Raw genomic sequence first — 68,737 nt, forward strand, 5'->3', positions numbered from 1 at the left:
TTGAAAATTAAACGGTTAGCTTACCTGCTGTACTTGGGCTTAAAATACATATTCAGGCAAACCACAGAATAGTTGAAATACATATGTTTATGGTTTTAACTGCCAAAGAGTTGGTAATTTTAGTGAGCTATTCTTGTGATGCACACACCTCTTAGTTAGGAAGATCACTCTTCTTCTTCCTGGTCTAGCATTACTGCTTTCTGGGCCAGCTCTTTTGCTTCCTAGGCCAATCATACTTGCGGGACAGAGATGCTATGCTTGCAACTAAAGCAGCTAAATCCTCCAAATTGCCAAACAGGAGGAGGTGACTGGAATAATGCTTGCATGTAATATGTTTTTTTTTCTTCAACAAAAATTGATTTTTGCTGCAGTGGTTGCCCCATTTTGCATTGCATTATCCTTTCTTCTGACGCATAGCACAGAAAGCGTAGGCAAGGTGTTCAGCAATTAATAGGAAGACCTTGATGACAAGGAGCTCCCTGTGCAGACATTCCTAGAAATAAAAACTACATCACACAGGTGAATTCTGAATATGACACATTCAAATAATAGTTGTCATTGGAAACAAACCCTCTGATAACTATGGGGTTTCTTGTTCCTGCTGTGTGCTGCAGAAGAGAATAGTACTTGTTTCTAAAAATGGCTACACATCCATGAGAGTTTCCTTAGATCTCATCTGTTGAGTTGGAACATTTTACCAATAGCTTAGGTAGGCCTTCCAACTACAAAAGAATTCAGAGACTGTCCATTCTGAAAGGCTCTCGCACTACATAGTTAGTGGTCAGTTTTGCTTATTTAACACAATAAATCTAAGGCAATCGCTGGTGTATAACCAGCATAATATGTATGTATATTTTCTTTTAAAGGGAAACTATAGTATACAGGGGGCACATATGAGTTATTGCATTGTTTACCTTTTTAAAGCCTAACTGATCGTTTCACATGGAAGAAAACATTTTATGTGAAACAAATGTCTGATCTGCCCCTGCGTTGTCACAACTAAAATGCTGAAATACGCTGGGGAGCTGTATGCTTGGTAGTTGTGAGAACGCAGGGGGGCACGTCTGTAATCTTCACCTTTAGTAAACATGGCCACTGTCTGAAGACCGGGAAGAAAAGTGAAGTAAGGTATGCAAAGAATACAAAGCCTGCAATTCTCTAAGTATGTGCAGGGCCGGCCTTAGGGGTGTGCGAGCCGTGCGGCCGCACAGGGCGATGATTGTAGATTGTCCTTACTAAACATTTATAAAGGTGTGTTTGTTGTTATTTTAAAGATAAGGGTAAAGGTTCACTTTACTGCTTTTCTATATTTTTGTTGTTGAATTGTAGATTTGGCTACTCAGTGACTTGTAGATGTAACTCTTAACTCCCTGCTTAACCGCTATTGAGATATAAGCCACATAGAGTGCTTTACTTTAAGCGTGTTGGCGCACACCTTTACTTGCATATTGAGAGCAATAAAGCGAAGCAATTGTCTGGTGCTGCAAAGCAGAAATCTTAAGAAAATCCTCACTGCACACCTAACTGATGTACCCATCTTACTGGGTGCTGTAGTAATGTGCAGATGGTGCTGTAATTAATCCAGGCCAGCACACCTGTAAGTCTTCATCCAGAAAAACGCCATTGATGTTCATTCAGCATGTAAGAAAGCAACTTTTCAGATTCTTGCAGGTTCCCTTCTTCTGGCAAAAGTGCTGCAAAGCAGGGCACAGAATCTTTGTCTGTAACAAGAAATCAAGGCTGCCTCCTTCTTTCCATGTAGACTTGTATTTCTAAACTAAACAAAAACAGGTTTTGGGTAGACGTATACAATCTGTTTAGTAGTATCAAGTCTCGTTTAGATGGGTGGCTGTCTGTGAATAAATATTTGCACTGGATCACTTTTTACAGGAAAGTAGAGGAGCGGCTGCCTGATGCTCAATAGGTGATACTGCCACCTCCTGAATGAGGCTGTGATTTTGTTTTTTAAATATATAAAGGGGGATATTTCCTTGAACTACTGTGCTGCAAGCAGTTGCGGTCCAGTCCCCTTCACCTCCATGGTCGCGTTTTGGCAGACATCACCACAGCCATTGCAATGTATAGAGCACTGCCTAGCTACATTAGTAACATTGCAGCCGGTGGCTGAGGAATGGTGAAACTGCTTTACTAACTCTCAGCCGCCGGCCTAAATGAGGCCCAACTGTGTTGGTTTCGTAGATCTCCCATGGCTTACAGCAAAAGATCTCACTGTCCTTTCATTTCTCGAAAAGATGGTGTTTTTTTCCCTTTTCTACTTATGAACAAGTTAATTTATAGAATATTGGAGAGAGATAAGGGAAGTAATATATAGTAATGAAGAATCAATCCAGTGGCATTTGAGCTTGTCACTATTAAGTTGTTAAAAAAAAAAAAAAAGCACAGCACATTATAGGTGTTTTAGCTTGCAGGCAGCTCAACCAATGTTCAGGATGCTTATGTGGCCATAGAAACTTTTTTGATTGATTATATTTAAATGTGTCCTATTTTGATACAGTTGAGTTGTTTTCTAATCACACGCCATATGGCGTAGTGGAAATTCCCTAAAATGCTGGAGGAAATGTTGTGAATGCTTTTAAATTATTGAAATCCTGCTTGTTTTAGACTCTCTTGTTGAACACCAGATTTTCACATACAGGACATACTGGTGTGCAGAATAAGGAGCAGAACAAAATGGTATTATTCTTTTCACAGAATATTTTTAGATGTGTGAAGTTGATATTGCTTTCTCAATTGTCAGACGCATAGTAGTAGAATGGGTGTCAGTGAAGTATACTTGTAAGGTGTGAACAGCATCTAGAGGCTGAGCTGCGGGATATTCTAGTTACATAGTCAGGTTGAAAAGAGACACGTATCCATAGAGTTCCACCTATAGAGATTAAGAAAAAAAACTTAAAACGGAACGCTATGCCCACAGTTAGCCACAGTTAATCCTGAGGAAATGTGATGAGATTTACTATTGCCTCTGTTTTACCTGTTTGTACCCATTTTGCTTCAAAGTGGTCTTTATTCCTCACTTTGGCAGCTGCGCCCTGCGCTGCAGTTTCCATGGACTTAATATAAAGTCCATTGAGGTTGGAACTGATGTCTCTGACTTAATGGAAGACTGAAGATAGAACAATACACTGTGGCTGAAGATGAGTGGGGGACCAGCACTTTGCAGCCAAGCACTGAATAAGCATGGGTTGTGGCTAAGAGCTAAGCATAATTAGCATCTGAATGTACACAGGCATACATACTGTATAGGATTTGGCACATTCCTGGCATGAATAGGATATAAATATGTGCATAGCAATGCATAAGGTTTACAGTGTGGACTGCAACATGTAACACTGAGGCTGCAACCCCTGGTCATTAGCATTGTTCCCTCATTCCAGTGCAGTTCTTTAACCGGAGCTGTTCCATATGTGTGCAGTGCTATAGTTTTACATGCTTACTTGTTGGCATCCTAATAGCAATGCCTTAAAAAGTATAGTGGACACAAGCTGGCATTCTTAAAGAAGTATTGAGAGAGTAAAATGTACTGTTCCCAATGCTTAGTGCGTGACACTGCAGCTGTCACATGCTGGTTCTATACATCTAGAGCTCACAGTCTTCTCCCTGCAGAGAGTTGTGACTGCTAGTCCACACACAGGGATTCCCTCTCTGTTCCTCCAGCGCTTATACAGGGGCAGAAGGGGAGGGGTGGGAACAGCTGGCTCTGACTCTAGAGAGGCAGAGCCAGCTGTCAATCAGGCAGTGGGGTGGATCCTGACAATGTTGCCGGCATCCTTCTTGGCTGCAGCACGGCTCTGTGCTGTCGGAAAATAGAGGGCAGTAGCCCGCTAGATGCTGACTTTGGGTCACAGGAGTACATTAGCAAATGTACTACTTTGACCCAAAAGAGGACTAAAGCCAAAAAAAGGTTTGCCTATAGTTCTCTTAAGTAGTTTAAACATATATGTACTTATATGTACAAAAAAATACCCTTGCAGTGGGTCCTCCTCACCTTACAAGGGTCAGATGCTCAATAAGTCTAAGGGTAGAGGAATAAGGTATAGTATATGTCTTATTCCTCACTTCGGCAGACTTTTAGCTCTCGCCTCTTCTCTGACATTCTGGGTTATGGGTGAGCCCTTACTGTCTTCATGGACAATTCAGGACCATTGGTCCTGCATTGAATGTGATGACATCAGAGTGTGATCATGGCTTGGAGTGCCTTAGAGCAGAGGCTTTAGGGGACCAGTCCCACATCATGGAGGAAGTCTGCTGGAATGAGTAATAAGAGAAGTATTACAGCTCATTCCTCTATCCCCTAGACTTAACAAGCATTTAACCCTTGCAGTGTAGGGGAGCCCCCACTGTAAGGATATTTTATTTTCTGGTGCCATGAGTGGGGCTTTAAGGTTCTCATCACATTGGTATGAACTGACAATGTATATAAAGATTTCCATCTGTCTATATATACTTTCCATAAATGGAAATACAAGTCCTCCATTCTAACAGTATCCAGATCGTAAGTCTGGCTCTACAGCTGGAAGTGGTTACTGTGAGTTTTGTTGCTATCGTTACCATACAGAATCCTATTTAAGGATGTGCACTGGGTCTTATGGTCAGGTTTGGACTTGTGTGGTGATTCTTGAGATTGTTGTGGCTATGTCAGGAATACCTAGATAAAGTACAGTATGTTTTTACCTTTTTAACCCTTCAGGGTATTGCAGAGTGGTATGGAGATAAGACGACATGGTGCTTTTGCTGCACTGAAATCCCAAGCATTATTAGCACTGCCCAGTTTACCTCTGCAAACTACTCTACTCCTGTTACTAGGGTGACACCTCTGCTCCTCCATAAGGTACAGATAGTAAGCATTGTCACCCAAGGATAGGAAATGTGTTGGTGAGATCACCAGTTGAAAATAAAGGACAAAATCCCCAAATCCAGAAACTAATGCAGCCACTTCAACAACTAAGGACTGGTAATTTGCAATAATAATATATTTGACAATTTCCTTCTTGGGTTTTGATATACTTTTCTGTGTTTTTGTTCATTAAGCAACATTTTGTTCAGCGATTCTGGAAGGATGTGAACACTCCAGTAGTTATGATATAGGGGTCTGCTTGGGGCATTAAAGAGGTTACCTACCTAAATAATTTTCCTTCTTTTACCTTTTCAGGGAGGATGGCGGTATTTATGGTCGCAGCAATTAGTATTTCCCCCACATTTGCAGCAGCAGTTCATCCTTATCTTGTGTTTGTTTAATTCTGGTTAATTTAATGCCGCATTTTTCCAACTACGCCTACCCACTCTTGCTCTTTCTTAGCTATCCTTGCTTATTGTCTCCATCAGTCATCACATCCAGTCACCTCCCCAATGACAATCACTTCACTCGTCACTTCTGTTCTTGTTAACTTTTACTCCTATCTATCTACACATAGTCATTTTCCCATAGTCAGCCCCTTCACTCACTACCGCTTTCCCCATTGATACTACCCGCCTGTCATTTCATATTCCCAGCCTCTCACATGTTACTACTATCCTGGCTTTTCTCGGTCTATCAATGTACTCAATCAGCTCTGACTTCTTCTGGTCATTCCAAACTGTCCATCACTCCCTGATCCCAGCCCCTTCGCTGCCCGACATAATCTCACTTATCTACTACATTTATGGAGATCCGCACATTGTCACCTCCTCGCTGTCACCCCTTTCACTCAGCACCACCTCCATGTCAATCAATCTAATTGGTCCCCTCCTTAATCCTGCCCCTCCACTCTGTATGCTTATCATTTTAAAGAAGAACTCTGAGCAGATTTAAACCTAAACCTTGCAGTGTGGTAACTCCCAAACTGCAAGAGTTGAGTGTTAGTTTTGGTCTAGGGTATAAAACAAAGATATACTCACCTGAACCTTGGTCCTGCCTGGCTGCTAGACCCGGTCTCTCGCCGCTCCGGCGGTCTAAGAACCTGTGAGTCATCACGCCTAGTAATAATATATTGAACACGAGGAAGCCGAAGGACATTCCACCACCAGAGCGGACTGGTCTAGCAGCCCAGAGGGTCCGAGGTGTTGGCGCGTACATCATTATTTTACACCCTAGACCAAAACAAGCACTTAATCCTTGAAGTGCGGTGGTAGCCCCACTGCAAGGCTTAATTTTTATTCTGCCCAGAGTTCTTCTTTAAACCCAGCTTTGGGTCTTATTTGGGTGAGCACACTTTTGTAACCAACTGAACAGACCTGTATCTGGTTCTTTATCATCACAAACCATCCTTTTAGCATTGGTTTACTTTTTTAACACATTTCTGCAATGCAAATGCTCTGTCCAAACAATAAATATAATTTCTTTCACTTTGATGCACACTTTTTTTCTTTTTACCTTCCACCTCACATTGATTCTATGTGAATATGAAGAGTGTGTTTCCTTAACTACGTGTACGGTTTCTTCCTTATACCGGAACCCTATTTACTGTTCGCATCTATAGGAAAGTACAGAGCAAATATTTTACTACTATTTATAGCAATGCTAGAAGTTCTACATGATATGCAATTATGATCATTTCCTATTCCAACCATCTAGCTATGTATTATAATTTGGTGCATCCAGTCACGCTTTTTATTCTGTTAACTTGTCATATTATCTAATTACATTAATAATCATTTAATTTTGACTTGCAATATTTTTATGGTATGTTGCGCTAAGATTTTTATTTATCTATACATTTTTATGAATCATCCGATTACCGTATTTGCCGGCGTATAAGACGACCCCCTACTTTTTGTGTTAAAATATAGGTTTTGGGCTATACTCGTCGTATAAGACGAGTATAGCCCAAAATAATGTTTAAATGCACCCACTAACATCCATGGCGGTATTCCCGAGTGTGGCTCGGGGTTAATTTTCAGTACCATAAGCGGTAACCCCGAGCCACACTCGGGATTACAGTCTCTTACCTTGTCCACAATCCCCGCTATGTCCTCCGTCTTCCGCTGAGTCAATCACATCAGACTTTGCATTTAATGAATACAGGCTTTGTATTCATTAAAACAAAGCCTGCCGTGATTGGCTCAGTGCGGTATACTGTATGTAGCCGAAGCTACATACAGTATACCGTATCCATCGTTATGTACCCAGCGTATAAGACGACCCCCGATTTTCGGGGGATGTTTTAAGGTCTCAAAACCTGTCTTATACGCGGGCAATTATGGTACATTAGTAATCCTATAGTTCTCAACTATGTTTGTTTTTATATTATGAGTTACACTATTAATTTATACATTTTTATTTTAGCTTTAGTTTTTTATTACTGCCTGGTATTTTAATATTATTCCTGATCTCATATTTTACCACTCTGTGAATATCATGTCTGTTATCTACTATATATATACCCAGATTATTATTTTTTTATATGACCTACAATTTGTAATCGCACATTATGCAATGTGCCCCCTTTAATAGATCTTGATCATATGTTATTTTGGGGTTTCCTTTTTTTTTTTTTTCTTCTCAGTCCTGATGAAGGGGGAATATTGAGCCCCTCTAATCGTTCTTGTGACTTCCTGTCATGTGCAATAGAGTTCTTTTTTTTTTTTTTTTTCTCCCTGCACTTTATACATTGGCACTCTCATCCTTGTTACATTCTTTAGACTATTCTGGGCACCCCCAAGTATTTCCTCTCTGACAGAGAACCACCTCCTAAAATTTGAATCCAAAATGTCAGCCCTCCTCTTTAGGATTCAGAGCTCCACTAACCTGTCTTTTAATGAACGTTACCTGGCTCAGAGAACTACTGCTGTGCTGGGTAAGATAGGCTTGCAATTCTGTAAATTAAATGAAAAGGTCTTCTGTTCTGAAATTGATTAGAGATCTCATTATCTGTGACTGGCCGAACCATGATGATGTGCATGACATGGAAAACTCCTTTCCTACTTGCATTGCAGCCATCCTTATTTTAGATGTGTGTTTTTTTTTTTTTTTACATGAAGAGTGGTTTTCGAAAATACAGCAGTCAGCAGAGCACTGACAAGTCTTGTATGAAACAGATCTGTCATTGAGAACCTTAGTATCGCGTGCTTGCTTTTTATTTTTGGCAGTCATTACTATCATGACCTGCTTTTTCTGTGTCGTATAGCCCTTCATTCTCTCTATGTGCCAAACAACACATTATTTTATTTAACCTCTGTCACAACGCTCAATTGTGTGTGACACTAGTCTTCCAGCCTGCTGTGTAAACATGCCATTCTCTGGTGGTAGCTCAGCACTGACACACTCGTATTGGATAGAAATGCTCTGAATTTACAGTGCAACACACCTGCTGCCTATTAAGCCTGTTTTTACCCTTAGGGAATAAGTGCTTACTCACATATATTTTTTTTTTTTTAACTCCTAGAGACGACATTAGATCAATTACAAGCCATGCCCTGGCTTAGATTTTTAGGTTAACGGAACCTTCAGGGTCTTCGTATCCTCCAGGAGGCTGGTGTCTGCTCCCTTTCTGTACAAGGGGCATAGGAGCTGACTGCAGAGCCATGTTGCCGCAGAGTGTGATAATCATTACAGTGTACTGCTTCAGCTCACCCTTCTTCCTACGCATTGTTTGACTCTAGATGTGATGTGATAGAGAGGGGAAAGCAGACTTGTCTCTTCCTGTAACATATCAGATGACTGATTGCTGCTTATGGCTAAAAGAGTTCTGAACAAATAAGCTATGTCATTTAAGCTCATCTCTGTATCCATGTCCAGCTCTAACCTCACACAGCTGAAATATTGAGGTTTCCTGAGTAAACAAGTAATTACTAATTGGGTGAACATGCTGAGGTTACAATGCTGCAGCAATGTATCATGGTTACTTCTACTGCTTGTTAATATCCATAGCCAGTGATTTGGAGGAACAGTTTTTATAACCATAAAGCAATTTAAGAAAATCCTCAAACCACCAACCTTTGAGAAACACTAGTATAGCTAATTTAAAAGGATGTTCTTGATCCTTTAGGTATCAGACTAGACCTGTCATAGGCTAAACATGGAGACAGCCACTGCTCTTCTTGTGAAAATGCTGGTTGTTTGGCTTTTATACTCTACTAGTTTTAATGCTTTGGTCCGCTTTCCTAGAGCAAGTTAAAGGAGCACAAAGTTGGAAAAAATCCAGTAGTCCTTATTTGCATACTTTTATTCCTGAGTCACTGACTTAAAGGAGAACTATAAGGTGAGTGCTTTTCACTCACCTCATAGTTCTAGCCGACCTGTGACAATGAGACTGTCACAGGCCGGCTCAGTAGATCGGGAAGTGAGCGTACACATACCGGCGTTCGCTCACTTCCCGATCCTGTCACGGCTCTCTGCCGTGACAGGGGAGGGACTGGATTCCCCCCTCCCCGCGCTGATCCTCCAGCGCTGACTGGCGAAACGGACGGGGGAGGGGGGCGGGTACAGCTGACTCTGCTTCTAGATAGGCAGAGCCAGCTGTCACTCACGCAGCTGGGCGGATCCAGACATTGTCGGAATCCGCTTCAGCTGCGGCTCGCGGTATACTGAGCTTAGGGTGACGGGAGGACCCTAGTTTCCCGTTTACCCTAAGGAGAACTATGGGGAAAAGCCCTAACCCCATAGTTCTCCTTTTAAAGTATTTAAAGCTAGTGAATAATTTTGTTGTATACAGCATAGCACTATCTCTGATGACATTGGCTATAAGGTATCTAATGTGTCCTTGCTGTTGAGGTAGAACTTGTTTATCTCTCTGCTTATTTGTGATTGCTATTAAAGCACTTTCTGTTTCCTCCTGAAATCCATTGATTATTTTTGCTGTCAAGACACAAGGACAAAATTGTTTAGGGCTTTAAAACTGAGCATTTCAATCTCTATTAAACTGTGCGCATTAAAAATGAACCACACGTTAAATACATTCAGAATACAGCTAATCAATATTTTGCTATGGGCAGTGTTTGGATCCAGCTGACTGAGAAAGGGCTTTCCCCTCCTAATGTATGATTTTTAATGAAAATTCTATTTATTGTCTAGTATGGGATCTCTGGGACATTAACTCTTCCACTCAGCCGTGCAAAGATGTATGGGAAGACAGATGAGAAGGGCCTCTGTCGTGTATGATAAATGGAAGGGAATTGACAAATTGTGTGTTGGTAAATATAATTTGTGCCTTGATGAAATCTCTGTTCTTTGGAAGAAGGCTTAAATTTGTTTTAAGCAGTATTTGGTAAATCTTCAGTATGTTAAAGAGGGAAGGACAGAAGACAACAACTTACTTGAGACTTTTTTTTTTTTTTTAGGCCGGGTTCACACATCAGCGGCACCGTTTTTGCACCTTTGTATGTTCGTGAGCAGCATGCAGTATTGTGCACATTTCGATGTGGTTTTTGTTGCGCGCGTACATAAAGACGCACGTTTTGACTGGCAGCTTATGAAACATTGCGGGCAATGGAAGAACGCGTGTTTGAACACGCAAAACTGCTTACAAAAATGTGCAACATGCTTCTGCAGTGCATTTTTGGGCATTTCCATTGGAGTCTATGCGGCAAAAACGAGCTTTTGACTGCCCAAAGAAGCTCATGTTCCCTTTCAGACATTTGGTGTTTTCCTGCTGGCGTTTTTCTGCTCAGGTGTGAACCAGGGCCATTGAAAATCATGGGATTTCTTGTGTTGGGCATTTAAAAGCGCTTTTCCAACTGCTCAAAAACTCCTAGGTCTGAACCAGGCCTTAGGGGTTTTTCTTACTTTTCAAAGATATGCAATTCCATGGTCCTGTTCCTTTTTAAGTTGCAACATCACATCTGCAAGTGAAAAGCAAAAAAAAACCATTTTGATCATTACCTTATGCGGCAAGAATGTGAAAGATTGCTTCATTTCACAGAGGAAAAGTTTAAAGGAGAGCTATGAGGTGAGTGATTTTCACTCATTCTCATAGTTCGAGCCGATGTGTGACAATAAACCTGTCACACGTCGGCTCAATAGATCGGGAAGTGAGCGAACGCATACAGTCACTTGCTCACTTCTCGATCATGTCCCTGCAGAGAGCCGTGACTGTCACTCACGGCCCCCTGCAGGGATTTCCCTCCCCGCTCCGATCCTCCAGCGCTGGCGTGAGGAGCGGCCGGGGGAGGGGGGCGGGTACAGCTGGCTCTGCCTCTAGATAGGCAGAGCCAGCTGTCCCCGCCCCCCTCCCCCGGCCGCTCCTCACGCCAGCGCTGGAGGATCGGAGCGGGGAGGGAAATCCCTGCAGGGGGCCGTGAGTGACAGTCACGGCTCTCTGCAGGGACATGATCGAGAAGTGAGCAAGTGACTGTATGCGTTCGCTCACTTCCCGATCTATTGAGAACTGTGGGGAAAACACTGACCCCATAGTTCTCCTTTAATGCATCTTGACACAGATCAGCCCCCACGACAGCGTCTAACCTTGTAACAAGCTACAAAATTACTTATTGCAATGTGATTTATTGTTGGAGAGGATAATAAGGAAATGCTTCCTCCTACCTGCAGCAGACTGATTACTTTCACTCGGCATAGGCAAAGCCACTTGACTGGAACTCAAGTAAAGCCTTATAATAATAACACACTTGAGTGGTATTGCTGCCATTAAAAGAACTATGGCACAACCTTCCTTTTTTTTGCCATAATTCTCTTTAGGGTCACAGGAGGACATTTACTAATGTCCTCCTGTGACCCAAAACTCAGCATATAGCGTGCTATTGCCTCATAAATGCTGACAGAGCAGAGCTGCGTAGCAGCTGGGACGGATTCCGACAATATTGTCGGGATTCACCCCGCTGCCTGATTGACAACTGCCTCTGCCTGCCCCCTCCCCATCTATCCTTCCAGTCAGCGTTGAAGTAATGAGCAGGGGGGAATCCTTAGGGGGAGAAGATCGGGAACTGAGTGATCGGTGGTACTCAGTTTCCGATCAATAGAGCCGACGTGTGAAAGCTTCAGCATTGCATGTCAGTTCTAATTGTGGGGATGAGTGTATTTCACTCTATCCATAATTCTCCTTTAAGGCAGACCATTCGTTATGAGTGGGCTGTTAATGCACCACAATGGATCAAACAATTACACGTATTTTTTTTTGCATTGCAGCCTGCTACAACGGATGTGCATAGTGGTGCACTGCCAATTCTTGTACAGTTCTTTTTTTTTTTGGGGTGCCATGCACAATGAATTGCAGTGTAAAATGCCGCACATAGAACAGGTGCTTTGCCAAAACGTGTGCTTTTCTACAATCCGCAAGTTTAAATGGGCCATTAATGTTATTTGCAGGCCCACACTAGTGCCTATTTTATTTCAATTGGAGCACAATTCACAAAGTGAAAAAGGCAGCTGCATAGGTTGAATAGTGGGATCGTATTCTCTTTTAAACTGGAGGTATATAGTGTTTAATGTGTACATTTTTTGTATTCTGTTTAGAGCTAAAAAATAAATTGTTTAGTTAAACTCTAAAATATTGTGTGTATAATATATATGTAGTGTACTATGTATGTATATTACTATTTTGCAACCAGCAGGTAGCAAGCATGATTCTGGTACTTTAGGGTTTCAGATAACTGGTTTGCTACTGTGCATTGAATCGCCTAAATTTCAATACAGCACAAATAACTCCGTCCTGTTCACTGGTGTTCTGTAGGTGAAAGCATATCTAAAGCAGCAACTTTTTTTTCTTTTCTTCTTGTATGTATGCAAAAGGGTTAGTACCAATGTGTTAGTTTTATTTCTGTGTCTCTCTCCATTTGGCATATTCACTCACTATGTTTGTCCTGTTGACCACAATTATTGTGCCTGAAAGTAAGGGGAGAATCTTAAATCTTGAATTGTCACCAGAACATGGAATGGTGGTAATCTTGTTTGACTACTAAGAGGACTTTTCACTCACTTTGTAGAGATTTAATCTCGCTTACTGTTGTGTCTTCAGGATATGAAGTGCAGAGAAATCTCCCTCTCTGGGTCACAGATGGGAAAAAAAATCCAAAATGAAAAATAGTTTTGTATATATTTTTAAGTCATATTTGCAGCAGAGGAAGCTTTATTTTTCTCGCGATAAAGTGATATTAAATTTTTTTAAGTTAATTCAAAAGCTGATTAAATCGCTTAGGATGGATACTGCTCTTTTTGATGTTTAAAAATTCTAGCCTCCTACAGAATCAGCTGGTCCCCTAGTACTGGCCCTTATATCCTGGTCTAGGGTGGCTCCTTTTCCTTGCAGGATCCTTAGTTGTGCTAGTAAGCCATGTGTGTCTTCACAAGCACATAGACAAAGCAAAACAAGACACTCTGCTGCTTTTTGTTCCCTGCTCATTCCTCAAGCTAGTAGATGGACAATTGCTGGAGATTGCACTGTCCCTTGAGAGAGTTAAAGGAGGACTATGGGGTCAGTGCTTTTCCCCATAGTTCTCCTAAGGGTCATGGGAGGACATAAACTAGCGTCCTCCCGTGACCCAAAGCTCAGTATAGCTCGCGATATACTGAGACAGCCGCAGCCCGGGTGGACCTTTACATTACTGTCGAGATCCACCCAGCTGCGTGATTGACAGCGGGCTCTGCCTATCTAGAGGCAGAGCCAGCTGTGCCCACCTCCTCCCCATCCGTTCCGCCAGTCAGGGCTGGAGGATTGCAGGGGGGGGGGAAATCCCTGCAGGGAGTTGTGAGTGACAGTCACGGCTCTCTGCATGGACATGATCGAGAAGTGAGCGAGCGAAGGTATGTGTTCGCTCACTTCCCGATCTATTGAGCCGACGTGTGACAGTTTAATTGTCACACGTTGGCTGAAACTATGAGGTTGAGTGTAAATCACTCACCTCATAATTCTCCTTTTTAAAGTAGCTGTTTGGAAACATGATGACCAAGGTCTTGGGTGGACATGTAAAGAACTTCTGTGTTGGGTATTTGTTTGATCTGGATTCATTATTGAAAAAAGTTTAAGAGTTTAATACTACTTTAAAGGACAGTCCGTGATATTTCAGTTTTTGGCAGAACCTGGAGAGTAAAATAATCTAAAAGTTTCTTATATCGCTCAAGGATTCTGTTGATAAAATCTCTGCATTTGAGTTTCTGTTTCTGCATACCTGCTGGATGTTATTTAAGCAGTCAAGTTTTACCTGTGTTTATAATGACCACAGTACATCCTAGCCGGCTTCAAACATAGCGATACCAAAAGGTTGACTCTTAACTAGTCAAATATTCTTATTATGCTTAACCTGTTTTGAACACACCTGGAGTTCAGTTTTAACAACTGGCCTAATGCTTGACTCCAGGGAAAGACTATTTCCCTACCTATGGCCCAACCTTTTTTGGCCATAGGGTCAGCGAGCTATTGCCAAGTATGTGCTGACAGCGCAGAGCCAAGCTGTGGCCAGAAAAGATTGCGACAATTTTGTTGGGATCCACCCCACCACCTGATTGACAGCTATGCTCGCCCCTCCCTTGTCCTTTCCTCCAGTCAGCGGTGGAGGAATGAGGAGGGGCGGAGGGAATCCCTGTAGGGAGTAGTGACAGAGGGCTAGTTTCCACCAGCCCGCTCGTCTACTGCAATGTCCAATGCCCGGAACGCAAGGGATCACATAGTCTCCTTGCATTCTGGGGCTAGAGGGGGCGTGGTAGTGCCATTCAAGTCAATGGCACTGCAGATACTCCCCCCGCCCCCACAGTACGTTTGGCCGCACATGAACGAGTGGTAATAAAATACCCTGCGTTCCAGTGCCGTACGGTCGCAAAAAGTAGTGCATGCAAGATTTGTTCACGACTCGCCGCAGGGACAAGATCATGAACTGAGTCATCAGTGGTATATGATCGCTCAGTTCTAAAACTATAGAGCTGATGCGTGACCGCTTCAGTGTCACACGTCGGCTCGAATTATGGGGATGAGTGTATTTCACTCTCCCCATAATTCTCCTTTTAAGCCTGACAATTAGTAAGGCACATAGGAGGGTTTTTATTCTATCTTGGAGTTGGGCTTTAATGTTTTATAGGAAGTGCATCCATTTTTTCTTATAGCAGTAACCATTTTTCTGTGTACCCAATTATTTCTACACATTTCTAATATGAAAAAATATAATTCAGTAGGTTTCCTTCCTTTTCCTGTGTACAGAAAGTCACATTATTTTGGAATAAAGGATTCCTGTATATACACGAACTGGCTAAAAGAGCCGCATCAACAAACTGCCAGGATGCAATTACGTTAATGAAAAACAAAAATTTAAATTTTGATTTTTAATATTAAGTGTTCGTAATCAGACTAGGAAAACAAGCCCTGGTAATTTAAACATTATCTATTACAGCAGTCAGGAATGAGAAGAGTGTACAAATAACCTACACTAATTAGAAGAGTAGAATAGCAAAGACCTTTTTGAGCTGTTTAATAAAACTCAAACCAATGGTTGTCTATTGACCATTTTATCTGAAACTTTATTGATTAACCTTTTTACATTTAAAACTGAATTGTTTAAACCCATTGGCTTTAATGCAAAGTAGTGGGGGGGACATAAATCCAGGTATATAGGGAGTTGCTGCAGAGTTACGTAAACTCACCTTCTGAAAATGCTAGTTGCTTGCCATGGCATTACTATTACTTTAGATGTCAGCCTAAACCGGAAACAAATGTATAGATAAAAGCTTCTGACATTTCTGACCTGCATATTTGTTACAGATCAGTCAGACAGCCATTGTTTTAAGTTGATTCCTGCAATGGCAAATCCTGTATTTCTTTCACGACAGTCTTCTTTTAAGAGTTAAATATCAGGCAAACCAATAAATTACAAACATATATATGGAAGTTTTCCAAACTGATCGATTTGCATTTATACCCCTGAGATTTATACAGCTTTGCCAGACTGCGCAGACAGATTGGTGACCAGACATTTCTCTGCTGCAGTGAAGCAATGCAGCTGGGTCAACTTCCCACCCTCAGCCTGTGATTGGACAGTACAAGCAGCTGCAGATATTCACACCCGTTAATTTTTTGGCGCCCTTCCATTAGCATCCATTGAAAAACGGATCAGAAGGAAATTGGAAGGTACAATTGCAAGTCAAGGACCCTCTGTTGCCTTGAGGTTTCCTTTTGGATTTTGGTGTGAATGCCCCCGAAGACATGATTTCTTTGTTAGGGAGTCCATGTTTTGCTTCTTTAAATGTTGAAATGGTTCTAAAAAGACAGATGTTATGGCATTAAGCACAACATAGGAAACCATTGCAAATTAGCAGAATTTTCTAATAAAGTAATCTTTAAGGGCCAGTTCACACCACAAACTCCACGTTCCAGTGCGTTCGGCCACTGGAACGCATGCCGGCCGGCTCCCTGCAGAAGGGGGCATGGTGGTGCATTGAAGTCAATGGCACCGCAGCCAAGCTCCACGCTTGTGCTATCGCCCGCATCCGGAACGCAGGCATATTAGTGTCTGTGTTCCGGTCCAGTGCGTTCGGCAAAAATAGTGCTTGCAGTATTTAGGTGCAGGTGCGGGCGATAGCACAAGCGTGGAGCGTGGCTGCAGTGCCTTTGACTTCAATGCACCGCCCCCCCCCCTTCCTGCCCCTGAATGCAGGGAGCCGGCCGGCATGCGTTCCAGTGCGTCCCAGCAGCCAAACGCACTGGAACGCAGAGTTTGTGTAGTGAACCGGCCCCAAGAGCATAGGAGACAGTTATATATAAAATGGTTGTCCTTGTCATTCTAGTTCAGTTATTTGCACCTGATTGCAGGGAAACTATTAAACTTGCTTTTGATACATTTGTATCAAATATCAAATATGAAATGTTGCAGTCAGCTTTTCACACTTGCAAGCATTAGGAAGCTACAACATTATAACAAAATGACTGTAACATCCTTGAAAAATGACCTTTTACTAGATAAATGTCGGATTTGTGGTGCACTTTCCTTGGTTAACCCTCCCCAAACACTACTTTTGATTTGACTAGCTGCATCACCAGTTTAAAGCCTGAACTCCAGGCACAAAAACGTTGTTCAAATATATTTTTTAATAGCCAAAAATTATATAAATCCACTTTTGCATGCACCAAATGCCTTTGCAAACCCAGATACAACCTTGCAAATATAGCAACAACATCATCATTGTGCTGCACATAGACTGTTAAAGGAGAACTATGAGGTGAGTGATTTTCACACAACCACATAGTTCGAGCCGACGTGTGACCATGAAACTGTCACACGTCGGCTCAATAGATCGGGAAGTGAGTGAACACATATCGTCGCTCACTTCTCGATCATCTCCCTGCAGAGAGCTGTGACTGTCGACTCCCTGCAGGGATACCCCCGTCCAATCCTCCAGCACTGTCTGGCGGAACGGGAGGGGGCGGGTACAGCTGGCTCTGCCTCTAGATAGCCAAAGCCAGCGGTCACGCAGCTGGGTGGATCTCGACGGTAATGTCGGGATCCATCCTGGCTGCGGCGGTCTCAGTATACCACGAGCTGTAGCTCTCGATATACTAAGCTTTGGGTTCACAGGAGGACACTAGTTTGTCCTCCCATGACCCTTAGGAGAACTATGGGGAAAAACACTTACCCCATAGTACTCCTTTTTAATAGAGCAGATCTGTGGGGCGGGCCCAGCAGGGCATCGCATGTATTGTGGTGATACTGCATGAGACAAAATGCTACATCGGTTTTCTGGTTCGACCCTGTGTGTTGGCAGCCCATTCTGAATTGAATAGGCTGCCTTAATGCAACCTACATTGATGCATGATATAACGTTGATCCAACGTACAGGAACGGAGGATCCAGCCTAAGATAATTACCCCTTCACACATTTTGCTTGTGTGTGCTACAATGGTTTTAGTCAAGTTTGTTGCAGATTTTTATGTTTCCTTTTCTTTTCCATTTTATAATATACAAACTTCTTTCCCATGGGCTGAAACATTGTGTGACTGGGGGAGAAATGAGAAGCATTGCAGGAAGGATGTGCTCATCAGTCCAGTAGTTCTGCATGTGACCATAGGACTGAATGTTCTGTGATCCTTTTAGTGCTCTCAGGCTGTTTGGTAGAATAATGCTGCACAATAATGAACTTGTGAATCATGCATCCCTTTACTGTGTCTGTTTTAATTGCATTCTGTAAATGAGGTGTTTGCATTGCTTGAGTTTACCTTAATCTCATTCCACTTTTAAGGCTTGCAGTGTAGAGTTTGGCAGTCAGTGTAAAGACACCCAGTTTTCTTTTTCCCTTACTCATGACTCCTCTGTCTGCTATAGGCATGGGGAAGATGTATCCAGGGGATTCTACTTAGAGTGTCCAGCTTCGTGCAAGCATTTCTTCTTTTAAAGCTGCCTGTTAGATGCCAGGAAATGTGACTTAAAAACGGTATATGATAAAATAATTGTTTGACAATTTTATTCCTGTCCCACTTGTGAGTCTATGGGTGGAATTTATGAAAACTGGAGTGACAGAATGTGGAGCAGTTGCCCAGGGTAACCAATCAGCTTCTCTCTTCAGTTTGTTCAGTCAAACTTTGAAAATGAAAGGTAGAAGCTGATTGGTTGGCTTGGGCTCCAGATTTTGTCTCCTCCCAGTTTTGACAAATTCTCCTCCAATGTATTTTTTTCTTGTGCGGCAGAGTTGCACTTAAGTAGCTTAGTGTAATGATTTATAATGCTGAGCAAGAAGTAACAATCATTGTGGGCCTATTCATACCTGTCCATTGCGGTGCATTGTGGTAATACATGTTGGCATGTTGCGTTGATCATTTTCAGTGGCACGCCAACACATTAAAGCAAAGCACATCCGACACTTGTGCATTGTAGCGCACGATAATGCACTACCTCACCTTGCGGTGCGCTAGGTCAGGAAAAAATGCCGCATGTCGGAATGAATAGGCTGCCTTAGCACAAAACAGGTTTAACATACCCAAAAGGACCAGACCAGCGTAAATGGGCCCTCAGAAATAAAATGTAATGTACCTGACTAAACTGAACAGTGGAATAGTAACAGCAGAATGCTACTACTAATGGCATCTTATTTTTGCACATTTAGTGCCAACTTGTCTGACAGTATGTTTGTTTCAAAAAATAAGGCTTTGTTTAAACTTGTGGCAAAGGAGAGGTAAAAAATGGGTATTTGTATGTCTTTTCCATCCCCACCTAAAACCTAACATGATTGACACTTAGGTATGTACCCGTCACACTTGCAGCAAATTTTATATAGTATGTAGCTGTATGGGACAGTGATATTATACAGTAGCCAATAGGACCGCTCTGCAAACATGTGCTAACAGTTTGGTATTGCAGTGTAAAATGCCATTTGGGTTAAAAAAAATGGGCACTCAGGAGGTGGCAGTATTGCCTCAGTGAAAGCCTGTAAACCAACTGCCTACTGCCCTTTGAAAGGCAATCTGCTGCGTGTGTAAACAAGGCCTAAGAAACCATTAACATCTGTTCCTGCCCGTGAATGACAGCCACCCACCAGATTAGGTAGTAGTCAAGGAATGTGCTGATATGTTTTTGTATCATGTGAGGAAATGGGAACACCTTGGGTAAACTTGCAACAAGAGGAAGAGCATGCTAAAATGATTATATCAGCTCAGCTGGTGATTAAACACAAACCCCAGTGGTGCAAAGTGGCAGCACAAACCACTAAGCTGTGATGATGCTCTTTATTATAAAGGTATCTTATTTAATCATAAACTTTTACATTTAATAAAGAATGCATAGTTACTGGTCCAATTGCTGTTCTCTTTATTTGGCATATGAACCAATGTGAATGTGTAGTTGCCCTAGGTAAGGGCACATTTGTATATAGCTTACCTTTCTTTTGTTATTAAAGGAGAACTATGAGGTGAGTGTTTTTCACTCACCTCATAGTTCTAGCCGACCTGTGACAATAAGACTGTCACAGGTCGGCTCAGTAGATCGAAAAGTCCTGTCACAGCTCTCTGCCGTGACAGGGGAGGGGCTGGATTCCCCCGTACCCGCTCCGTTCCGCCATCGCTGACTGGTGGATCGGACGGGGAGGGGGCGGGTACAGCTGGCTCTGCCTCCTAGATAGGCCGAGCTAGCTGTCACTCACGCAGCTGGGCGGATCCAGACATAATTGTCGGGATACACTTCCACTGCGACGTCTCAGTATACCGCGAGCTGCAGCTCGTGGTATACTGAGCTTAGGGTGATGAGAGGACGCTAGTTTGTGTCCTCCCGTTACCCCAAGGAGAACTATGGGGAAACGCCTTAACCCCATAGTTCTCCTTTTAAAGGAGAACTATAAGGGGAGTGTTTTTCACTCACCTCATAGTTCTAGCCGACCTGTGACAATGGGACGGCTCAGTAGATCGGGAGGTGAGCGAACACATACGTTCGCTCACCTCTCGATCATGTCATGGCTCTCTGCCGTGACAGGGGAGGGGCTGGATTCCCCCTTCCCCGCTCCGTGCTGACTGGCGGAACGGACGGGGGAGGGGGCGGGTACAGCTGGCTCTGCCTTTAGATGGTAAAAAAGAGGGGTGGAAAGATAGGCAGAGCCAGCTGTCAGTCATGCAGCTGGGCGGATCCCAGCACAATTGTCGGGATCCGCTCCAGCTGCGGCGTCTCAGTATACGTGTACTCAGCCTAGGGTGAAGGGAGTACGCTAGTTTGTGTCCTCGCGTTACCCTAAGGAGAACTATGGGGAAAAGACTTAACCCCATAGTTCTCCTTTTAATGATAGTTCTTTTTGTCTTGAACCACATTAGAAATGGGACAGCTGTTATGGCAGTCATAAGAGCAATCTGGTTTAGTGAGTAGCAGGGAGTATGAAATGGCTGAGTAAACAGATTTGTTCTGACAGCCAGGGCCTGGCTTTACTTCTCATTCAATCTATTTATTTGGCATTACCCAAGGAAATGACATTTTATATCTGCAGTACAATAAAGCGGATGGTCTCTCTGGTGTGTTCCAGTGATCACATGGAACAGATTTAGCATATTAATGAAGGATCCGATCACGGTGCAGTTGGCAGGAGGCAGTTAAATATCACTCGAAGCATTTGCAAGCAGTAACTGTGTTTGCTTTGTGCCCCCGTCCCTTGGAGACTAGGCTGCAGGAGAATTGACTCACTGTTTGCTCTTTGGCTTGGCAAGGATTACTTATCGTAACCAGGTGCTCCGGTTTACTTGAATGCATTTATATATTTAAACTGCTTGTAGGAGGTCTTGCTGCAAAAAAATGTATTTTTAATAAAGTTGGTTATTAAAGGTTTCACTGTATAGAAAGTCGCCACACACACATACTGGTATTTTTAATGCAACACTGAGCAGCACTGCTCATTTGCAGCAGTTAGTGGAATCCTCTCTTCGTCATACACAGGGATTCCTGAGACGTGTGCAGCTCTCCTCCACTCCCTTCACTCCTTGCCCTATTCTTTTTTTCTATTGTGCTCAGCATGCAGAGAGCCTTGTTCTGCAGAAGTCGCTCTTTCCCCAGCGATCCCCGCACACAGATGAGCAGGATAAAATAAGAGAGTAATGGCAACGCTGTAACCTTGCAGCCGTTCCAACCAAGGTTACTGGCGGTGTAAAAGCGGCAGCTTTCTTGCTGGATTTTGTTTCAGGGGAATAGGCATTGCTACCTATGGAAAATGTTAACGTGGGGTAGACTAAAAGCATATTTAACACAATGGGCTGTATGAGCAGGCAGCATAGATCATAGAGTATTTATACAATGCATGTTCCATTATTTTGTTAAGATGCAGCATACTTGTGGTCATACTTGTGGTGTAAAATGTTGCAGATTTTCATATTGGTTTGCCCAGTGAATGATAATGAGTATTTCTGAACAGGAGAAGTCATCTTTGACACAAACATGGTCTTTGACATGCCGCAAAATCTGTGTGATGCCCAATCTCCATGGGGAATCAGACGATTATTGCTCTGTGCTAATACTATGCATCTTGTATGTTGACTGAGTGAGGTGCCAACCTTGCACATCATATACAGATTGTACAGTCTCCTTTTAGATCCATAAACCGTAACTGAACACAATGTGAATGCATTGTTTAGATAATCAATGGCATTTAAGATATGAGAGCTGTAAAGATTGTACCACATATGTCCGTAAGCTACAACCCAAATGGGATTTCCACCAAAATGCGCGTTACACATAGTTCAATGCAGTAAAAAATGCACCTACTGAGTTGTGCCCACAATATACCTATGGCGTACAGGATTGAATATTCAATCGCCTGCCCTGCAAGATCTTTAAAATGTTTTTTACTATTTCTGCCCTTGCTAATTTATTTGTTCTTAAACCGTTATAGCCCAACTCCAAACACATTGATTTTTACATTTTTAGACCAACAATATCTTCTGTAACCACCGATAGAAAAGCATTACAATAAACAGAAAATGCTGACTGTTCTATTAACTCTACTGCGTGCTGGCAGAATTTATGATGGTAGTTGCACTTCTGGCTCCCAGCCACATCGGAACTGGGTCTGTTACTGACACCAACTCTGGTGCTATGCCTCTGCCACCTCCCACTGCTTAGCCATTCATATAGCACAGCCATTGTCATCACAGGGTTATGCTTTATAAATTGCAGACGGAGGTGCAGCACTGTAATCGGTATCGGTAATATGCCCAGTTCTCATGCCTCTGGAAATTCGGCCCCTGCAGTACATTCTGGTGGCACTCAGTGGAGCTAATAGAAAAGCATTATTGTAAGTAGGAAATGTTGACTGTTCTATCAGTAGATAAAGATATTAATCACCCATTAATGTAAAAATCAATGTGACCAGAGTTGGGCTTTAAATTGTATCTAAATGCAAGAACAGAAATGTAAATTATTGCACAGTACCCGTCATTGTTTTTTTTCCGGGTATTTTTTCTTTTTCTCCTGGTGATCCTGCTAGTTACAAACTTCCTGTTCTAGGGTGACAATGCTCACTTAGTCTATATCTTTGGAAGAGCAGTGTTCATCACCCAAGGACAGAAAGTTATTTGACACTACAGAACACCCCCTCCTTGATGCTACTAACAAACCGCTTGTTCTAAGGTGGCAACGCTTGCATATTGTACCTTTTTTTTTTTTTTTTTTTTTTTTTTTTTTTTTGTACCTTTTTTTGGGAGCATTGTTTTCACTCTTGGACAGGAAGTGTTTTGGCACTGCAGAACACCCCCTCCACTCCATAACATAGGGAGAAGTGCACATTAGTCCACAGAGATATCTAGGAACAATGTAACTGATAAGAGTACAGTGCAGGAATTCATCAGCTCACTGTACTTCTGGCAGGTTAAACAGGTATTTTTGTTTTGCATGCATCAAACATATGTAACAAAACGCTTTCAGTGGTGTATTTAACAGACCAAAAGAGAGCTTTTTACTTATACGGTCTCTAGATTGCATGTAGTGCAAAGATGTACTACCACACCACTGGTGTGCACTGACCTGTACATCCCTGCACATTACACTATTTGTTTTTTTTATAGAACGCTATTGAAATGACATGAGCGACATTTCATTAAGTTCTATTGGCACAGCGTGGTGCTCTGAGGTTGTAGTGCATGGTGTGCTTTTTTTTTTTTTTTCCAGCACCCACAACAGCAATGCAAACGGAGCCAATTGAAAAGAAGGCAAATTGTCTTGTCCATGCATTGGTGCTATACCTTTTTCACTAGGGTGAATGGGCCCATAATGTGGGCTTTGATAGTACTAGTGGTTTCTGTAGCCACTGTATGTTAGAGCAGATGTTAGATTGTGGTATATTATAACTTGAAACGCCATGCTATGGACGTGGGAAGACATTAACCTACATCTGTCTGCACCTCTTCCATGAAATGCTGTTAATAATTTATCATTTGACTGTGTCTTGCTTCAAAAGCAAGAATGGCCACTAAGCACTTTTACAATGGCACATCCAATTTTGTCATTCTCTGCAGGCAAAAGATAGGAGATAACTGTAGGTATAACTGAAATCTTCCATTATTTCCTGCTAAAATATTGTTAGATGTGTCTTAAAGATTAAATGCATTTTTATAATAATACAGATGGTCTGTTATAGTGTTCTTACAACTGGCTGATTCAATGCCAGCAGCCTTAAAATCATTATTTATATACAGCATCTGCATTTTTGGAGGTGTCTAAAATGTATGCGCAAAGAGACATCATGCACTGATGAGAAGGGTTCAAGAAAAGCTACAAAAATGATCATAATTAGGATCAGTGCACCTAAAAGGGATATTTTAGTTATAGGTTGAGCTTCTTTTATGTCTTGGATATGCCAACATTGAGATCTCACTGCAAGAATTCCTGACTCGCTTCCGGAAGTTTTCGGTGTCCTCATTCACCTCTATTTACTGTAATCCCCTTTTCTTGCATTGTCCTTTAAAGTAGAACTCCTGGCAAACATTTTATTAACCCTTGCAATTGGGCTACCCCCATACTGCAAGGGTTAACTGCTCATTTTTGTCTAGGCTAAAAAAAGTTATACTCACCTGATTTTTGAGCTGTTCAGCTGTCGCAGTGCTCCCTCCAGCCTGTCTCCTCCTATGCTGCACAATGTCTCGTGGCGTCTTCTCGTTCCTTACACTCTGTATAGAATGTGATAACTCACAACTTTCTGCTGCAGCAGAGGTGGAGTGAGGCGGTCTTAAGGTCCCCACACACCTTACGATAATCGCGGGAAATCACGCGATCGTACAATTATCGTAAGGTGTGTGGAAACCGTGCGACCTCTATTACTGTAAGGTCGCACGACTTTTAACTTACGGACATGTTCGAAAACCCGCCGAGCATTGTATGATGTTCGGCGGGTTTGTGGCATGTTCGTACAATAAAAGCCATACTGCCCGTTCGGCATTGCGGTCATCGTAAGCCCGCCCTAAGGGGGCGTGGCTTGCGATCATCGCAAGTACGATCTGCCTATGCAAGATAGGCAGATCGTACGTTTTTTTAAGTACCTTACAACCATCGCAAGACAAAAGTCTTGCGATGGTTGTAAGGTGTGCCCAGCCTAAGTCTAAGCGCAAACTAGCTCAGAGGATCAGGTAAGTCTAACTAACTTTTTTTTTTTTTTTTTTAAACCTAGACACAAATGAGCACTTAACCCTGGCAGTGCAGGGGTAGCCATACTGCAAGGGTTAATACAATTTGTGCCCGGAGTTCTGCTTGATTTAAAGTGCATGACAGCCCCAGCAGGTTTGCAGACCGAGGAATGTAAACTCAAAAATCTCACCAATAGAGTGCCCAGTAAATGAGCTGGTTTACTACCAAAAATGAAAACTCCTGTTTCAGTTAAACAGACCCTTTAAGCCATCCTAGCATCCACTGAGGTAAGTGGTCCACTGCTGATCCAGTAATTTGTGGCGGATGCATATCTGAAGGCGTTTGGGAGATTTCCTCTTTGACAGAACTCTGGATGCACAGAGCCTAGTGTCTGCATTGTAAATGGCAGAAAATATTATCTGCAGGATCCTTAATGATGATTAAAACTAAAACTTTCAAAATCAGTTAGAGAAAGGGAAATAATAAAAGGTTGTGCTTTTGTCATTTGACTTTAACGTTGCAAACGTCCATTTTAGATTGATATAAATGGGCGAAAATGTATTGTAAAGTGTAGCACAATAATAAGCAGTTATTTTCAGTTTGGGTTGCTTTATTCCTGAAGGCAAGGTGAAATTTGTGGCCACTTCAGATGGAAATGATGACTCCCTAAGCTTATAATACTAAAAAATGAATGGAAATCATTTATAAACACTCGAAGTTTTGAAATCTTTGATGGTCATAAACTGACCTGTATAACAGACACCTCCCATGATACTCGCATCAGTTCAGTTCAGTTCTAGAGCTGTGCAAGCTGTGGTTCAGATTGGAATAATAGAACTCCAGATTTTGGTAGTTTCCAACCACCATGAAGGTGAACAGATACTGCTTGCAGGCCCCTGGATATGCCTCAGACTAAGGACCATTTAAAGATTTTTCAGGCTGGCACAGGTATGCATTAAGCAGTACTGGCAACTAAACTGGTTTAATGACATAATGCAGAAAATACCATTAGGGCTGGTGCACAACTTGGCGATTTTATCGCGCAAAACAGAGATCTGCATGCAATTCAACTCAGCCCGTTAACACCTCTGCATTGCGTCGCGTGGCCGAAATCGCCTGTCATGCAAAAAGGTGCAGGAGCTTGTTTCGGGTGGTTGTCATGCAGTTTTGATCCCATAGACATCTCTATGCATTGAAAATCGCATGGTTTTTAAACAAAAAACGCGCAAATTCAGCTCACCAGCGCAATCACCTAGGTGTGAACCTAGCCTTAATTAAAAGAATGATCAAAAGAAACAAAGCGCTAAAGGTAGCTGTATGAGCAAAAGAATATGCTATAATTGATTCTGGCGAGGTCAGTATGGAAGCTAATATATAAGTATAGAACAGGACTAGCTTCATAAACAAGTATAAAAAGAATACTTAGCAGTGTGATCATAAAGGAGCAAGCACTGGATAGAGATAGATTTGTCAGTTTATCATTTTTGGGGATAACATACCTATAAAGTCTGGGAAATATTTTACATCCTTTTTTTTCTTAAGCACTTGTTAAGTTTCAGTTACATACAGCAAACAATTTTAAGGTGTGTGTGTGTGTGTAAAAAGTTGATGCATGCTACATGCAATCGATGTGGTGTGAATCCAAGCTACAAGCTTTAATACAGCTCGATATTTACAGTGCAATATTTACTTAGAATACGAACTGTGCTTTATTAAGATCTGTAGATGTCTTTGCATACTAAAGTCTTGTAACCCAAAGAACACAGTGTAGATTCATGTAATATAGAAACAAAGCTGTATTTTACTATCTCATTTCCTGTGTTCCCCTTTCAAATAGTAGATCTTTTCCATAAATTCCTCAGATGAGGGTCATTTTATCTCAATGGCCACCAATCCATGTAGCAAATTTCCAATACATCCCATGTTTAAAAATGTTTTTCAGACTATTACTAATTTAAAAATAAAGGCTACTCTTTCCACAAGATGTTATATGTTCTGTGATTTGACTGTAGACTCAATAAATAGTTGAGCCTTTTTGTATATTTGAAATATTTGTCTTGTGTATACATTTTTAAATGCCAAATTCACCTATTCAAGTGGATTCTCAATTGTATTGAAGACACTATAACAGGGATCATGTATGAACAGGTGTTTCTATCTTTTGTCACAATGGAGCAGTAGGCTAGTTCGATCCATCTTTCTTATGTATTTTATGGCTATATGCCATTATGGCTGAACCAAAGCACATTGTGGTGAGAAGGTGAGTTACCTGGGAATGGTTTGAGCATTGCACCTATATACTGGTTTCTGAAATGTCCCACTTCAGGTGACCTTTCAGAATTCCGCAGTGCTCAGTTTCCACTATGGCAATCTCTGACTGCATTAAAATAAATTAGACATGCATGGATGGTTTCCTAACCTTTTATATCAGAATGTCAGACTTCTCCCGAGTCCAGGCTACAAGACCTGAAAAGGGAGTCCCAGTACAGATACTTGATAAACTCTTGCCAATTAGTTTTAATCAGTCCTTTTCCTAACTGGGTCACAAGACGTGGCCTGTCCTGTATAACCATCAGCCTTCTAAGTGACCAAACCATATAAACCTCGGTGAAGAATTGCTGTTATATGAGCATCTTTTCTATATATTGTTCTGTAATGGGGTCAGATAGAAAATATGTATAGATCATCGTGATTTTGGATATTATAGTTATTTTGTATATTGCATTGATATGAGACTGAATAATGCCAACAACCAGTAGGAACCCACAAATGTTGACAATCCACCCGTTTTCAGAAATTCTTCAACCCTAAAGCGGACCTTTTACAAATTCCTCCATCTATGCTGATTAGTAACAAGACACATCAGGTGTAAAATGCTGCTATATTGAAATACTTACACTTGCAGAGCATTCACTTCCTGCTTTCCAAGTGCACAGTAGATCAGTTTGCCTCCGCAATGCATCCTGGGATTGCTTTGTCATTGAAGTGAGATCTTGTGCAATAAAAAAATAAAATGGCTGCGAGATCTCGCAGCCATTTTTTTTCCCTGGATGGCGAAAGAAGAGGGCATGGAAGGAGCTTTTTTTCCCCACAGCAAACATGGCCGCCTGCTGCATTGCGGTGAGATTTCTAAAAATGAAACAAGGTATTTTAAAAATGAAGAAACAGCTAGAGTTTTCTTTACATATTCAATACTGCAGTGTAAAGGTCCGCTTTAAGGTGGCGAATCTGGGACCCCCATTCCCTATTTTATGTTGCTGTGAAAGGACGTGCACACATTTTTGTTTAGTTTTTAATTGGGCAGCAGTGGATCTAATACTGTATTTCTGTTAATATTAGTAGAAGTTTTACTGGAAGTCTGTTAGCAAGTCGTCAACTGGATAACCAGTCCACAAATAGTCTTTTCATCCTATACATTTCACAATTGGGTTTACCATTTTCTGTTTACAGACAGCTATGATGTGAAATTGGGTTTTGTTATTTCACATGACTGAGACAGAATTTGATTTCAGAGTCAAATGCTGCTGCCATCCTTAAAAGCTTGGTGACTTCTCATTTATTGGTTGTAAGATCAATAAACTCAAAAAAAAAGACCTTTTTTATTTTACTAACTGCACACATGGAGATGAACATACACTGTTTAAATGGGAAGCTGCACTGCTGGAAATACTAAGGCTTACTTCTGATTGTGCTAGTAGCTTGGTGATCTGGCAAAACATGCAGCTCAGGCAGAGTAAGGTCAGAATGTGTGCTCTGCACGCTTGTTCCAAGTCAAGAAAGTACTAAAGCCATTGGGTGACAATGACAGCCAGAGAGTTAGCATTTTCAGGAGAAGAGGTCAGCAATGTCAGCTTCCCTACATTATTCACTTTAGGTTTCCTTTTAAATGGTTAATATCATCAGTTTGGGTAAAGTTTAAACAATTTGGGGGATTCCAGTTTTCTTTGCACTGGTCACTTTACTTTTGATTTTTGCAGCTTTGGCTGATCTCATTTTAATGGAAACGGTGGATTCTCTGAGGCTAGCTGAACTTATTTCTATAGTCATTTTGAAAGTTGAAATTCAGGCTAACACCCTGGGGTGCCGCTACAATTTTCACTGCCTGGTTTCCAGGAGCTGGGTGGGGTGCCAGCCAGAGTGTCACACTTAGCTCTTGGCAACCTGTGATATAAGTGAGCTAGGCGGGACGCCGGTCAGGGCGTCAAGGGTTGCTAAGAGCTCTGTGCACCTTCCCCCCCCTCCATGACTCAATGCGATGCACCTAGGCTACCACCTCAGGCTGCCTCATAATAGGGACGGGCCCTGGTAACACTCCACCTTTTACATGCTGCATCCCCACTGCACCCCGTTGTACTTCATACTGTTTAGCCTAAATCATAATTAAAATACCCTTTTTACCTGTTGTCTATTAAGTCACATGGCTGCAAACCCCAGGCTCCTCTGTGTCATGTGCATAGCTGACAACAGGGCTGAATTTCATAGGGCAGTAACGTCACCCACCAGCTACCATTACTCAAGTCCTTTTTGGAGAGCGAGAGAATCATCCTAGCCCCATCACCCACACATCACACAGAGGACCCGGGGCTTTGCATGACCACATAGCATACCAAGCTAAAAAAAGACATTGAAATGCTGATATATGCTAAATTGTATCAGTGCAATGAGGAGCATTAAATAGTCTGAACTTGTTCTTCAAGAATCACCAATTACATTACCTAATACATTTATTACCACTAGAGAGCATTTACAGTTCTGTCTTAGAATTGATAATACTAAAAATATGGAATAGTATGTAAATATGTGCTGTATTTTCAGTTTATTGAAAACCAAAATAGCTGCAGTATGCTTTTATCACACCTGTGACATCAATACATAGATTACATTGGAACCTTACTCCACATATTTTGCCATAATTATTTTTGTATATTATTTACTGTTATGCTTTTATCCTTTTTTTTTCTTGTTTTTGTTTTAAGCTGCAGAATGTTGTCAGCTGGCAGTTTTACTGCTGTCTGTAAAACGCTCATTGCACAGTTTGATCTTCACAATCTGACGTAACGCAGATGCCAAGTTCTTATCCCTGAGGCTGACACAGGTGAAGTCCTGTGATAGCTGTGGGATCTGGTCACGTGACATTCCTATGTCCCTTGTTGAAACTTTAATCTACAAGCACAACAATTTCTCTGTGTCCGATATACCCAACAGCCCCAAATCTGACAGAGCTATTTCGGTAATTCCTTGTCATTTAGACCAAACTACTAGCCCTATATATCTAAATTTAGTACAGCAGAATGAATTCACCTTTTTTTTCTACTACAGCAATTTGATAATACAAATCCATTCTGGTGAATATCCAGCCAAAACTTTCTGCTAGTATTGGATTGAGTGCAGAAGGATTATAACCCCTTTCTCCTGATAGGAAGATCTGTTAAAGTAGAGTGAAGGAAGGCTGGTACGTAAGCCCTCTTTCACACGGCAATTGCAATCTGATCCATTTGTCTGTTTTTCAGGCAGATCTGATTGGAAGCTCAATGCAAGTCTATGTGCAGGTGGATATAAATGGATGTGTTTCTGTTTACATCCAATTGCCTTTGAATCCATCTAGGTCCATATTTATGGACCGAAACCTGACCGAAGGTAACCAACCCACAGGCCTAACGTGGGTCTGTTAAGCTCTGATTTTTCCTCCACTACAAAAGACATCTGTTCCGTTTTTCTATGATAAATCATGGGATCTGTTCATGCCTGTGTGAAAGTGGCCTTAGTTGGCTTTTTATTGGTTTCCCTCACTTCCTGTCTAATGAAACCATCATCACCCAGACGGTTAGTGAGCGGAAACATCTCTATGGGAGCCCTGGATACTTTTAAACACCTGAAGGGCACTCTAACCCTACCTCATTCTTTCTGGGTTTGTGCTAGTTAGACCCTTAATTCTGTTGGCGTCTTGCTCACTAAATCCCCCCCATTTAGTATAGTGGTGGTTGTACACCAGAAGAAAGATCCACCTAAATCGATGCAAAAACTAGCATACAGAGCTGCAGCAAATGCAATGGGAAAACAAACTTTTTTTTTCAGGTTTGCCATTTCTAGAAAAGTGTTCAGTGCTACAGGAAATGCCTCCGAGTATGACAGAATTGTCATGTAAAGTAAGGAGGCAAACACAACTCTGCTTAGCTGACATCACTGCAGAGATCCTTTCATTTGGCTGGCAGGAAACACCTTTGCTGATTCCTGGCCCCAGTCCACCCTTAAGGTGCCCATACACCTTACAATTATCTGCAGATTTTCTGTGGTCAGATGGAAAAAGTGCAACAGATTGGCCCAGGTGGAGATTACTCCATCCACACAGTTTAGTGTAGATGGAGGAATCTGTTACACCTTTTCCATCTGACTACAGAAAATCTGCAGATAATTGTTAGGTGTATGGCTAGCTTTAGCTTGTGCCTTTTTGATATTAACAGAGTAAATGATGGAGTTTGATTATGTTGCACGGCATTGATTTAGCTTCACCATTGTAACAACATCAATTTTTCAAATATGCATGTGGGTGAATTAATAATGGGGAAAACCAGAGAGGTTTGGTGTTTTTCACAGCAACCATTCTGAATTGCTTAGGTTTGCCACAGGTTCACTTTAAAGTAAGAAAAAAAGAAATCCCCAAATGCTATGGAGACCCTCTGAGAACCCATACTAATTAGAACATAAAGTGTAACTATCTCAAGGTGAGTTCATCTGGATTTGGAACAAGTCCCAGAGTGGCACTCTTTTTAAGGCTATACTCCCAGAATTCACTTTGTTACTTCCTGATTCTTGTCGACCTGAGGATAATGTTAATTTTAAACGGTTTACTAATGTTTTACTGAAGTGTAAAAGCAACTCTGTTCTTTTGTGTGCGTGCCAAAATGATATTGGCAGAGTGAATGGAGCACTTCCAGTCATTACACTGGATTTCTCATGCTTGTGTCACAAATTGTGCAGTCTGCAAAAAGTAAATTAGAGCTTTCCTTGAATTAATAATAATTGCTGAATAATTTGACTGCTGTCTTTAAAATAGCTGGGACAATCAACATTAATAATAAAGGCCAGCTTAAGCTTAAATGCATGTTCGGTTTGGAGAGAGTAGGTATAACTGAGAACTTTAGTCTGGTTTTCATTTTTTTTTTTTTCCATTTAAAATTTTGTTTTATTGAGCAAATTAAACACAGAAAGTACATACAATGTGATCAAACATATCACATCCCAAAAGAAAAAGAAAAACGACAAATAAACAACATATCACTTTACATCTTCAAGTGAGCAACCTCCTAACTATGAGGTTGTTTGGTTAGGTCACTAGACATTGCAGGCAGGTACTCACAATTGGCAATTCCAGCGTAATCTAGTCTCATTGCTATGCAATAATAACATCTGGCATATCACACAGGACATTCGGGAGGATATGTAGGTTTGGAAGTATGAGCAATCTTTCAGGACAATGGCCTGTGATCAGCTGGTTATGAACTCGGCCTACAGTAATTCTCCTGACATAAGGCAAATAACAACAAAAAATGTTTCTTGGTGCAACCTAAACAAAACGAGACAAAGGTCGTAGAGAAGTATAGAGAAAGTGGAGGCGAGAGAAAAAAAAAACCCCTAGGAGGAGTCTCCAGCGGTGAAACCCCCAGGTGCTCCAGAGCGAGCAGGGGCTAGTAGCGTCTTGGAGGGAGATCCTAAAGTGCACCGGCCGGAGCACCCGCCCGTGGGGCGTGCCATTCCCCCTCCGCAAAAGGGGAATCAGTAAGATGTATTATGTTATCAGCGTGTGTGTCAGTCGTCTAGTCAGGTTTCTGCATGAGTTCCTCGTATGTTTTCCCCTGGCAAAAATGGGTCCAAGGCGCCCACATAGTCTGGTTTTCATTGTGTCCCTATTGGGAAATTTCCTTGGCTTTCTGTTGGGACAGGAGCTGAAATGAAACTTGTGGGGGGGTTTTTCACTGAAATTGGGAAGAATTAGAACATATGTCAAATTACGATTGCCTGTATGTTGCTGTCCCAGTGACATTCATTAACCCTCATTCCTTGTCTTGTCACAGGGACTTGATGTTCACTGATCTCCCCTGGGTATTCTGAATCCAGAAACAGTGAGCACTTTTTGGGTTCAGAGCCGTCAATCTCCAGCCACTCTGGCTGGGGAAGAAGCTCATCAATCACAGTCTGTGCTCGATCAGCCTGGAGCATTTTTTTGTTATGTTTTGTTTTATTGCTATCACGCAGGGGGCTAACAAGCCTTCTTGAGGTCTTCTTTATGGGCACATCAGGTGTCTATCAGACCCCTAATGTTACCTATAAACCCCACAGAACTTCCAGTTTCTCCTGCCACTGCTGTTTAGACATGACAGCCTGAAACTGGAAGTGATGAAATCCTGAAATCTCCCTCCAATCAGGTTGCATACACTCGCTGTGCCAGGCCCCACTAGGGACAGCAGAACCTGGGATATGCAGGGGGTTGGGGCAGGGTGATGACACCCTTTTGAAGAAGCATGCAAGTGATAGGGCAGCTCTCCAGCCAGGTGATGGCTAAAAAAAACCTTACAGCCTCATCTTTTATATGATCCCAAAAATTGTCTTTTGTGTGTGCTAAACTTTAAGCATTTAGTTTTTTTGTTTTAAATGTAGCTTAGATAAACACTAGTGCAAATATAATATGACATACAAAATTGCAACCATCACCTTTGTATTCTACAGCAGGGGTAGCCAAACTTTGGCCCTCCAGCTATGATGGAACTACAAATCCCATAATTTATCTATCTCTGGAAATCATGCCTGTGCCTGTCAGTCTTGCAATGCCTAATGGGATTTGTAGTTTCACCACAGCTGGAGGGCCAAAGTTTGCCTAAACCTCTTCGATAGGGCCTCTGCTTTCAGAAAATAATGTTTTGGGGTTTTAAATATTCCTCAGACCTAAAATGTGTTTAACATGTTCCAAATTGTTTTTTTGTTTTTTTTTAATGGCTTCAGCAGTGAAAGGGTTAAAGTAGCCCAGTGCCTTTGTAGTGTTAATTCATTTTTGTGATATCTTATTTTGTTGTTGGTGGCCACTCCCGTGGTTGAGTGTAAGGTCCAAAACTGCAGCATGTTTGTCTGTGATAAGAGACTTGCACTGGCAAGGATAGCCGCTTCCTGGAGCTCAGTATGTGCTTTCTGCTCACATTGATGTCTCATGCCGACCGGTGGTGAAGAACTACATCTGCAGTGTTCCTCTACTATATGAACAACCGTCGTGGTGATTTGTGTTCAGTAATATCTACAATTCTATCCCTTCTTAATACACTTCACAGCCTGGAGGAATCTGGTAGCTTCTAATTGAACGGAAACAAGCCTGCAGTTCAATTACAACAATGGAAATAATGCTTTTAAACTCTTGAGTGTGTATGCATAAAGGCTGTTCTTTCATCATTTTACTATAAAATAATAGGCAGCAGGAATAGGTGAGAAACTTGGAAAAGGGCAAATATAACACTTGTACAGGGAGGTTTTATTGCTATTGATCTATACTGGTAGGCAAAGATCTTAAGACCCATTTACACCTTTCCGTAAGTGTTCACGTACATTGCATTAAAGCATCCAATGTATTTTTAATTAATGAGCCTTATCGCACAAAAAAAACACATTTGCACTATTTTTGACAATGCAGCACATCAACACTTTGTGCATTCTGGTGCGCTATAAGGGGTTATGGACAATGGAAGGTAGGCTTCTGTATCATGTAAACGCTGTGATTGGCTGTTACAGTGGTCGCATGATCGGGAGCCCATTCTGCTGGCCACTGGTTGTAAGCGTGACCTGGAGTGGTCAGTGACATTTTGGTTACTGTGCTAGTGAGTACACATTACAGGACAGCAGACTTGCTGGATGTAATGAGCGCACATCCCGCATTAAAGCCCACCCACCTTGCTAATATATAATAGAATATAATTATTATATAGCCGCAGGGTGGGTGGGCTTTAAGGTGACGTTGAAAATAAATGGTAATGCACATATTCAATGTATTACCATGTCATAATTAGGGATGCACCGATATATCGGCCGAAAATGGCACTTTTGGCATAATGCCAAAAGAGCCATGTTTCGGCCGATACATCGGGTCATCCCTGGTTTCTTTTCTCCCCGCTGGGCGCTGTTCCAGCGGGGAGAAAAGAAAGTGACAGCCGCCGAGCGCTGCAGGAGTCAGGACTAGAGCGCTGTGAGCTGCGGCATCTCTCCTCCCACACCGCTCAGCCGCCTATCACAGTCCGGCAGAGCGGTGTGTGGGCGGAGACATCGCTGTCACAGGAGGCTGGGCTTAGATACACACAGTGTACATAATTGAGGATATGGCATGTTAACTATATCAATTATGAATGAATGGGAGTGATCTACATCACCTCCGTTCATTCATAATTGTAGTTATAGTAAACATGCCATGTACTCATGTTGTCAATTAACAGAAATGTAAAAGTTTATAAAAAAAATATTTGTAAAAATAAAAAACATTTTCGGTTTCGGCCTGACATTTTTTTTTAATTTCGGTTTCGTTTCGGTTTTAAAAATTCCATTTCGGTGCACCTCTAGTCATAATATTGTTCCAGATAACCTGATGGCAAGAGTTGCCATCTTTGCTTACAGACAGAGCAGAGCCGCAAAGAAGTGTATTGGGAGAACTCGCTATATTGTTTTCCTGGAGAGGCTCTATACCTTGTACTGATTTGGTCTATTCTCTCTACATTTAGCAGAATTACACGTTGCAGCTGATTTTTATCAAACTCTTTGGTGCAGCAATAGAATGAGACAACAGAGATTTCATGCTCAGTGCTCAGCCTGGGAAAGCTGCGTATTTTATCTTAATAGCTTGTTATTAGGGGAACTACAGGAGTCTTCTGTTGAACACACTGTAATACAATTTGTACCTTTTTTTTACTGCTGGTTTTTCCAAAAATGCAAAACTAGTTTTAAATCTTCATTATGCAAAAGGCACAATTTATGTACTGTGTTAAGCTACAGGAAATGAGTAAAGGTATCGAAAATTGCTACTAAAGTGGCTCCGTTACATTACATTTTAAAAATGACATTTCTCAGTGACAAAAAAAGCCAACATGTTCAAAATTGTAGGTCACTTGTCGTGTGTGGCAATTTTTATGGTTTTTAGAAGTGGGACCGGTCTGGTCTCTCTCTAAAATTATAGACCATAGTGTAAAGCGGCTTTTTTTTTAATGGCTGCCATACAAACAATGTTTATATTAAAGGACTCCCGGAACATTTTTTTTTATTCACCCTTGCAGTGGGGCTAACCCCGCACTGCAAGTGTTAACTGCTTGTTTTTGTCTAAGTTAAAAGTAAAAAGTCATACTCACCAGGAGTCAGTTTGTTCTTAGACCAGTTCCTAGATTGTCCTTCCCCCTCTACAGCGGTCTATGGTCCCGTAAATCTTCACGTCTATACACACTGTATAGATGCGAGGATGCTGAGGAACATTCCAATTCTAGAGTCTAGAAGGATACATGCTGCAGGGAGCACTGTGACAGCTGGCCGACTCGAAGCTTCGGATGAGTATATCTCTGTGTATTTTAGCACCTAGACAAAAACAAGCAATTATAGTAGTTTTAAACTCTCAAACTTGTTTTTCATTAATGAATCCAGATCAAACAAATATACATTGCCCAGCAAAGCATTGCTTTACTTTTTTTGCCCAAATACTTACAATTGCTATGTTTCTGAACAGCTGCTTCCAAGTTTCTCCACTCAGCTTCCCTGAACTTCCTGTCCAGTACAAGATCACATGGCACAGTGTAGACTCCAGCAACTATTCCATCTACTATCTTGGAGAAGGGGGGGGGGAGTAGCTTTATTTGCTGTCTGTGTGTTTGTGGAGACGCACACATCTTACTAGCAGACACAAGGGTGACTGCATAGCACTCTGCTTGAGAAAGGAGACACCCTAAAACAGGAAGTCAAGGTCCGTGCACAAGGTGACCAGCTGATACTGCAGGAAACAAACTTTTAAACATAAAGGAAAAAGTATCCATTGTAAGCAATTGCATCAGAATTTGAAATAGCTTAAAATCCTTTTGATGTTACTATCACTTTAACACTGCAGGAGTAGCCCCACTGCAATGGTTCAGAAAAAGTTTTCCTGGAGTTTTTCTTTAAACTTTTTTTTTTTTTTGGACAACCAAAATGTCTCATGATTTCCATATAGAAAGGCAGGTATAATCATGTGTGACCATTTATTAGAACCTCACTAATTGTTTCACCAATAATACAGTTAATACAGAGCAAAACTGAAATTACCCATGGTGATTTCGGAACCATCACATCAGTTTTAACTTAGAATTGACCAGCAATAAGGCACACAGTGGGTTTTCTTTTTCCTGAGTGATCAAAATGACAGCAGAAGTTGACCAAAGCCACTGTGCCAGTTTAGAGGCATTTCTTATTTGCATATCAATTTTGAGTTGATCACTCGAAACTGAGAAGCCATTTTTGGCAGCAGGTTGCTGTGGACCATTCAATGTCATATACTTGAATATTAAGTTGATGGAGAGCTAGTCATCACATGTATGGCTGGCTTTAGGGTTGGCACTGGAGAAGCTCATCATCCTGCATTTCTGTGTAGATTACCATGTTTTCAAAATGCTCCATTTGCTCTCTGATGAATTGAAAAGTAATTGGCTGGCAGAACAAGTGCACAGCAGTAATTAGAAGTGCATGGGCATGTTTCCTTGTGTACATCAAGGTCCCTTAACCTGGCGATGCAGGTCACAATCTGATTGTACAGTTGCCTTTTGTGTACATCAATGTCCCTTAACCTGGCGATGCAGATCACAATCTGATTGTACAGTTGCCTTTTGTGTACATCAATGTCCCTTAACCTGGCGATGTACAGTTGTCTTTGTGATTGATTGTACAGTTGCCTTTGTGTACATCAATGTCCCTTAACCTGGCGATGCAGGTCACAATCTGATTGTACAGTTGCCTTTGTGTACATCAATGTCCCTTAACCTGGCGATGCAGGTCACAATCTGATTGTACAGTTGCCTTTTGTGTACATCAATGTCCCTTAACCTGGCGATGCAGGTCACAATCTGATTGTACAGTTGCCTTTTAGATTACAATCTGATTGTACAGTTGCCTTTGTGTACATCAATGTCCCTTAACCTGGCGATGCAGATCACAATCTGATTGTACAGTTGCCTTTTGTGTACATCAATGTCCCTTAACCTGGCGATGTACAGTTGTCTTTGTGATTGATTGTACAGTTGCCTTTGTGTACATCAATGTCCCTTAACCTGGCGATGCAGGTCACAATCTGATTGTACAGTTGCCTTTGTGTACATCAATGTCCCTTAACCTGGCGATGCAGGTCACAATCTGATTGTACAGTTGCCTTTTGTGTACATCAATGTCCCTTAACCTGGCGATGCAGGTCACAATCTGATTGTACAGTTGCCTTTTGTGTACATCAATGTCCCTTAACCTGGCGATGCAGGTCACAATCTGATTGTACAGTTGCCTTTTAGATTTACCCACAGAAAGGTCTGCCTGATTGAATGAATGGTTTAGGTAGGTCCTTGCTCTGCATGTGTAGAGCCTCCGACCTGACCTGCTATAGGTCTAAAACACCATACTTTTTTGAACATCTCTACTTTTTTGATTATGCATAAGTCAATGAACCCTGCTGAAGGGTTTGCTTGTATGATAGGTAAGTGTAATCTGAAAGGTGATCAGGAGCAACCTTTTGAAACTACTAGAGTGGATCATGTTGGAGGGTCTACATATTTATTGGTAAATGTAAGGTAGTTCTTTCCTACCTTACATTTTAATCCACAATAAATGGATTGGGCTCATCTAATAAGTTCTTTATTAGTGAAATTTCATCAGTTGCAACCAATCCTAATCCATCCACTGGTCTGACTTCTGCTTAGTATATTCTGGTTGGTCGCTGTGGTCTACCACACTTTAGAAGACCTTTTATTGGGTAAAGTCAACTGTATCTGAGGGACTCCTTTTTCGAATTCAAAAGAGCAAACTTAGGCTACCTCTGCCCTCAATTTGTGGTGAAATTAGAAATCTCCTTATACCTTTGCTTCTCAGGGCCATGCCCAACAGTGCATGAGGAACAGAACAGTCTCTATTCCTTTAGTAAATCACTCAAACCCCAGATTGTTGTGGAGTTTATTTTATTGAGTTCATTTTATTTACTTAACGGGACTTTTTGGCCACCTTTGTTGCCACACCACTGTTTCTTGACCAGGCCAGTGTGACACCACTTTTGGTGGCCCTCACTCTGATGAATATGGCCTTGGGTAAACAGTTATGAAAGCCACCACGGTGTTATTTCAGCCACTGTACCTAAAATGGTCGTTTCTGAGAGGGAGGTTCCGTAATCCTATTTGCAGTAAATATTTTTACAGAACTGTATTAGAGAGTTGTGTTTTTGTAGCCGTGTTTTGACTAGATTTACAACTCTGTGTTTAGGATTTATAGAAATCAGCTGTTTTTTGTTTAGACAGTAGGAAAACACAAGACATAAACAAACCCAATTGTGCTCATTGTGATGTTGATTCACTGATGGAAATGGACAGCAATTCAAATGAGAAAATGAAATGATAAAAGAGCTGCCTGGAATTGTTGGGGATCTCATATGTACTATTTATTATCATTGTGGGTGTTTCAAGGCCATATTAACTGCACCGAAATCATGTACATGGCAATCACAAAGTCCAAAGCTGGTAATAAATTTTAGATGGTAGTCAGATGTTTACATGATATATCCTCCAAGTGTTGATCATTTAACAAGATGTCAGAGAAAAGACACCTCTTGTAAAACCTGCATTTGTGTTCACTTACTGAGCACCAAGGGAGACCATCCTGAGGACACCACCTTCCATCCAAACTCAGGAGATTTTTGTTAGGGGTCTCTAGTTGCTGATGTTGCGTAACCATTGGCTGCTAAAATCACCAGAATTGGGCTATGATTATCTAATATCCAATTTTTAATTTAGTCTCGGTGAGACCTTTGAAACCTCCCTTTTTCACTTCAGTGTATAAACTTTATACCGCTTATCGCCATAGCATGTGAATTGTAATTCTCTTGAATCGGCAGACAACACTGAATTCCCAATGGCCGCACATGCAGAACTTCACCCCCAACCTCTATGTACAAAGTTGAAATAAATACATGGCATATTCAACTGAAGCTAAATAATGCTTGCTAGGGATGTCCCGATACCATTTTTTTCAAGGCCAAGTACAATTTCCCACATATACTTGCCGATACCAATTACCGTTACTTTTTTTTTAAAGGGACATGTGACATTTTTTCTAATGCTTTTAGGGCAGTTTCTCCACAGGGCTGCGTTTGGGTCTCTCCAGGACTCTGAGGACAGATGCCGGGCTCTCCAGGTGGCTGCCGAGCTGAATGGTTGGGTGTCCAGCTCGTGCCGGCTCTGGGGCTGTACAGGCGGTTATGGGGTTATCCTTTGCAGTGCTGGCGAAGTAGAAGGAAGCAATGTACAACTGGACAGGCACTGTCAGACAGCTTCAGGAGGTCCCCATCAAGCGTGGGACCTCCAGCAGCTTAATCTATTTAAAAATGTAAAGCGCCAGTATCTTTTATGTATTGGGGCATTTTCACAAGTGCATGTACTTCTGAAGATGCCAGGTATCGGGACATCCTTAATTCTTGCAACTCTTCATTTTTTTTCCTTAATTCCATTCCCCTATCAAGAATGAGTATCTACACACTGATTAGGTGGCCTCTAGGCTCTATTCCTATAACCAATGTCTAAAACTTGTCAGGGTGACAGCAGCGTATGATGCAATTGAACCTGCTTGTCTGAAAACACACTTTCAACCTGATGTAAAGATCCTAATTCAGCATCATATAAAATTACATACAATTTCACTCAATTCATTTGTAACTTAATGTTTTGCCCCCTTCTCCTTTCTCTTTGATGATCACTTGGAAGTTCACACAAGCATGTTACCCTTTAAGTAGCAAGAATGGCTAATCCCCTTTTGTAGGGATGCATTTCATAGGATTGATTTACCGCAATTATATCCTAAATGGCAGATTTAATTAAGTAGAGGTAACACTGATTTAAGAGGCTTGTTAGTTTAGTCTGTATGAAAGGGATGTCCAGTTTTAACATGTAATACCTAATTATTTCACTTGAGAGAACTGGTGATGATTACATTCTTTTTCTGAGTAGTGAGATACCTCATACAATTGTCTCTGTATTGTTGTGTAGCAATGTAGTTCTAATTGTTGATGTAATATAATTTGGCAGTTCTATCACACTCTGCACTGCCAAATGTGATTTTGAGCTGATGGGTATTGAAGAGGTGGAGGACCTCAATGACCTGGCAAAAACTGTTTTTTGTTTTTTTTTTCCTTCGTGAACGAAGAAGACCTAAGCTTGTTAACTTTGCTAAGGCTTAAAGTTCACCTGTTCCCAGGCATTAATGCTATGTTTACACTAGGTGTGATTAGATGCATTTATATGCATTTAAAATGGTCTTCTAAATGCGCATATATATGCATCTAATGATTTCCAATGGATCTAGTCACACCTTGCATTTAGATGTGGTTATCTGCAGTCAGTTTAGCTGCGTTTAGAAAAAAGTCAGGTGCGTCCAGGAACCGATTTGAACGTCTAAACGCTTCAAAACACATGTAAACGCAAGGCATTATTTGGCAAAAATCTCATTGGCTGCTCTAATGGACTGTTTCAATGGACAAAGAACAGATACATCTAAACGCATTATTTTAAGCATCTTGAAGCATAGACAAATTATCTAGCCTGACAAATTTTGAAGACCTATCTATGCATAAAAACCCATGTAGCAAGGGTGAATGAAGTGTTTACATGTATTAATGAGTAGTAAAGGGGCTTTTAAAACTAACCATCTCTGACCTCTCTAGCCACTTGTACTTAGAAGTCATTCAAAGTATGTCAAAATTTCTTAAAGTTGTATTTCAGTCCATTTCTAACGGTCTGTGGGGGCAATTCAGTAAAGTATTTGCAATACTTTCCTGAATTAATGGCCGTGTTAGAAAGTCCTGCACCAAATTCATGAAAGTTATGTAACGGTTTACTTGCTTTTTCCATTGTATGCAACAAATTCGGGTAGTTCTTATGTGCTATTGGCGAGATATCACGCCGTTTTGGTGATGCGAAAAGTGTAAGTAAATAAGACCTCTTCCGTGTTGGTGTAAATTGTGTTGCAGACAAAATTTCTGTCTGAGTCCATTCTGCAACAGGCTCATACACACCGTATTGACAGTTGCATGAATCGGCCGCAGGTTGTGCCATTTGTTTCATTTGTGAATTACAGGGTGTGTTTTTACATGAGAGAGCTGGCAGACTGCCAAGGTTATGCTTCCATAGATCACAACCACAACCATTATCCATTTGACTTCACTTATGTTCACCTGTTGAGGTGAATTTCATTAAGTTTATTTGTTCACATTCAGACTGAGCGCAACATATTAGCAGCACTACACATTTATTGTTTTTCTATACTCAAACATTAATCTGCTCCCATTACCTTGTGGAATACATAAAATAAAGTGTGCACACTACCAATGTATCACAAGTATGCAGAACCTTATTTCATATTCTAGTGTGATATTTACAGTGAATATTTCTCTTTATGCTATGGTATACTTATTCATTGTAATGCATCCCTGCTTTACAATTTGTATTCAAGCTTTTATAAAAAAAAAGGGGAAAGGAGCTGTGATTTCCTTGCCTCTGTTGTGAATGTTAAAGATTAATTTTTTCACAAAGACTATAGCTACTGTGGTGGATGAGGGCTTGCTTTTATAGTTCTTTTACTGCTTGTTCAGAATATGTAAATATTTTATTGTGCATACTCTGGGCACAGATTTAATTTATGCCATGAATGTGTTCATGCAATTTTTTGTTTTCTTTCACGCACAAACAAATGGGTAAAAACAATTCCATCACATTTCATTTCTGCTTATTGTGTTATAAACACTCCTGTTTTCTGCATTTTGTATGCACCGAATAATTTTCACAGCATATGAATTGTTGGGGTTCCTGATAAAACACTGCTGACTACCTGTACATGCTGTGATTTTCCTGGAGGTACACTCCTATTACATTTGAGAATTCTCTGAATTCTCAAAAGAAAATCTTAATATAAAGAAAAGCTTTTAGTTCATCTTGCCACAGCTGGAATCATTTTACTGCGTTCTGGGCTCTAGAAATTCTTGTTGATTTTATATGAATAGCTTTTCTTTATGAAGGAAGAAAAGACATGGGCAAAGGTAAACTAACAAACTGTAAGTTGTTTTTTGTTTTGTTTTCTTAACCCTTGGTTTTAACCCAAGGGTGTTCTTTCTGTGGTTCCATTTTAAAAATAGTAGTATTATAGACATTAAAAAGAATGTGACATGACTGTATTTACTAAATCAGACCATGCAAAGAGTAATGTTATTATATTACCAAGCAGCACTTGAGAACAACCTGACCTTGAATGATATGAATAGAGCTTGTGTTGTCTTATAAAGATGCTGGTAAATTTTGAATGAGTAGTAACTGCTGGCCCTGCATAAGATTAATGTTGGTAGAAATAAAATCCCCACCCCCTTTTTTTCCCCCTTTTTTTGTGCTTAAACTATCATTTTAAAATCATACCACAATCTTTGTACTACCCTGTATCGGCCTTTAGTTTGGGAGGAGAAGAGGCACTGAAAGCCAGTCAGACTATTCTGCATTGCTTTGTTGTACATCTAACAATTTAAGCATGCTGATTGGAGGAGAGACCACAAAGATGACCCTGACTAAGCTATATTGCTGTAACTGCAGTGGAGGAAAGTAAATAGTCAGGGCATTGTACAGTGTATGGTGGATATGAACGTATGCTTAACCCCTCCCAGAATGATATATTAACTGAAAGCAGAGACCTTGTAGAATAAAATGGTGGTAGTTGCAATTGCATGGTATTAGCGTAACTTTATCAAACCCAAATGTTTAGTACAAAAATTAACTTTATTTTCGTGCACAACAAACACAATACATTGCCCATTTTGTTGTCAAATATAAAAGATGATATTGGACTGAGTAAATGGATAGCAAACCTGTCAAGCTTCAAAATTGCGTGTGCCTGTGCAATGGCGGAAAACTACAGTACCCAAAATTGTCCCTATGCAATGCTTTCAAATCCTTTACAGGTCATCACTTCACAGTTAACCACAAATAATGGCCCTGGAATTACCACTCTCACTCAGGTGTGCGCAACAATACCCGACATGTGGCACTGTTGTTTTTGTATGTAGGTGCACCCGAGGTGATCTTTCTGCATTTATATGCATATGCACATTCATATATAAATAACCTGTCCAAGCTTTGATATGTTTTATGCCTCTTGAAAGTTTTGCTGCATTCCGGCACATAAACATCTCTGTATGACTTTCTTTTATCTCCATGGATCATGCACGTATCACGATCTAACGTCCTTCTGTTCTGTTTTATGTTTGTTGTGTAGCCCCCTATGGAACTCTCCAGCCCGGCACAGCTGTCTTCCTGGCTGTGTAGATAAACACAAAGCCTTCACTGAGCCTAAATGCTAGACTTGGTGAAATAAAATGTGATCCCGTATGTTTTTATTGTGTTAACTTTTAACCACGGTATAATTTCACTCTAAACTTAGTGTGAATTAATGTCCCTTGAATGCGGTTGTGTCCTGCAGCCACGTCATGGGAAATGAATCATATTTTATAGAATGATGTTTCAAAATTAGGGATTTATTTGGTACTGAAATATTTTATTCTGTATGCTAATTGCTGAGAAAAGTTATGCTGGTCACACAGTGAGATTTTGTTTCAGATTTGATCAGACAGTTTAATAGATTACCAGTGTGAGAGTCTACATGACTGGATGTAAATTTAAATAGAGGATTTAGATAGGCCCACAAACTTCAGAAGTCAAACTTAAAGGTGTGTGTGTGTCTTTGTCTATGAATATTAACTTTGGAAATGATTTAAAGATGCATACGTTAAGAACTCTGCTTGGTGCTGTTAACATAGAAAGAAACTATATAATATAAGCTGGGTCATCTTCATAGGTCACAAGTGGGATAATAGTAGTTCCAAACTGCCAAGTTGTGCCGTGTCATTTAGGCACAGGAATGGTACCTTTTGGTGCAGATTGTTTGCGAGTGGCAGCTAAGAAATATATTGCTAAATGGATTACTTAAAGTAGGGAATACACGGGATGAATTTCGGCCAGTTCTGATGAACCAGCCGAAATAAACACAGTGAGTTCTGCTGCTGCTGGCACCCTTCCGTCTGGTATCCCTTGATCAGCTGATCGAAGGAGCCAGTTGGAAATTTCTTGGCTGAATGGAGCTAGCAGTCAATCAGCCGTTTAGGTATCCTGACAGTGGCTGGTGGTTGCTTTCATAATACAATGCAAATGGCATAGGATTCGCCCATCAACTCTCGTAAGGGTTGATGGAGGAATCTGTTCTGTTTGTGTTCATTCAGCCTGTGGGTAGAACAAAAAAAATAGAAATGTGTATAGCCACCCAGCTTTAGCATCAGAAGTTAGGTTCGTTTTAAATGAAGCTTAACTGGAGCCAGAAACCCCCTTTTTTTTTTTTTTTAATACAGTGGAGGGGGTCTAGAATCTTTTGGAAGACTTTTATTACTGTTACCTACGGAGTGAGGTTAAGGAGAGTATTCATTTAAAAATTGCAGAGCCGTTAATTCTGCGAGAGGCCGCGTACCTTCTGTGCGAATGGAGGCAAAATACTAACGTTCTTAGTATATTTTCTTTCCAAGTTGAAGGTAATGGCAAGAAAATACTGCATTATGGCCAATAGATGGAGCTGAGGAACTTAGGAAGTAAACGCTTATTTCCTATGCTCCTCTGCTCTAGTAATGTCTGATCTTGGTATTTGATCATGTTCTCTTTCACTGTAAACACTCAATATACATTTTAAGATTAAAAAATATTGAGGGGTTTTCAGAGTTGAGTAATAGTTTTGCTGTTCATACTGCTGCAGTTCAGCCAATTTGAATGTAAAAGCTTGCCTTGTTTTAGTCTTTTCATCCATTACACAACTGTTTCATTTTTGGAAGTTAGTGTGTCGAAATAGTGTTATCAAACATTGTTCAAAGTAGACAGTTTAACAAGAAAAAAAATATGTCAAAAAGCATCAAAGCGAAACTGATGTCCCTATTGAGGAAAGTTCTTTCTCTTTCTAGTTCACCTGCATTGGATGTAATGAATCATGTCAGGTTTATATGATGGAAATTCTCTGAAAGTAAAACCGCAATAGAAAGTATTTTCATACGTTGAGATCTGGTTGTGGTCACGTCCATAGAAATTTAGTGACCATAAGATATTTATTTATTCCAGGTATTTATATAGCGCTGCCGCTTTATGCAGTGCTTTACATAGTTGCACATTCACATCAGTCCCTACCCTCGAGGAGCTTACAATCTAAGGTCCCTATATCACATGCATACATATGAGGGCCGATTTTAGCCAATTAACCTTCAAGCATGTCTTTGGAGTGTGGGAGGAAACTCGAGTACCCGGAGGAATCTCCCTACGCAAGCATAGGGAGAGCATGAAAACTCTCGTGTGCTGCAAGGCAGAAGTTCTAACCACTACGCCGCTGAGATATTGCCAAGAACAATTTGATACAGTGTTACAACTGTTTTTTTTTCCTGTGGTGAAAATACATTGCAACCTTTTTATAACAAGATCTTTTGATGCTGCTCTAAATAAAGTGATTGGATTTTGGCCGTTTTCCTATGGTAGAAATAAAGCGTTTGATATGATGAGGTGTGGGGGCGGAATCTGTTTACAAGCTTTTGAGTGGGATATTCTAAGGTGATGCGTCCTTCCTATATGAAATATTGATGGTGTGGTGTCTAGTATGATGCTCAGTAGTGAGGTTACTGTACATGAGTCTGGATGACAGAATTACAAAGTCGGTTTGCTTTGTCGCAAGTCCTCTGGTGCAGATAAAATGAAAAGAAATCTAGTCAAATGGTTGAATTCCCCAACAGTGTAGCTCCCTGATGAGTAAAAGGGGGTCTAGAATCTTTTGGAAGACTTTTATTACTGTTACCTACGGAGTGAGGTTAAGGAGAGTATTCATTTAAAAATTGCAGAGCCGTTAATTCTGCGAGAGGCCGCGTACCTTCTGTGCGAATGGAGGCAAAATACTAACGTTCTTAGTATATTTTCTTTCCAAGTTGAAGGTAATGGCAAGAAAATACTGCATTATGGCCAATAGATGGAGCTGAGGAACTTAGGAAGTAAACGCTTATTTCCTATGCTCCTCTGCTCTAGTAATGTCTGATCTTGGTATTTGATCATGTTCTCTTTCACTGTAAACACTCAATATACATTTTAAGATTAAAAAATATTGAGGGGTTTTCAGAGTTGAGTAATAGTTTTGCTGTTCATACTGCTGCAGTTCAGCCAATTTGAATGTAAAAGCTTGCCTTGTTTTAGTCTTTTCATCCATTACACAACTGTTTCATTTTTGGAAGTTAGTGTGTCGAAATAGTGTTATCAAACATTGTTCAAAGTAGACAGTTTAACAAGAAAAAAAATATGTCAAAAAGCATCAAAGCGAAACTGATGTCCCTATTGAGGAAAGTTCTTTCTCTTTCTAGTTCACCTGCATTGGATGTAATGAATCATGTCAGGTTTATATGATGGAAATTCTCTGAAAGTAAAACCGCAATAGAAAGTATTTTCATACGTTGAGATCTGGTTGTGGTCACGTCCATAGAAATTTAGTGACCATAAGATATTTATTTATTCCAGGTATTTATATAGCGCTGCCGCTTTATGCAGTGCTTTACATAGTTGCACATTCACATCAGTCCCTACCCTCGAGGAGCTTACAATCTAAGGTCCCTATATCACATGCATACATATGAGGGCCGATTTTAGCCAATTAACCTTCAAGCATGTCTTTGGAGTGTGGGAGGAAACTCGAGTACCCGGAGGAATCTCCCTACGCAAGCATAGGGAGAGCATGAAAACTCTCGTGTGCTGCAAGGCAGAAGTTCTAACCACTACGCCGCTGAGATATTGCCAAGAACAATTTGATACAGTGTTACAACTGTTTTTTTTTCCTGTGGTGAAAATACATTGCAACCTTTTTATAACAAGATCTTTTGATGCTGCTCTAAATAAAGTGATTGGATTTTGGCCGTTTTCCTATGGTAGAAATAAAGCGTTTGATATGATGAGGTGTGGGGGCGGAATCTGTTTACAAGCTTTTGAGTGGGATATTCTAAGGTGATGCGTCCTTCCTATATGAAATATTGATGGTGTGGTGTCTAGTATGATGCTCAGTAGTGAGGTTACTGTACATGAGTCTGGATGACAGAATTACAAAGTCGGTTTGCTTTGTCGCAAGTCCTCTGGTGCAGATAAAATGAAAAGAAATCTAGTCAAATGGTTGAATTCCCCAACAGTGTAGCTCCCTGATGAGTAATGTTACATTGTTGGTTTTTTTTTGTCCAGGTGCGCCAGAGGTTTCCTGCATGGCCGTGCCAAAGAGTAGTCTTTTGCAGTACAGCATCGCCCTCTGATGGTGAGTAGATATATGTGCATGTTGAATGGCAGCTAGCTTATTAGAACGTTTTCACCAGGCTTTGAGTAGCAATCTGCAAGCCTGTAAACTTTTTATTTCTGTTCAATTTTAAATACTTGTTTACTAAATAGTTGAAAAATTCTCATTGCTGCAGTTCCTTTATTTGATTCTTATAGATAATTTTATGTTTCTATGTTACATAATTGCCACATGCAGACAGGTAAAAAAAAAAAGATATATCTATCTATCTATATAGTGAAGTAAAGTGCTAGTGAAGCTTTGGTTCCCCTTTTGTAAATGCATTCAATCTTATTTTTAAGGTAGATTGCAGGGAAGAGAGCGAGAAGTCACAGATTTAATAAAGAAATGGAATTGGGCCTCTTTGACACGGACCGATCAGGAGAGGATCCGCTGTGACATCCATTTCCGTACAGTTTTTTCCTCCGCCTTGCGATGGAGGAAAAATCAGAAATTGCTGGACCCCATGTTGGTTTATGGGCAATCTGATGTAAACAGACATGTCCGTTTACATCAGATTACCCACAATCGGGCAAAATCTGGTTTGGTGAAACGGATGTCTGATCTGTCTGTTTCTCCGAACCGGGCCAGAGCCTGGGGTAACTAGGTGTAAACTGACGCTAGTCCATTTACACGCGCCTGCCCATAGACTTGCATTAGGCATCCAATCGGGTTCACCTGAAAAACTGACAGGCGTACCTTATCAGACCAGCTGTGTGAAAGGGGCCTTAGGCGGACCCAATCGGATGCCCAATGCAAGTCTATGGGCAGCCGTGTATAAACGGACAAGCGGCAGGTTACACCCAAATACCCCTGGCCTCGGCCGACTCCAGAGAAACACTGGTCAGAGATCTGTTTCACCAGGCTGGATCGGGGGTAATCTGATGTCAATGGACATGTGTCCATTGACATCAGATTCCCCATAGACCAACATGGGGTCTGGCAGTTTCCATTTTTTCCCCCTCCATCGCAAGGTGGAGGAATAAACTGTATGGACACGGTTGTCACAGCGGTGACATCCATTCCGTACTGCTTTGATCAGGAGGCGCTCTGTGCACGGATCATCTCCTGATCAGCTCGTGTGAAAAGGGCCTAAATTTTATAACTTGCTCAGAGAAATGGTAATTATTTGGCAAAAAGATATGAAACGGACAACTGGACTCCTTAAATATGCCGTAAAGATTTCCAAGGAGTCGCAGACTGATCTGCATTTAAGCTGCTCCCTTTTGCAAAGACAGTACATGCGTTTGTAGTACTATTTAGTAGTTTAAATCAATACGCTACTTTTAAATGAAACTACTATAATTCATCATTGACATACTGGAAGCAAAAGTGACATGCAATATTATCTAGTCAAAGACTTGCTGCCTACACTGATATGGTGTGTTGTTTGTTTGTTTTTTTGCATCAGAGCCGTACTTGTTGCCTCAGTAGAAAAAAAAGGTACTTCCTTGGTCCTGACTAACAGAAATAAAATGTGTTGAACGCCAGTAAGCCACTATACAGTCACTTTACACAGGGAGAGTTGCCAGTTACATTGCTGACTCTTTCACTCATTTTATATGCTGCTTAAAGTGGACCTTTACCCCCTTTGACTAAAAAGAAGAAAACTAAAATCACATCAGCATACAGTTCTGCATGCTGATATGAAATTATCTTACATTCATTAGCTAAACAAAAATATTTCTATTTTGCTTACAATTTCTTTTTTTACACTTCCTGGTCCACTTTGGCATTGCATGCTGGTTACATCAGCAGTTCATTGCTGGGAAATTTCATCTGTGATCTCAGGGAAAGGCATTTTCCTCCCCTGAGATGATGTGCATGGTCGCATATCCTAGTCACTCGCCCTTAGTTAAAATAGCCACTGTCAGAAGACTGGGAAAGAAAAGAAAAATAAGGTATGCAAAAAATAAAAAAGCTTGCAATTATCTAGAAGTATCTGCTTGTAGATTGTCATTACTAAATATTTCTAAAGATGCCTTTGTTATTTTGAAGATATGGGTAATGTTTCTCTTTAGGGCGATTTTATGTGACTGACGGGACCTTGCTTGCATTTTTGGATAAAATTTGGAAAATCTTAACTGTCCAGCTGACTCCTGTTGTGTTTTATTGCCTTGAGATCTATCCGCCGCAAGTGATTTACTTTTTTTTCTGTTTCTTACTAGATGTTTCTGTGCTTTACCAAAACGGGTTGCCTGTGATAACCATTAGCCTCCCATCACGGCTGGAGCAATGCAGATTCACTTTGAAGCCTCTTTCCGATACAGTAGGAGTATTCCTACAGCAGGTACAGGCAGAAGACCGAGGAATAGACAGGGTGGCAATCCACTCCATAGGTATGTAAGTGGGGATCTGTGATGGCTTCAACTTGCTTTTCTGCTTAATTGTCACTGTAAAATTATAACCAGAATAATATGTCCTCTGTCTATGTGCTCTTTAAAATTTTTGCTGGGTGCGTTTAAAATTCTTAAGAGTGTATGCAGTTATCCTCAAATTCATAAAGGGCCACTTCAGCCAGCATGGATTTTATTTTACTTGGATAGATGGTATTAAATGAGGAAATCACCCACTGACTTTTAATATCTAGGGAACAGCAGTGGTGGAATCTTACGATAGTCCTATCAACCGATTCCCACTCTTCTGGCAACAAGTAGGTTCTTGCGTGCTCCTGACTTTACTGGGGTACTAATTTTGAATAGGCATATTTAAGCTATGCTTATTTAAGTTCTGAGTAATTCTAATATGTACTTTGCAGATCTTTTGACAAATACCCCTTATTGGGGGGTTTCAGGTGTCACACAGTAATTGCTCCCTCAGAACACCTAGGAGTATTAGACTTTTAGTTCTGGCATATGAAGCACCTTTTAATTGGCTTCATGAGGGTACTGACTTACAACTTCAGCCAGTTCTTTGTGGTAAATGCATGCAAACAAAATATCCCATAGGAGAAAAGAATGCTAGATCAACCTGCTTGATCACCAATACCGCCCCCCTCCCCTTATCAACCGGGTCAACCATGCTTGATCACAAATACCCCACGTTATCACCCGGGTCAACCTGGGACATCACCAACACCCCAACCCCATCACTCGGGTCAACCTACTTGATCAATTCCCTCCCTTATCACCGGTCAACCTAGCTCAGAAAAGGGTGTCAAACCAAAAGGTGGAAGAGTCCAAAGTGCCTTTCATTGTTCACAATTCAACTAAACGAAAAACAGCCAATCTATTTCAGGAGCAACAACACCCCCTTCATCAGGGTTTAGAATGGGATAGGGAATTGATTGGTCTCAAAAGATAAGAAACCCAAATGGATCTCTATATGATTTGATAAATCAAATTAGGGGTGGAATTGTAATTGGCAGCTGCTGTGTGAAATGTGTTCATTTGGAGTCTCTTCAGCATGAGGCTGCTTGGTTTGGCACTTAGTCAAAAGGGCAAGTCGGTGGGCAAACATTCAGTAGCAGTCATGTAATTATATATATTTTTTTTTAACACATTTGATGAGTCATTGCTGTAATCCTGACTGCTGCTTAAAGCTTCATTTATGGTTGGTTAGGTTATGAGTACCTCTCTTGCTGCAGTGTATTTGGTCTTATATAGATAATGATGTGGTTTTTCTTCACTTTCAGATGGAGAACGTATAGCCTCTTCCACAAGTATAGAAGTTCTTCTATTAGATGATTTTAAATTGACTATTAATGATAGAAACTATCACGTGCGGCCGCCAAAACAAGGTACGGTGTGTTAAAGAACAGTTCATTAAACCCTAGGTTGCTCCTCTTTCACATATATAACATTACTTTTGACCTTTCTGCCTTGTTTTGCTGCATGCTCAGAACTTTTAAGCCATGAAGATGCAACGACAATGAATGACTTGAAGACCCTTGTACAGCAGTTGTACAGCTCTATGCGAATTGAAGAACACCAGCTCAGCAAGGAACAAGAGCTCTTTTGTCGCCTAGAGGCCCTTCAAGAACAGCTTGAGCCTCTTGAAAAGGTAGACAAAAAGAAAATCTGTATTTTACCGGCCATGTTGTCTATCCTGGGCAGTTTTAAAACTATTTGAAAATCTAAATGTTTGCAGTAATGTACACTAGGCATGTGCACCAGCAAAAAATTCGTATTGATTTGGATTTTGCGTTATTTCATTTTTCGGGTTTCGAAACTTAATTCGTTTTGGGATCCGGATGAAATTCGTTAGCGGTATTCTATACGAATTGTCTGTTAGTTTTCGGTTCGTTCGGTGCAGCAAAGTGACATTAAAAAAAAAAATTTTGTCCAAAAGTATTTATGAAAAGTATTATGACACCTCGGCTCACAGACCCGAATAGCATTTGGAAGCTCCCGAATGCTATATTGTATTTGGCAGCTGAGAATATCAAATGGGCGGAGTGAGCCGTGACGTCACGGCTCGCTCCACCATCTGTTTACTTTTGCGCCCAATGTCATTTTGCGGCGAGTTTTCGTCAGGTTCGGACGGTTGTCATGTGGCGGGACTTGTTTTTTTATTTCGACGGGCGTCGTGCATCGTGATTTGACGCTGGATTACATCGATGGAGCCATTTTTTATTTAAGTGAATTGTCAAAAATGGACTCGAGCGATTTTCGGGGGGCTGGGGGGGTTCCTCAAAATTCCAATCAGACTTAAAGGGTCTGGTATAGATTTTGGGGGGAACTCCACGCACTTTTTTTTTTTACTTGATGGGGGGAGGGGTGTGTATCTCCCTCCTAACATTCCTACCAGACCTAAAGGGTCTGGTATGAATTGGGGGAGAACCTCACACTTTTTTTTTTTCTTCCTCTTCTGCAGACTGTAAAAAAACAAAACATTTTCTCAAATGTCACTTTGCTGCAACGAACAATACGAAACAACCATTCGTACAGACTACCACTTAAAAATTTCAGAATTGGAAATTCGGATTTGTTTGCATTTGTTATATCTCTAATTCGGAATTCAAATGCATGCGAATTTCCGAAATTCCGTCCGCTAGCGAGATTTCTCAATTTCCTGTGCTGGAGACGCCACAAGAAATGAGAGAAAATCTCTCCGTGAATGGAATTCTCATTCTAAAAAGTGCTTTGTCCTTAGCAACATTCATCCTTGCCTTCATGTTCAATCTGGAAAAAGCTGTTATCTGACTGCTGTTGGCAACACCTGCACTAATTTGTTCTACCAGTTATATAAATGAGATCCACATTTCATACAACCGTGCATAAGGAAGACACATAGCCCAGCATCCAGGAGTATGTAGGTGCTAGGGCATACTCATTACACAGAGGGACAAACTGGAAGCACATTGGAAGGTTAGGTTTAAAAAGGAACCACCAATGTAATGTCTCCTAGAACAGTTACTTTTAAAACGTGCAACTGTCAAGGTTGCCAGGGTGCTTATTTCACCTCTCAACCGAACTTTCAAGCCTTCAAATGCCTGGTGTCATAGCTGATCACGTGCAGCACCATGGCAACTTCAATCCAAATAGAGGCTAAGATGGCACCTTTCTTGGCAGTAAGGGATAGGAGGTTGCAGTTCCAAATTAAATGTTGGTACCTACAGCTAAACTATAGTCATCTAGGAAATGTAATACAGCTGTACAATCTTTTAAATAATAACTTTAATTTCTTGCATTGGTACCGGCTTTCTTCTCTGTGTAAGAATTGGCTCCTGTTTGGCTGAAGAGTGGTAATACAGGCGCAGGCCTTGGAGGTATTTAGTGGCTATGTTGTTCTGTCTTAAGGTGCCCATACACTGCTCGATTCTCGTACGAGAATCGGGCGAAATCCCGCGATCGTACGAGAATCGAGCAGTGTGAACTAAGACGTACGACCGTTTCTACTGTACGGTCGCACGTCTTTTGTTGAGCCAACATGTTCGATTCTCGGCGGGTTTCTAGCCTGCTCGCCCGATAGCTGCGGAATGGGCCAGTGTGCGCACGCGCACACTGCCCGTTCTGCATTGACGTCATCGGAAGCCCGCCCCTCAGCTGGGCGGGCTTTCGATGATCGCAAGTACGATCTGCCCGTCCAAGGTGGGCAGATCGTACGGGCTTTCAAGAAGCATACGACCATCGCAAGACAAAAGTCTTGCGATGGTCGTAAGGTGTATGGGCACCTTTTATAGGTGCTGCTGTCCACAGTAATCAGACATTCACCTACTGCACTGCATGTGCTGTCAGTATGGGAATCTGCAAGGGATTTTAATTGCAAATCCTTGGAATTCACACACAATTAATATGTATCACAGCATAAGAAATATAACTATGTTGGGTTGACTATGAATCAGCTTAAATGGTATATGCAGGACAACAGCCAGCTCCTGAAGTATTCCCTCCCTCTTAGTTGAAGTGAGCTCCCAGTTGTGGCCTCCTCCTCCCCCGTCCGTTCCTCCAGTCAACTAAACTGCGTGGAGTGATGACTGACTGTCACTGATCTCTGCAGGGAGAGGAACGGGAAGACAGTGATCGGCGGTATGTGTTCGCCGACTTCCCGATCAATAGAGCTGACCTGTGACAGCTTCAATGTCACAGGTCAGCTTGAACTATGGGGATGAGTGTTCACTCACCCCATAATTCTCCTTTAAGGCTTGTGTATATTGGCTTTCATGCTTCTGACTTGTTTTTGAAGCAGTTTGGATTGATCTTTGAACACAATGTATGAATTTCTAATCGGAGCAGTGTTGTCTTGCATATATATGCCAGATGCATAAGTCTCCAGTTTGTATGTTCAGCTCTGTCCACACAAAAAAAACTAGAAGCTGTTTACACATTTTAACCAAAAATTATAATAAAAAATGTCATGTTTTCCAATTGTAGGTTCGACTTCAGATTGCTCGACGAGCAGCGAAGAAGACAAGATGGGCTCAGTGGGGAATGCTAGCGTATATGTCTGTACAGTTTGGAGTCTTTGCTCGTTTGACGTGGTGGGAATACTCTTGGGATATCATGGAGCCAGTCACTTACTTTGTCACATATGGCACAGGCATAGCAGGGTGTGCCTATTATATCCTGACGGGCAGGGTAAGCATAACATCTCATTGAATAGTGCCGATACCCTAATAAATATCATGCTGTTCATGGCCTCTGCCTGTAGTGTAGATGCTGTCTGTTAAAATACAACTAAGTGGCCCTGTATGAAAGCCTAACTAAACAGGTCCAAAGTCCAGTTACTGTGGGATGCACAGGCTTTATAAAGAAAAAAAACTTAATTACCCTCCCTGGCTAAGCCAAACCCTCCTTTTATTAGTGTCTCACACACTCCACCCTACCAGACACCGCAGCTCATAGTGGGAGGGTTTCAGCAACAGGCAGTGCTGTCAATCCAGAAAGCAGTGGGCAGGAACAGGTGAAGTCAGGTGCCGATTACCAACCTACAGGATTGTGAATCAGTAGTGACCATGCTGATAGCCATGCCATTTGCAAGGCTTTTCTTCCCACTGTAGTCATGCTGGCCCAGCTTACATGAGAGTGGCAACTCTGTTCTGAATTTAGGAGCAGTGCACCATTGTTGCTACACCATCACAGGAAGCTGCATTAGATGGATGTCAGTGGCAGGATCAACAGTTTTTGAGACTTTGCAGGGGGGCTAAGTGAAAACTATAAGTGTGTGTGCTTATTTTTTAATTGGAGGCCATAGTTCTAATATAATGTGTGCTATCTGGGATACTTGGGAACAGAAATGCTAATTATAAACAAACCTTTTATGTATGGTCATTTTAAAGCCTGCATGTGAACAGCTTATCTAAATGTTTTTTTATTTTGATTCATCATTGTCTCATATTCACCTTTTTATAAGTATGCATAAGGTTGCCACCATCTTAGTAGATAAACTAGCCATAAATATGACAAGCTAATGTATTGGCATAAATCATGCTCACTGTACTTGTACTTGATATTAGGGATGCACTGATATCGGTCTTTCGGTATCGACTACCTGTATTTTTTTTTTTCGTTACCTGCCAATACCGATACCGGAACTGCCATTAAGGAAGCCGAGCGGCGAGTCATTACTTCTGATTAGTCAGAAAGCCGGGCAGCGTGTAATGATTCGACGCCCGGCTTCCTGATTACCCGGGAAGCTGTCTCCATGCTCCCTATTCACCAGGTGATGAGGAAGCATGGAGTCTGCTTTCTGGCCAATCAGGAAGCTAGGGTACATGTAATGACTTTCTGCCTGCATTCCTGATTGGCCAGCTTCCCGACCAATCAGAAAGCCTGGGTGGTGAGACATTACATGCTGCCTGGCTTCCTGATTGGCCTGGGTAGCATGGAGCCGGCTTTCTGGCCAATCGGGAAGCTGGGGGCGAGTAATGACTCGCTGCCCTGCCTTCCGGATTGGCCCTCTTCCCGACTAATCGGGAAGCTGGGTGAAGAGTCATTACATGCCGTCCGGCTTCCTGATTTGCCGGGAAGCCAGCCCCATGCACCCTGGTGACGAGGGAGCACGGGCAGCGTGTAATGACTCGCTGCCAGGCTTCCTAATACCGGAAATGCCAGTATCGGGATTAGTATCGGGAGCATTTGGGCCAGTATGAGTACCAAACACGGTGCATGCCTACTTGATATAAATAAAATGTATGCAAATTCTATAACTTTTGAACGTTTTTGCTTTTTTTCTTTGTAGGAATATATGTACGTAGATGCCAGTGATAGACAGTTCTTACTTTTTTTCCATAAAGCGGCCAAAAAAGAAAGATTTGATGTTATAGAATATAATCGACTCAAGGATGCCATTGCTCGGGTATGATTTAAGATGGTTAACCTGCTTTGCATTGCTGTGTTTAGTAGAGGGAACATATACTGTATGATGAATTAAGTTATGCATTGCTTCTGTACACATTCTGGCTTATTTTTTCACATTATAGTTTGTTGACCATGTCCATGGTGATGGCTTGGGCCAATAAAAGCACCTTTATAACTTTGTAATGTAACATTGTTTTTATTCAGTTCTGACTACCGTGTATGTAACCACCAAATAATTCCTAGAATTGTCGTCATACAAATTTTGTGCCATCACAAGTTATTGATTGTATCATTCATAATGAACCTTCGGCCAACTTTCCTAATGCATATGTGTGAGTAGATAAAGGAAGGTTTCTCTGTCTTGCACCTTTCCTGGTTACCAAATGCCCTTGATCCGTTCTAGTTGTTTATGTAATGCTCTTTATGCTGAACATGGGGTTTAAAGGACCACTTTTTGGAAACCGATAACTGCATGTGATGTATTATCTGTAAAAATCATATTCCATTCTCAACATATACATTCAGATCAAGCTGTAGAGCAAAGTTATTATCTATTATTGCTGTCCCTGCATTTTTGTTGGTGGAATAGTGCGTTGTGTGTTGACCATTCCCTGACTCTGGTTCACAAATCTAGACTCGATCTCCTAGTCGAGTAGGGTCTCCTTTTGAACAGCCTTCTAGCTATCAGATGTAGGTGTACGACAACAGCAGGCAAATCTTTCAGCCTGTCCAGCTTTGTTTGTCTATATTATCGAATTTAGGTTAGTGTGTTGCTAAGGCTAGCAGTCCATTTTAGGGATGGAGGAGCATGCATATTCTGTACATAATTATAGTTTTGTTCCAACCCTGTCATTTTTTTGTTGAACAGCTTAAGCTACATGTAAAGCCAAGTAGAAAAAAAAAATACATTGAATACCATCATTGTGTGAATTCACCGCATAGTTATCAGCATACAGTGTATTTTGTGATGGTTATTGCAATGGGCAGTATAAAGGAACGCAAATGCACCACTTAGATATACTTTACATTAGGTACCATCTTTAGTACATTTTTGAATAGTTAATCTTAACCATTCGTAGCTGTTCCCTTTGCTTTTATAACTTCCCGAAACCTAATTTGCAAAACATACCCGAAACACTTTAAGCATGCTTTAGATTGAAGCTTATAATAGAAACCTTGCCTAATGGTTATTTTTTTGTCATCTCTTAGGCTGAGTTGGACCTTAAGAGGCTACGTGACCCCCTGCAGCTACATCTTCCAATCCAACAAATTGAGGATGCTAAGGATTGATCGTTGTACAACTCTTAAATCCCCAGCAAAACCTGTGGATATCTCTTGCCTTTGAAATAAAAGCATTATAGGTGGTAGCTGGGATATGATAATGGGATGGGTGATCATTTTCCCCCTTTTTTTTTTTTTTCTCCCTAGATTTTTAAAGCTTTTGTTAAAGAAAAATGTAAAATGAAAGATTAAAAATGAAATTTAATTGAAGGTTGGGGCCTTGACCTTGCTAAAAGCCTATTTCAAAGGGCTTGGGAAATTTCTTATTGAAACTATATATATTTTACATGTTGGTGAATGGTGAAATTTATGGACTAGGGTCCCAAAACAATTAAATGTTCATTTTATTTTATTTTTTGGTTCTCCTGGTTTTATGACAAGTTAAAGTGTGGCAGAGTGCCAATTTAAAACAAAAAGATGGATTAATAATCTGCTGAGCCAATGGAGGTACGCCAGTAACATTGCGCACAATTTAATGCCATTTGGAGGGGCGTTGGACCAGAAGTCACTGCAGCATAACGCTTTTCTCCACTCTTGGGAAGCATCTATCGAGGCTTGGTTGAGATTTTTCTTGCCTTTTTCTGATGAACTCCGGGTTCATGCACATGCCATGTTGAGGTGCAACACTGTTAAATTTTAATCCAAGTCCCAAACACGTGAGACTTTCTGCTATGCATTAAAAAAAAAAAAAAAAGAGAAAAAAAATCGCACGTGATTTTTCTTGTAATCACTTTCTTAAATGTCCCTCGTCCCTATTCCTCCCACAGCCTTGGCTATATATATTTCAGGGGCTCAATGCATGATTGATTTTTATGTCTGTTCTTTTTGGGAGGGAGATGTTCCCCTGTCCCGCACTCTTGGGAAGTGGCTTAATAGCATATCAGGGTTGCATGAAAAATTCAAAAGGGTTACCACCTCATTCTCTCATGACGATCATCAGATATAGTCATAAAGATTTACATTTTCCAGCTGGTCTTCTGCTGGTGGAAATACAACTTCTTTCTGGATGAAAACACTTAACCCGTCCAGCTTTGTCTACGTTTTATTTATCTACATATCACTGAAGAGCTGGAGAGTGGCAAAGGCCGAGATATAACCTCTATCTTTGTTCCAAAGATTTCAGGGGGTTTTCTCTCCTTTTTTTTTTCGTGTTTTTTTTATCTTGGAATACGCTGCTCTTCCACAGACTTTCAATATCAAAATGGTGCAGTTTCTTTTTTGGGGGGAGGGGGGGGGGATGAAACTGGGCAAATGAGGGAGTGTTTGGGCTACAAGTTTGCAGAGACATTTTTTAAAGGACTCCCACTGTGAAAGGCTCCTACTTCAGGGATAGGATTACAGAACTAAAGAAGTGAAGCCAGTTGACTGGTGCCTTGCATATAATGAAATCGAGAGGAGAGTTTATGTTCTCTTCATGTATTAATCTATAGCTGGCAGTTATGCTACCAAGGACTCCTTGCCAGCCTAAATCTTGAGTCCACGTGGAATATAGCTGGCACATGCTGCCATACAAAGTCTTAATAACTGTCACCTACTTCTCTCCTCTCAGGTGGATTGAATCCGTTTTCCATCATGTACTTGTTTGTTGTCTTCTATGTCTTGTATTTTGTTCAAGATTGTAGATCCGTGCAGAACATAGGCCTCAAAGCACAGGCAATAATACATTTATTGGTGGTAATGCATCATCTTCATTACCTTTCTTTCTGGTGGGATCCAATGCCTTTCTCTGTATTTTCAAGCTGTGCCCTAGAATTAATGCTAATGAATGAAGCAAGGGTGGCTAATGTGATATAAGCAAGATTGACAATCATCTCCATGGAGAGAGACCCCAATTAAGAGTACAAGAGTTTCAAAAGTAGTTCTTAGGAATCCTTGTTAATAGCAGAGCAGCTTAAATGACAAGGTACTCAAATGTTCATGACCAAAGTATAGTATAATAACCCTTTGCCTATGATTCTGCTTGGATTACTGTGATCTTGCACAGGAGATGGTCTTTTTAACACTAATTCAACTTAAAGCTCTTCTTTTTACCATTTGCACTTCTGCTGCTGATGGGGGTAGGAGCAGTTGCCTATTGGGGCCCTCCTGCAACAAATGGGTCTAATCATGTTTGTATTGAGTATATCGAAGCAGTAAAAACACAGGAATTGTCTCAAACGGTCTGCTGAGTGTGAGTGCGCGGGGAGGTTTGGAGCATGGAGGAATGTCCTATAAATAAGCAAAATATAGATGTGTAAAATCCTGTATCATTTATGAAATATGTATAAAAGAAACATGTAATTCTGCAACAATAAACACTTATTCTGTTTTTCAAGTAAATTTGTATGTATGTGTTTCTGTTTCTGCATTAATTTAAGGCTAAACAATGAGCAAAACAATTACATACCTGTATGTCCTGGCTGTAGATTTGAAGTTGCACCTATAAGCGTTAACTTGTTGGAAGGAGAAAATACTTCACATTACTCTGTGATGATTTAATATATAAAAGAATTGATCAGGGAAACCTAATGTGCCAGCTTGCTGTATGGCTAATATCAATGATGACCTAAAATTACCTTGTAATAATTGAATATTAAAGAATTGCAGAGAACTATGAGCTATATACATTAGTTCCATGCCCTGGCCAAGCTCAAGGTCTCCTACTCTTACTGAGATATAAGCGCTAGTTTACCAGGTGTTATGGTATTGGTCTACAAGAAGAAATCAAAATGCAATTGTTCATGATTGGGTAAGTTGCAATCCAATGAAACAGTAAGATTTGTTTTGTTTTACTACATTTATGTACTTTGAAATTTTAGATGGCTCTTAAAGTAAAACTGTCCTGACATAAATATTGGGACTTGCCACTTCTGACCTCCTCCTACTAAAAATGCTAGTTGCCCAATTGTTCTGCTGATCACCTGGCATCAATACTGACGCTGAACAAGGATGCACATCAGGAATTTCTGAGCAGATATAGAAGCCCTTATCTTGTCATAGGTCCTGAACTCCAGCACGTTTCAACAAGAGTCATACAGTAACAACCAGGCAACTCCACATTTTCATAAAGAGAAGTCAGTCTTGGCAGGCTCCATGTTTCTCTCATGACAGGTCTACTTTAAGCTTTAACAATGTCCTAATCTGACTATTCACATCAGGTACATTATGTAATAGTTTTTTGATATTTGGAACAGTCAAAAATCACTGTTTGAAGCTGGTGTTCTTCTGAAATTTGGTCACATAATTTATTTACTCGTCTTGTTGAGGTTAATATTTGGTATTTGTGTACAAGTTTGTCTTGAGATTTTGTCATCTTTGTATGTTTAACCCCTTCATGACTGAGCTTGTTTTTGGTTTCTGTTCGTAAATGACTGACACACTTTTGACACTTTTGCTGTGTTATTCTTCCACGTCAGTAATATACTTTCATACAAAGTGCACCCACACATATTATATATTGTTTTTTAGAGGACAGATAGGGCGATCTAGTTATATCACATATGTGTACCTAACCCCTCACTTAGGACAAATAAAATATAAAAAAAGAGGAAAAAACGTAAAAAAAACAAAATTTTCCCAGTTTTGATTTGTAGTATTTTTTTTTTAACAAAACCAGCACATGTAAAAAAAAAAATGCAATACATACATTCATTTATTTGTCCCTTATTTTTTTACACTTCACTTTTTTTTAAACTTAAAAATTTTATTTTATTTATTTAATTATATCCAGCAGTCATTGTGAATATAACTCACTATTACTGCTTGATAAATTAATACATTTTTGGTTATCATCAGGCTGCTTCAAACTTCAGAACAGCCGATAATAAGTTAGTGACACTGATCCTGCAGCAGTTCAGGATTCAGCTGTCACTGAATGTTTCAGAAAACTGAAACATTCTACTTTCAAGAATAGATACATTATGTGTCTATTCCTGAAAGTCAAAGATAAAAAAAAAAAGCCAGTATAGCTTGAAAGTGGGGCACCGTGGATGGCGCTTGTGCACAACATGTTTTGTGTGCAAACCTCGTAGTTTTGAGGAAACCGGAAGTCATGCGGTCCCACAACTTGATAAGTTCGCACTTTCGATACATCACCGGCAAAAGCCGGCATGTGTGTCCGCTCTGCTGTGACTCTCAGGCACCCGATATTAAGGTATCGGGTGTCTGAAAAAGGTTAACCCTTTCATTAATGGATGCCTAGATAGTTAGACATCCATTACTGAATGGTAACCACTGATTCTCAGCGGTTACCAGCCTTCTAGTGCAGCAAATAACTTGTCACGTACAGTGTACGTGACGAGTCATTTGGTCCCTTTGTGGCGGGACGTACAGTGTACGTCTCCCATCACGAAGGGGTTAAATGCATCAGCTTATTCTGTAAGCAGGAGGAAAGACACCAGTTATATTGCCCATTCTCATCAAACAGGTTCCAGTAAAAATCTGCCACCTCATTGGTTAAGTATGGTTACACGCTCTGTTCCTCCAAGGAATTCAAGAGTTTAAACACTATTTATCAACAGCCACCTGCTGAAATATTAATACTTGGCAATGCAGCCGTGGTTACCTGGTCTAGCCGACTGTCGTTGTGTTTATAATGCTTTTCTTTTGACTTACTACATTAGCATGAATTGGCTTTGGATATGTATATGTAAAGGTTAGGCAGCCTCATCGTTGGCACATTTCATACAGGAATATTGGATAAACCCTGTTCCATCACCAGGATTTACTGATAGGTACAGGAACTCAATGCATAAGTCAATTAGAAGTTGTGCTGCAGACAATAGACACAATTGCCCAATGGGCATTTATGTGATCTATAACTTCATTTTGCTGCATAGCGAAGTCAGAATTATGGCTCCTCTTGCTAGAAATAATTGAAAAAGCTCTTTTAAGTAACGTGAAAAAATATTAATGTTTTCCAATATGACTTGTTTTCTGCAGTATTACATATGTGCAATATTTTAAAGAGCAATTCCAGGCAAGAATGGAATGTATTGGCTGCATAAACCTTGCTTTGCTGACTAAAAATGTCATTCAGTCTATTTTGCATCTGAGGGGTTTTTTTGCAATATATTGCTGCCGGAGTCCAGAAGGGTCCCCGCAATGTTACTGGGAGTGCATTTCCTGTTTTGTAACTTCCTTTATCTCTGCTTCCTGTATCACCAACCACATTCAAGCTTCCAAGAAAGGTCTGATCGTTGGTTGTGGGAAGCTTATCACTGAGAAATAAAGAGCTTGGAGTGGGTGTATTTGTGAATACCTCACCTGCTTTATAAGAAGGGGTTTTCAGATTACTGGCAAAATGGAATGGAGCGGCCTAGTCCATTACAGCAATTGTGGATGAAAAAATGTACAGAGGTTGTATGGGTTGCATTTTAAATTTGAACTGTTGTGTACCTTAACCAGTTCCACTCTCGTACCTGTATACCCCTTATGGGCCAGAGCAATTTTTACAAAGTTATTGCTGAATTGACAGGCCTGTAGTGGAAAAGTAGTTACTTAAGATAACAACCTAATACATGCAAGTTGTTTTGTTTTCTATGCAATCTATAGACAAAAACAAGTAACAGACCAGTGTTGGTTATAAAGCAGCTACTGTTAGTGTAGATAAATTTTACCCCTTTGATCTGCAGATGAATGGAACGGTAAATACAATGTAGCAATAATGTTACATTGTATTTCTGAATGGTGTTCAAAACTCTATTCAGAAGCTTTGTTTTTTGCCGACAGTAGCTGCAGCTTTGTTGCTGCTGTGTTACTGAGCAAGACAGCCAAGATTTGCTGGCAAGAGCAGTGAAGGTAGCAACGACAAGGGGGAGAGGGACAAGGGAGAGTGATCTATCCCCGGTGTACTGTGTTTAAAAACATTTATGGATGAACATACAACATAACCCCTTAAACCTTTAACAATATGAGTTAGTGTATTTTGATGAGTTCCTATATGCGGAGATCACGTCTGTTTTGTTTTTGTAGCATTGCAGGGGGGGGGGGACTCTTTTTAATGTGTTTTTCATGTGAATAACATTGCCATGCTTTGTTCCAGAATTATTTTTGTCTTTGAATTCGGAGGGTAAGCCAGAGTGATAGGGGTGGTCCTGCTGGAGACATAAAGGGGTCTTGAGAGTGGGGAATTTACCCCTCACAGCACTACTGATCGTATACTGGATCTTTCTAGTGCCCTGGCCTCCAAAAGAAGTCTGTATATCTCTTTTCCTGAATAACTAAATGTGCCGAGCTACAACAATGAGCAGTACAAAAAAAAAATCAGTGACTCAAACAAATGTCCGTGAATAAAAAAATGGATCAGGTGTGAAGTCTATAAATGTTCCTATCTCTGAAAATGTCCATATATAGCAAATGTGATGAATATTTCTTGTTCCTTCACCAAATGCACCACACCAGATATAGGGGTGCTCACCTTAGGCCCCAACAAAAGGTCAAATCAGGCAATTCCCTTCTTAACCAGGGAATCGCTCACAGATGTCTTCCAATGATGTAATCAGACCAGCAGGCAGATCTGTGAATCACTTCTTTAGTGGAGAAACAATAACCTCCTCCAATCTTTATCGAACTGTAGGCCTCCTCCGTATAGATTATTTATAAACGTACAGCGCTAACCGTCCTTCAGATGTAAATATAAGAATCCAGACGTTGCGATCAGGATTATACAAGTGCTATTAAAATTAATAATTAATGATTAGTAAAACATTCAGTAAAAGGGTGTATCTCAAAATCTTCAAGGTGAATCAATTGTGTGAACAAATAAAGTACATAAAATATCAAAACAAACAATGTATATATTTATAATAAAATGTGAATATTTCTATATTAAAAAACGTGATAAGCTGTGAATATATATCATGTGTAAGTGATTCTTGTTAATAGTGAATGGACAAACAATGTGTACCACTTAAAACATGAAACAAAAAAGAAAATAAACTTTTTTCGATGTGTTTGTGAATGGTCCAAATCTTTTGTATTTTTCTTTGTAGTTTTTTTGTGTATAGTCTTTAGAAATCCATAAATATAAAATACTTCGACAGTGAAAAGTCAGTGTAAAAAAATGTGTCCAACGAAAATCCAAAAAACGAGGAAAAAATAATAAGGAAAAAATGAAGAAAAAATAAAGACAAAAGTAAAAATAAAACAAACTATAGGAAAAAATGTAGAAAAAATGCAGCGAAAATCCCCTCAAGGGAATGCACTCACCAGATCCGAAGATGTTAAACACGTTTATTTCATCAAGGTAAGTCTGCCGCTCCGTCTTTAATTTCCCTGCTCGATCAGGCTTCAGGGAAAGAAAGGTCTTCCGTTTTACCCGTAATGTTTAAATGGAATATCCTCGTGCTTTAGAGGTCCCTCCGGTGGGATATCCAATCATAAAAAATAAGACATACGCTCATAGCGTAGTAAAACCCAGGTTTATTATAGTCATACAGCATACAAGTTTAAAAAGAGCGCTAAAATATATTTTAAAAAGCCGGCTAGGTCACTTTAGGCGTGATTCCTATTTAGACTGGATCAAATGACGTGAGAATAGGCCCGCCCCCGACGCGTTTCGTCACACAGACGTTCTCAAGGGATGGCAGGTCTCCGTATAGGATGTCAATACCAGGATCGTGTTATCCAAAAAGAGAAAGCAAACATCATAGTGCGTACAATCCAGAGTATGATTTATTAAAATAAATTACGTAAAAAGCAGTGGTAACAGCATGGACTCTGTCTTAGGACTGTGTGTAGTTGTCAGTCATGGAGATCAATGTGATGTCTGATGCTCCGCCCTACGGGCATTACATCCAGCGTGACTTGATCAGGGTTTTTCATAAACATGATATGTAGGACAGCCTGAATTACTAGTATGGAATGCCTCAATATAATGTTCTCCAGGTTCTTCATGTCACTGATACAATAGTATCCCACTGCAAGTTCATTGCAGATGTAAATTCTCGACCACTGTGCCTGTGTGGACTATTATCATATTTGCCTGTATTTAGTTCTGAAGAAGCGGCCCTGTCTGCAAAACCATGTCAACTGATACTCATGGTTCATATGTGTCTAATTGATGGTTGTCATATGGCATTTTTTCCACACCATGGTGAACAAAACAAGCCTGAGCGTTGAATGCTCAAGCATATACGTTCTGCTTTTTACATTTTTTATGAATAATAAAAAACTGGTACTTTTTTATTGAAAATTTGGTTGCCTCACCACTGCTATGTATACAGTCCTGATTCATTTTTTTAAGGTGATTTTTAAAAAGAAATCGACAATGACATGGGTTATATTTATAAAGCAGAGAATGTTTCATTCACCAAACATTCTGTGCAGGGGAATCAATCACTGTAACTTAAAACACATGCATCAAGAAAAATACACATGCATTGAAGGTCACATCAAGTGCTTTATGAATAACTTTCCTTTAGATTGCATAGAAAATAACATACATTTTGAAAGATAATCTTGCTGAAAGAAACCATTGGTTTTGCTAAAAATTAAAGACATTATGATTATGCTATGAAATAATGATAAAGTTAGTGCAAAATCAATAAGCCCATAGCTGTAGTGTCAATATTGACTTGGTCCATAAGGGCTGAACTGGTTAAATCAAACCCCAAAATCAATATGCTGCTTGATTGGCTATTGAGTTGAGCCTGCTTGTTATTTATCAGAACATTATTTGTAAGAAAATATAATTTAGCTGTAATCTTAATCTGTATTAGGTCCAGAAGCACAATAATGCAATTGTAGTCAATTCTTGATAGGACACAATTTTTTAACTTCAGGGCATACACTTCTGCAACTAACGGCTATAACCATAAATCCCGATGTACATAACCTGATATTATTCAGGCCTAATGACAACTTTGGCTGTGGCTGGAGTGTTCCATCTTCTGATACTAATTACTCAGCAGGACTGAAGCATTGTGGATAAGAGCTGTGAACATTGTAGATGATTAGGAATGCACAGGAAGATGTGATCTACCTGAGAATAGTGAAAGCGTGTTTTAGGTTATTTCTTCCACTAAATAAAATATGATCGTGAAGCTTTCATGTTTGCCAGGGGGTTGTTCTTCATAAATATTTAATTTTTCTTATCTCAGTTTATTCCCTGCAGATTGCTTCCCAAGTTAGGGACAAGGTGATGTTGATTTTATATCTTTCAGTTCATTCACCAACAATTATATGTAGCCGATCTTACAAAGACAAAAACACAAGGGAGGACATTTTATTAAACAATTTAATGACACAGTTGGACACACATTAGGTTACCCTCTTTTTTTTTAGCACTTTCTATGTGAGAGTTTTCTGTACATTTGTGACCTGTAATAATGGGCAGAATACTGAGACAGATTTGCATAGTTCTGGGACAGATTTGGCAATAAAGATGACAGATTTGCACTTAAAATGATACAAAAATAGATTGTTTTATTTTGTTGCAGTGCTAATTTAGACCTAAAGATGGGGCATTAATGAATGATTGATTTTTAAAGTAAAGCAGTTTTCGAAGTAGTCCTTTATTTAAATAGATATATACACAAACACATTTCCTTTGCTCCCCCATCATTCCATTAATGCTGATCTCCACGGAAACAGATAAATACACAGATATAATATGCATAAGGGTGCTGTTTTACCTGCCAAAGGATTTGTGTTTCTGTATAGCCAAAATTACACAGCTTTCCCACGCAGCACAGCCCTGTCTGACTGGACAGAAGTTCTCATTTCAGGTCTTGTGCCTCCCCGAGCTCATGACTGGACAGTGAAATGAGAAGCAGTGCACTACTAAACTTCTCTTTCTGTTGCTCTGCTATATCTACTCTTCCTTTTGCTATGCGCATACTCTTTATTAGCACTGAGCACAACTGGCTCACCCTTTCTGCTGCTTCCAGTTACAGCTTTGATGTACAAGGGATTTTAAGAGTGTAATACCCAGCCAATTTTGTTTACGTGGAGTCCAGCTTCAAACCACCATAAGCTAGGCAAATATTGGTTCTTCTAGATATGGCAGTGCATTTGACTCTCTCCATCTGGCATTACTGGTGTTTGGACCTGTGCAGTCACATTGGGCAGGGAGAGGCCTCAGGTTTGTGTAAGCTCTGACTGAAGTGACTTTGGGTTTACACAAGGCTGTCTCTTCATTTCTGGCAGCTAAACTG

The 68,737-nt window shown here is 40.7% G+C and overlaps 2 protein-coding genes across 2 annotated transcripts in view; both read left to right on the plus strand.

Annotated features, from left to right (window-relative positions):
• The first annotated feature begins 48,461 nt into the window (after window positions 1–48,461).
• Window positions 48,462–60,735, plus strand: MCU (mitochondrial calcium uniporter). Its single transcript, XM_018571397.1, has 7 exons — window positions 48,462–48,561; window positions 50,748–50,918; window positions 52,214–52,318; window positions 52,421–52,581; window positions 55,395–55,598; window positions 57,202–57,318; window positions 58,530–60,735. The coding sequence occupies exons 1-7, from the start codon at window positions 48,462–48,464 to the stop codon at window positions 58,608–58,610; spliced, it is 939 nt and encodes a 312-aa protein (XP_018426899.1). The 3' UTR covers window positions 58,611–60,735.
• Window positions 60,736–66,443: 5,708 nt separating this feature from the next.
• The window catches only part of OIT3 (oncoprotein induced transcript 3), a 33,096-nt gene continuing 30,802 nt past the window's right edge, over window positions 66,444–68,737 (plus strand). Inside the window, exon 1 of the mRNA XM_018571410.1 lies at window positions 66,444–66,498. Within this exon, the coding sequence (XP_018426912.1) occupies window positions 66,444–66,498 (55 nt within the window). The remainder of the gene's footprint in view (window positions 66,499–68,737) is intronic.

This window comes from Nanorana parkeri, unplaced genomic scaffold (assembly GCF_000935625.1).
Source record: "Nanorana parkeri isolate BGI_ZX_2015 unplaced genomic scaffold, ASM93562v1 scaffold1750, whole genome shotgun sequence".
NCBI classification, from domain to species: domain Eukaryota; kingdom Metazoa; phylum Chordata; class Amphibia; order Anura; family Dicroglossidae; genus Nanorana; species Nanorana parkeri.

Coding starts and splice junctions, on each gene's coding strand:
- MCU (XM_018571397.1), top strand. CDS start 48,462: ATGTTACATTGTTGGTTTTTTTTTGTCCAGGTGCGCCAGAGGTTTCCT. Junction 55,599..57,201: donor ATTATATCCTGACGGGCAGG/GTAAGCATAACA, acceptor TTTTCTTTGTAG/GAATATATGTACGTAGATGC. Junction 57,319..58,529: donor TCAAGGATGCCATTGCTCGG/GTATGATTTAAG, acceptor GTCATCTCTTAG/GCTGAGTTGGACCTTAAGAG.